At 35.5% G+C, this 72,089-nt stretch overlaps 1 non-coding gene and 1 pseudogene across 1 annotated transcript; one reads left to right on the plus strand and one right to left on the minus strand.

The window, feature by feature from the left end:
• The first annotated feature begins 9,322 nt into the window (after positions 1-9,322).
• On the plus strand, positions 9,323-19,295 carry LOC149749548 (zinc finger CCHC domain-containing protein 17 pseudogene; annotated as a pseudogene).
• Positions 19,296-21,119: 1,824 nt separating this feature from the next.
• LOC149749549 (U6 spliceosomal RNA) lies at positions 21,120-21,223 on the minus strand. The gene has a single exon (XR_016392893.1). It is a non-coding gene; the product is annotated as a U6 spliceosomal RNA (small nuclear RNA).
• Between the last annotated feature and the right edge of the window lie 50,866 nt (positions 21,224-72,089).

Below are 72,089 nucleotides of genomic sequence, written 5' to 3' on the forward strand. Positions count from 1 at the left end.
ATTAAATGCTAGTATAAAATGATAGAAATGTTAGTTTGTTTAAAAAGAAGATAATAAGTTAGTCTTTTACTGGCTATTACAATGAGATTTTATTTATTGGGGTAACATTGGTTTATAACTTTATACAAGTTTCGTGTGTACGACATCATAATTTGACTTCTGTATATACTACTAAAAGTCTAGTTTCCATTTGTTACCATACAGTTGACCTCTTTTACCCATTTTGCCTTCCCCCTTCCTTCCCTCCTTCCCCTCTGATAACCATTGATGTTTTCTGTATCTGTGTGTTTTTGCTCGTTTCTTCATTTACTTCTTTTATATTCCACATGTGCGTGAAATCATATGATATTTGTTTTTCTCTGTCTGACTTGTTTCGCTTAGCATAGTACCCTTAAAATCCATCCATGTTGTAGCAAATGGCAATATTTCATCTTATGGCTGAGTAATATTCCATTGTTTGTGTGTATATGTGTATACTACGTCTTTATCCATTCATCCATCAGTGGCCACTGAGGTTATTTCCATATCTTGGCTATTGTAAATAATGCTGTAATCAATATGGGGATGCTTTTCGAATTAGTGTTGTGTTCTTTAGATACCCAGAGGTGGAATAGCTGGATCATTTGAAAGTTCCATTCTTAATTTTTTGAGGCGTCTTCACATTGTTTTCCATAGTGGCTCCACTAATTTACATTCCCACCAAGCGTGTACAGGTGTTCCCTTTTCTCCACATCCTCTTTCACAATTGTTATTTCTTATCTTTTTTGATAAGAGCAATTCTAACAGGTGTGAGGTGATAGCTCATCATGGTTTTGATTTGTATTTCCACGATGATTAGTGATGTTGAGCACCTTTTCATGTACCTGTTAGTCATCTGTAAGTCTTTGGAAAATTATCTATTCAGTTCCTCTGACCATTTTTAATCAGGTTTTTTTGTTGTTGTATGAATTCTTTATATATTTTGGATATTAACCCCTTATTGGATATGATTTGCAAATATCTTCTCCCATCCAGTAGGTTGTCTTTTTGTTTTGAGTTTCATTTGATGTGCAGAAGAGTTTTAGTTTGACATAGTTCCAATTTGTTTATTTTGCATGTGGCTATCCAGTTTTCCCAATGCCATTTACCGAAGGGACTTTTCATTCTGCATTATATTGTTCTTGGCTTTTTTGTTGTAAATTAGTTTTCCATATATGTGTGGGTTTATTTCTGGACTCTCAATTCTGTTCTACTGCTATATGTATGTTTTCTGCCAATACCATGCTATTTTCGTTACTATAGCTGTGTACTATAATTCAAAATCAGAGATTGTGATACCTCCAGCTTTGTTTTTCTCAGGATTGTTTTGGCTATTTGGCGTCTTTTGTGGTTCCATATAAATTTTAGCATTTTTGTTCTATTTCTGTGAAAAATATTGTTGGGACTTTGGTACAAGATTGCAATGAATCTGTAGATTGCTTTAGGTAATGTGGATATTTTAAAAATATTAATTCTTCCAATCCATGAACACAGAATATCTTTCCATTTCTTTGTTTCTTTAATTTCTTTCAACAGTGTCTTACAGTTTTTAGTGTACATGTTTTTCACTTCCTTTGTTAGATTTATTTCCAGGTATTCTTTTTGTTGCAGTTGTAAATGGGATCATTTTTCTTAGTTTCTCTTCCTGATAGGTCATTGTTAGTGTATAGAAACACAACAGATTTTTGCATATTTATTTTGTACCCTGCAACTTTACTGTATATATTAGTTCCAGTAGTTTTTTGGTGGAGTCTTTAGAGTTCTTTCTATTTAAAATCATGTTATCTGCAAGAATGGACAGTTTTTCTTCCTTTTCAATTTGAATGCTTTTTCTTTTTCTTACCTAATTTCTCTGGCTAGGACTTCAATGCTATGTTTAATAAGAGTGGTGAGAGTGCGCATCCTTATTTTGTTCCTCATCTTAGAGGGATAGCTTTCAGTTTTTCACCATTGAGTATGATGTTAGCTGAGGGTTTTTTCATATATGGTCTCTTTTTATGTTCAAGTATGTCCCTTCTGTACCCATTTTTTTGAGAGTTCTTATCATAAATGGACGTTGAATATTGTCAAATGCTTTGTCCGCATTTATTGAGATGGTCATATAATTTTTATCCTTTGTTAATGCGGTATATCACGTTGATTTATGGTTGTTGAACCATCTTTGCATCCTTGGAATGAATCTCGGTTGATCATGGTGTATAATCCTTTTAAAGTATTGTTGAATTCAGTTTGCTGATATTTTGTTGAGGATTTTTGCATTTATGTTCATCAGAGATACTGGCCTATAATTCCTTTTTTTGTTGTTGTTGTTTTGTCCTTGCCTGGTTTTGGTATTAGGATAAATGATGGCATTATAAAATGAGTTCAGAAGAGTTCCCTTATCTTCATTTTTTAGGAAGAATTTGAGAATAGGTATTAATTCTTCTTTGAATATTTGGTAGAACTTACCAGTGAAGCTGTCTGATCCTGGACTGTTGTTTTTTTGACAGGTTTCCATTAATGTTTCAATCTTCTTACTAGTGATCAGTCTATTCAGATTTTCTGTCTTGGAAGGTTGTATGATTCTAAGAATTTATCCATTTCTTCTAGATTGTCCAATTTGTTGGTGTATAGCTATTAATAGTCTCTTATAGTCCTTTGCATTTCTGTTATATCTTACTTCTCCTCTTTCTTTTTTTTTTTTTTTTTTTTTTTTTGTGGTACGCGGGCCTCTCACTGCTGTGGCCTCTCCCGCTGCGGAGCACAGGCTCTGGATGTGCAGGCCCAGCGGCCATGGCTTACGGGCCCAGTCGTTCCGCGGCATGTGGGATCTTCCCGGACCAGGGCAAGAACCCGCGTCCCCTGCATCGGCAGGTGGACTGTCAACCACTGCGCCACCAGGGAAGCCCACCTCTTTCATTTTTGATTGTTTTATTTGCGTCTTCTCTCTCTTTTTCTTAGTCTAGGTAAAGGCTTGTCAATTTTGTTAAAATTTTCAAAGAACCAGTTCTTAGTTTTACTTATCTTTTCTATTGTCTTTTTAGGCTCTTTCATTTATTTCTGCTCTGATTTTTATTATTTCCTTCCTTCCTTCTGACTTTGGGTTTTATTCTTCTTTTTCTTGTTCCTTTAGTTGGAAAGTTAGATTGAGGTTTTTCTTGTTTCTTCAGTAGGCCTGTGGAGCTATAAACTTCACTCTTGGTACTGCTTTTGCTGCATTCCGTAGGTTTTAGTATGTCATATTTTCATTTTCTTTTGTCTTCAGGTATTTTTGGAGTTCTCCTTTGATTGCTTTTTACCCAGTAGTTGTTCAGTAGCATGTTATTTAGTCTTCACATGTCTGTAATTTTTCCAGCTTTCTTGTAGTTGGTTTCTAGTTTTATACCCTTGTGGTTAGAAAAGATGCTTGATATGATTTCAGTCTTAAATTTGAGACTTGTTTTGTGTCCCAAAATATGGTCTATCCTTGAGAATGTTCCACGTACACTTGAAGAATATGTATTCTACTGCTTTTGGATGGAATGTTCTGTAGATATCTATTGAGACTATCTGATCTAATGTTTCATTTAAGGCTCATTTTTGTTGCTGACTTTCTGTCTGATCTATCCATTGATATAAGTGGGGTGTTAAAATCCTCTGCTATTATTGTCTTGCTGATGATTTCTCACTTTAGGTCTGTTAAAAAGTCCTTTATATATTTTGGTGTTCCCATGTTAGGTGCATATATATTAATAAATGCTATGTTGTCTTATTGATGGATTGTTCCCCTTATCATTAAATAATGCCCATCTTTGTCTCTTGTTACCTTTTTGGGGGGTTGAAATCTGTTTTGTCTAATAAGTATGGCTACACCCAATTTCTTTTGCTGCCATTTGCCTGGAGTATCATCTTACATCCCTTCACTTTGAGCCTGTGTTTTCTTTAGAGCTGAGATGAATCTCCTGGTGACAGCGTATAGTTGGGTCTTGTTTTTAATCCATCAAGCCACTCTGTCTTTTGACTGGTGAAATCAATACACTTACATTTAGGGTGACTATTGATGTTTGAAGACTTAGCGCTGCCATTTTATATTTTGTTTTCTGGTCGCTATATCATTTCTTTTTCCTCGTGTTTCTCTCTACCATTTTAGTTTTGTGGTTTTCTATGATTTTTTTTTCTCAGTTTCCTCTTTTGTGTTGCTTTAGATTTTTGTTTTGTTATCATTATGGGCTTTGTATGAAATGTCTCATAGATAAAATAGTCCTTTTTCTGCTGATAGCATCTTTTCTTCATTTGCTTTACAGGTTCTCTTCTTTTCCCCTTCCTCCCTCTATGTTTTTTTTGTCACCTTGTCTGTTTTTATGTTGTGAGTTTGTTACCGAATTAAAGTAGCTATAGTTATTCATAATGCTCCCCCCCATTTAAGTTATAATTGTTTGACAATCTATTCTGATATGGAGTTGGAATTTTCTGATTCTGTGTACTTATCGCCCTAGTCAAAGTTTTGTGTACTTTTGTTTTTTCATTTCAGGTAGAAGGGCTCCTTTGAACATTTCTTGTAAGGCAGGTCTAGTGGTGGTAATCTCCTTCAGCTTTGGTTTTCTGAGAAAGCCTTTATTTCTCCTTTATATCTAATGGATAACTTTGCTGGGTATGCTTGGCTGACAGTTTTTATCTTTCAATATTATGAGTATGTCATTCACTCTCTCCTGGCCTATCAAGTTGATGCTGAGAAATCTGCTGATAGCCTAGTGGGGGTACCTTTGTAGGTTACTCTCTTTTTTCCCTAGCTGCCTTTAAAATTCTTTATCACTAAGTTTTGACAGTTTTAAAATAATGGGTCTTGGAGAAGGGTATTTTGCTTTGGGAGTTTTTCCTTTCCTGTAGATTCTTTCTTCTTTTTCACTTCAAGAAGCTCCTTTAACATTTCTTTTAGGGTAGGTTTATTATTGATGAACTCCTTCAGTTTTTGCTTGTCTGAGAAGTGCTTTTATCTCTCCTTCAATTCTAAGTGAATATCTTGCTGTGTAGAGCATCCTAGGTTTCAGGTTTTTTCCTTTCAACACTTTAAATATATCATGCGACTCTCTTCTGGCCTGCAAAGTTTCTAAAGAAAAGATAGCTTTTGGGGGTTCCCTTTTTTCTTTTGTTTTTGTTTTTTGTTTTTTTTGTTTTTGCAGTACGCGGGCCTCTCACTGCCGCAGCCCCCCGCCCCACCCTGCCGCGGAGCACAGGCTCCGGCCGCGCAGGGCCAGCGGCCATGGCCCACAGGCCCAGCCGCTCCGCGGCATGTGGGATCCTCCCGGACCGGGGCACGAACCCGCGTCCCCCGCACCCGCAGGTGGACTCTCAACCACTGCGCCACCAGGGAAGCCCTAGGGGGTTCCCTTTTATATGACTTTTTCTCTGGTTGCCTTTAGAATTCTCTTTATTTTTTTAACATTTGCTATTTTAATTAAATGCCTTGGGTTCATCTTGTTTGGGACCATCTGGGCTTCCTGTAGCCGGATATCTGTTTCCTACTTCAGGTTTGGAGAGTTTTCAGCCACAATTTAATAAAATACATTTTTGATGCTCTTCTTTCTCTTCTCCTTCTCGGACCCTATCTGACGTAAATGTTGATATGCTTAATGTTATTCCAGATATGTCTAAAAGAAGAACTCACTTTGGATTAGAACAAATCTCAAATACTGAAGTCAAAAACCATTCTTGTAAACAAGGACAATTTAATTAAATTGAGATCCAATTATATGCTATCTACAGGAGAAACCCTTTAGATTCAAAGATACAAACAGATTAAAAGTAAAAGGAAGGGAAAAAGATTTATGCAAACTGCAACCATAAGAAGAGTGCACTGGCTACCTTAATATCAGACAAAATAGGCTTTAGTGTTAAAAATGTTCTAAAGTTGTGGTGGCAGTTCTGCACATCTTGAACATACTAAAAAACATTGTACAGTTTACAAATGTATGGATTGTATTTTTACTAGTCGTATATGATCCCTTTAAATGCATTAGGATTATATTGAAAATATTCACCCAAAGCAAAATAATTTAAATATCACCATGAGGCTATAAAAATGGCAACTGTCATCCACAGTCTAACATTTTTATATTCATCAAAACAACCCTATTATTTTACTCTTCTTTCTTCAGGTGAAGAAACTAAGTGATTTTCCGGAGATCAGTTGATAATGAGAGACTTAGGACTAGCATCTTAGAATTTGGACTTGGTTTATTTATATACTTAATTTTGACTTGACTGTCTACTATATGTAAAAAAACTCTGCTTGGAATTGAGGGTTCAGTGGAAAATAAAAACAGAAATGGATCCTGTCTTCTTGCGTATTACAGTCCAGCTGGAATAAGGACAGTATTCTAATAACCACAACTGTGGTGAGTGTTATAAAGAGTGGACTGGCAGGGCTATGATAGAGCGAAAGTAATTTGACAGCAGAGGGAAGTCATAGAAGGCTTTCTTGTGACAATGGCAAGTGAGCTGAGTTCTGATGGAAGACCAGGCACAGGTAGGGAGGGGTGGAGAGAGTATCTCATGGAGTAGCAGAGCAGCAGGTCTGTGGTTGGAGAGAGCAGAGTACACTTGACAAATAAAAAAGAGGCTTGTTTTGCTGGCCCATTGAGCTACCCAATAACTCAGAATGTAAGATTGTTTTTAAAATGCAAAATTTGGTTTCCTTGGATATGAACTTGTTATTATAATTTGTTATTCCTTTGTAAGTATTGCTTTTGGGTTTAAAGCTTTTGAAATAAATAATACTTGAATGATATCATATCTTCTTTGAAATCCCACAGATTTAGTGTGGAATAGTTTTTATGAAAATCTTAGACAATATTTCCATTTGTTATGGGAGATTACTATATTATATAAAAAGCATCAATGCAAAATCAGATATCCAAATTGTGAGAAAATTCTAGAGTTAGGCATTTTTATACTGCAAAATGGAGCAGCCCAAATTTTCATTCAATCTTTGATGTTCTTACCAGCATCTTATTTTAATATACATTTTCTTTATCTTTAGCTAGCAAATGTAGAGCAGCTAAAATATGTTAAAGACTCAGTGGTGCATATCTGATTGAATAACCAATAAACAAAATACAGTGTTTCATTTTCCCTGAAACTGCAGGCCTTATTTTTTGCAAAGACAGATCATGAAGGCAAAAAATAGGTCTATCCTGAGAATTTGATAGTTTAATTTCTTTTTCCTGAATTTCTCTACTATGCTGTATGTTCCTGTCACTTTCTCTATCAAAAGTAGGGTGAGTCTAATGAACAAATTGTGAAAGGACCTCTTCTGCGTATTCTATCAATATGGAACTGATTTGAAATGAGGGAAAATATAGAAAGTTTGTAAATGGATTACCTTATGTAGTCCATAAGCAGAAGAAACTAGACCTTTGTCTTTTGACATCTAACATGTAGACCAAGGTAGAAATATCCATGGCAGCATTGATCTATAGACCTATTTGTTGAGTCCACGACATGATTTGGGATTTTTAAAATTAGTTTATCAACATTTCAAACTTAGGTGTTACTTATATAAAAGGTTTGTCTTCTCATAAAAATATCAGACAATTGGGTAGCACTGGGTCCACAATAATAAGTTGGAATGGCAATTGTGCCTTTTAAAAAGCAGTGAACTCTCTAGTTTGTCACCATCTCCATCTGGCCTTCTTCATTTATTTACATCACTTGCTAAGCACCTTTAGGCATTTGATTATTTTAGCACCTGTATTACTGTTCTTTGTGTGCAAGAAAGTAGAACTGAACATGTTAGGAACTCTTAAGAGGATGATATTTTTACTCAACTTGCAAGCTAGCAAATTAGGCTTGCTGCAGTTTTACAAATGCTGGCAGAAGACATGAGACTCTTGGGTCAAAGACAAAGGACTTTATTAATAGCAGTAGCTAGAGTATCAGCATTTTCTTTTACCAATTCTGTGAACCCAAATTCCTACAGGGTGATTTGTGTATGATATTGAATAAAATCTGACCTACATACAGATTCTGTTTTCATGCATTCCAGATCAGGAACAAATCTTTATGGCTGAAAGAAATTTTAGAATTTTGAGTGGTTAGAATGTTGAGGACTAATTGAATGTAGATTTGTTATTAGATTAGTATTTTATTAGGTATATATATCTATGTGAAATTTATATGTATATTTTTATCAAATTAAGGTGATTTTAAGTTTTGAGATAATTTTAGATTAATGGAAGAATTTCAAAAGTAATAGAGTTTCTGAAACTTTTCACCCAGCTTCCCCTTATGTTAACATCTTATATAATCACAAGACTCTATCAAAGATAAGAAATTAACCATGGTATGATAGTATTAGATAAACTACAAAATTTATTCAGATTTCACCAGATATTTCATTTATTTTTGTTTTTCTGGTTCAGGATCCAGCCCAGTATCTCATATTGCAAATAGTTATCATGTTTCCCTAGTCTCCTCCAATGTATAAGAGTTTCTCAGTCTTTCTTTGTATTTTATGGTCTTGACCCTTGTGAAGAGGATTGGTCACTATATTATAGAACATCTTTTCTTTTTTTCCTCCCCCCCCCCTCCCTTTCTTCCTTCTCTTTTTCTGCTTTTGGTATCAGGGTGATACTGGCCTTGTAGAATAAGTTTGGACTTATTTGGATTTCTTCCTCTGCAGTTTTTTGGAATAGTTTGAGAAAAAGTATTTAAATAAGTCATCACATAAATATAAATGAGAGGAAGAAACCCCTTGTGATCCAATGACAGATGCTGAAAATGCATTTAATAATCTTTAAGTTAACTAAATTGATTTAATTCCTGATTAAAACTCTTATTAACCTGGAAATAAACTGTTGATGAAACCCTAGATTCTCAACATTACATATTTTACTCAATAGCTACTTGCAGATGAATTAATGTTAGTTACAAGTTATTAAATATAAAAATTTAAATCACAAAAGTACCAGAAATATGTAGTGAGATATTTGTATAATTTGGGAAACATGATGTCAAAAGTAGTAACAAAAAAGTTTAAATGATTTTGACTATATGACAATTTAATTCTTTACCACCAAATATAAAGAAACAAAATACAGGTATTATCAAAGTAAGTTAACCACTGCACTGAAAAAAAATGCTTGCAACATATATGGTAAGAATATCCATTAACAAAAAATGATTTCTTACAAACTAATGAACAAAAGATGAATTCAACAGCTGACTAGTAGAAATTTGTGAAAACACATTTAACAGGAATGTAAAAGTGTCCAAATAAGTATGGAAATATGTTCAAATTAATAGAATTAATCTTCAAATTAGAGCCACATTTTTGTCCATCAGGGCATATGAGAAAACATTCATTTCAATGTGTAGATTTAGTAACAGTGTAGGGAAGCCACTTTCACGCACTGAAGTGGGAATGTTATTTTGTCTGACATTGAGTATATTTTGACAACTATCAAAACCTCTGAAACAACCTAACAAGTTCATTTCTAATTTTCCCCCCAAGCAAACAATTGTACAAGTTTACCAAATTATATAAACAAATACCTTTATTGTAATGTCTTATTTATAATAACAAAAAGGGTGTGTGTATTGCTCTGTGAAACCACTTAAATACATATAGTATGAAGATTAGTAAAATAAACTATGTAAAATACCAGGTAACCATTAAACTATTTATTGATAGAAAGATACACAAGAAGTTAAGTGAAAATATCAGCTTATATCACTATATGCATATGTATGTGTGTATATATATATATGTGTATATATATTTATATATATATATATAAACTCTTCTCTAAATTTAAACGTCAAAATGTTGGCAGTAGTTTTCTCTGATGGTAGCATTATGAAAACTTTTGCATTTATTTTGTTGTTTTAAAGTTATTTAAAACAATAGTTTATTTTTTAAAGTTAATTTTCTTAAATTTTAGTGGTATGGTTGATTTACAGTGTTGTGTTGGTTTCAGGTGTGCAGTAAAGTGAACGTTATACATATGCAAATATCCACTCTTTTTTTTTTTAAGATTCTTTTCCCATGTAGGCCATTACAGAGTATTGAGTAGAGTTCCTTGTGCTATACAGCAGGTTATTATTAGTTATTTATTTATATATAGTAGTGTGTATATGTCAGTCCCAGTCTCCCAATTTATCCCTCCCTCCCCCCAATCCCCTCATAACCGTAAGTTTGCTTTCTACATCCATCACTCTACTTCTGTTTTGTAAATAAGTTCATTTGTATCCCCTCCTTTTTTAGATTCCACATATAAGTGATATCATGTGATATTTGTCTTTCTGTGTCTAACTTACTTCACTCAGGATGACAATCTCTAGGTCCATCCATGTTGCTGCAAATGGCATTATTTTGTTCTTTTTTATGGCTGGGTAATATTCCATTGTATATATGTACACATCTTCTTTGTCTAGTTCTCTGTTGATGGACATTTAGGTTGTTTCCATGAACTGGCTATTGTAAATAGTGCTGCAATGAACGTTGGGGTGCATGTATCTTTTTTTGAATTGTGGTTTTCTCTGGATATATGCCCAGGGGTGGGATTTCTGGGTCATATGGTAGTTCTACTTTTAGTTTTTTAAGGAACCTCCATACTGTTCTCCATAGTGGCCATACCAGTTTACATTCCCACCAACAGTGTAGGAAGGTTCCCTTTTCTCCACAGCCTCTCCAGCATTTATTGTTTGTAGATTTTTGGTGGTGGCCATTCTGACCAGTGTGAGGTGATACCTTATTGTAGTTTTGATTTGCATTTCTCTAATAATTAACGATGTTGAGAATCTTTTCATGTGCTTTTTGGCCATCTGTGTGTCTTCTTTGGAGAAATGTCTATTTAGATCTCTCCCCAAGTTTTGATTGGGTTTTTTTTTTGTTTTTTGATATTAAACTGCATGAGTGTTTGTATATTCTAGAGATTAATCCCTTGTTGGTTGCTTCATTTGCAAATATTTTCTTCCATTCTGAGGGTTGTCTTTTTGTTTTGCTTATGGTTTCCTTTGCTGTACAAAAGCTTTTATTTATTTATTTATTTGCGGTATGCAGGCCTCTCACTGTTGTGGCCTCTCCCGTTGCGGAGCACAGGCTCTGGACACACAGGCTCAGCAGCCATGGCTCACGGGCCCAGCTGCTCCACAGCATGTGGGATCTTCCCAGACCGGGGCACGAACCTGTGTCCCCTGCATCGGCAGGCGGACTCTCAACCACTGTGCCACCAGGGAAGCCCTACAAAAGCTTTTAAGTTTAATTAGTTACCATTTGGTTTTTTTTTTTTGTTTTTATTTTCATTACTCTAGGAGGTGGATAAAAAAGCTCTTGCTGCGATTTATGTCAAAGAGTGTTCTGCCTATGTTTTTCTCTAAGAGTTTTATAGTGTCTGGCCTTACATTTATGTCTTTAATCCACTTTGAGTTTATTTTTGTGTATGGTGTTAGGGAATGTTCCAATTTCATTCTTTTACATGTAGCTGTCCAGTTTTCCCAGCACCACTTACTGACGAGACTGTCTCTTTTCTGTTGTATATTCTTGCCTACTTTGTCATAGATTAGGTTACCATAGGTGTGTGGGTTTATCTCTGGACTTTCTATCCTGTACCCGTGATCTATATTTCTGTTTTTGTGCCAGTGCCATACTGTCTTGATTACTTTAGCTTTGTAGTATAGTCTGAAGTCAGGGAGCCTGATTCCTCCAGGTCCATTCTTCTTTCTCAAGATTGGTTTGGCTATTCAGGGTCTTTTGTGCTTCCATACAAATTGTAAAATTTTTTTTTTCTAATTCTGTGAAAAATGCTATTGGTAATTTGATAGGGATTACATTGATTCTGTAGATTGCTTTGGGTAGTATAGTCATTTTCACAATGTTGATTCTTCCAATCTAAGAACATGGTATATCTCTCCATCTGTTTGTGTCATCTTTGATTTCTTTCATCAGTATCTTATAGTTTTCTGGGTACAGGTGTGTTGCCTCCTTACGTAGGTTTATTCCTAGGTATTTTATTCTTTTTGTTGTGATGGTAAATGGGATTGTTTCCTTAATTTCTCTTTCTGATCTTTTGTTGTTTGTCTCCATTTTAAATAATTTTTACTATAGGCATAATTTTATCATACAATAAAATAACAATATTTAAAAATAATTTTAGTTTCTATCAGCAGTTGACTAAGCCTTCTAGCATGAGAATAATTTTTACACTATTGTTATTTTTATTGTAATGGATATGTTTACAGTTGATCTCATTATTTGCTGTGGTCACATTTTATAAAAAGTGTTTGCAAACACTGAATGAATACTCAATCATTTCTCCTAGGAGAAATATGGGAGTAAGTTCTTGTGAGCTTCTGCTCGCAACATTTTCATCAAATAATCAATACATATCATTGTTTTATGTATGTTTCTATATAAAAATACCTAATTTTTTAAAAAACATCTTTATTGGAGTATAATTGCTTTACAATGGTATGTTAGTTTCTGCTTTATAACAAAGTGAGTCAGCTATACGTATACATATATCCCCATATCTCCTCCCTCTTGCGTCTACCTCCCACCCTCCCTATCCCAACTTTGTACTAGGTGGTCACAAAGTACAAAGCTGATCTCCCTGTGCTATGTGGTTGCTTCCCATTAGCTATCTATTTTACATTTGGTAGTGTATATATGTCCATGCCACTCTCTCACTTCATCCCAGCTTACCTTTCCCCCTCCCCGTGTCCTCAAGTCCATTCTCTACATCTGCGTCTTTATTCCTGTCCTGTCCCTAATTTAATATATATTGTTGTTTCATTAACATTGAACTCCCTGGCTATAGAACTATAACTCATGTCTTTATGAAGGTTATTTAACACACTTATTTTCTCTGTAAGGCATATAAGAGCCTTCTTGTGCTTAGGAGCACCAGACGACACTTCAGCACATGCTTGGAAGGCATTTTAAGAAGCAGTATCAGGGTGTTTTGAGCAATGCTGCAGCTGGGAGACCTGACGCTGACACCAAGACGCTTGAATTAGCTTTAGCAGAAGATAAATGGAGGAACCACAGAATATTAAGGATGATTCGGGAAGACCCAAGACCATGGAGAGCTTGCCTTCTCCCTACACTATTTTCCAAGGAGAGTTGCTATGGTGACAGACTATGGAGACTTTATCAAAATCCCAGGCTGTCGGGAGCAAGGTCTGGTCCATGGAGCTCACATGTCATCCTGTCACGTGGATGAGCTCTCTGAGAGAGTAGACGTTGGAGACAAAGTGTGGGTGAAGCTTATTGGCTGAGAGATGAAAAATGATAGCATAAACGTATTCCTCTCCATGAAAGTTGTCAACCAAGGGACTGGGAAGGACCTTGACCCCAACAGTGTTATCACTGAGCAAGAAGAGACGTGGCCTTCCAGGATTACACTGGGCAGAAGATCACCCTTGAGGCTGTCCTGAACACTACCTGCAAGAAGTGTGGCTGTAAAGGCCACTTTGCAAAGGATTATTTCATGCAACCAGGTGGGACCAAGTACTCTCTGATACCTGAGGAGGAAGAGGAGAAGGAAGAGGCAAAGTTAGCACAGTTTGAAAAGCCTGACCCCATGAGAAATTCTTCTAGAAAAAGAAAGAAAAGCAAAAAAAGAAACATATAGACAGAAAGTTATCTGACTGACAGCTCAGACTCTGAGAATGATACAGGCAAGAAGGCAAGGCATGCGTCAAAAGACAGCAAGGCAGCAAAGAAGAAGAAAAAGAAGAAGTACAGTGAGGGAGAGTGGAAAGAGTAGAGGGGTTGGTTGAGAGAAGGAACCAGGAGCCTTGTGCCTTGAAGCCCTGGCTCCTGGAAAGACTCAGTCGTGAGAATATGGCCTCCCACCCCATTGACTTCTCTCCCATGGGAGATGGCTTCCCTTCGTGCCACAGGCAGGTTTCAGAGATAGATATCAAAAGCATCTGCCTGAACGAGTTTTTTCCTTATCACTCCTCATCCCTTTGCAGGTGACCCCTGCAGCTCACCCATTCGTTCATCCAACTTCCTTCATTCAGCAGGAGTCCTATTACCCTCTCTAGCTGCCACTGCCAGAGCCAGATTCCAATACAGGAGTCCAAGCTAGAGCCACAGGTACTGTTTTGGAGGTGAATCTGGCTGTAGTTGCAGAACAGAGTGATTATCCCTTCCCTGTTGGCCTGCCCAGATGTTAGGGCTGATTGGTGGGTGATCTCTGCTACATCCAGCACAGGGGCAGAGGGAGACTGGCAGTAGGAGGGAGAGCATGGGAAGAAGTGGTGCTCACTTTTTCCATTCCCCCCAACATGATTCTACTATGTTAGAAGTGACAGCCAGAAAACATTGATTGCAGTGACTGAGCTTGTGTGTGACGTTCCTCCAGACCACTGAACCAGACAGCTCAAGCCAAGATCATTGCTTTGTTTTCTTTTTACTGTAGTGTTAGTCAGTTGGTTCCATTTTAGGTCTCTGCTTAAATTTCTGGCACCAAAAAAAAAAAGAAAAAAAAAGTAATATCACCAACAAAAAGGACAAAAATGCAAAGAAGTTGTACTAAATAGACAATGAAAGAGATATTTGTTTACATTGCACCTAAAACGAGAAGGCAGAGTATTGTCTTGTTGACCTCAGCTGAGAATGTGATGTAGGATGCCTCAAATTTTTCACAGCTCTGTGTATGTCTACAAAGTACTACAAAAGCATCACAGATATTGTTGTTGGGGTTTATAAGTACATTTTAGTGAGTAGGTGAATGTGCAGATATGGGATCCCCAAATAATGAGAATAAACTGTACTATGAAAACTCCATGATACATCCTGTTATTCAGGTTTTTCTGGGGGCCTCAACAGCTAAGCAAATTATAATCAGTGCAGTTGTTATCATATTAGTCTTACTTGTTCTAAGAGTCATAATAAGCTATCTTGTTTTTGGTATCCTTCTACTGCCCCAGTTACTTTCCTAGTATTCATCGTCTCTATCCTGTTACTATCATCAGCTCTATAGAGAATCTTATAATTTCTGGAAAAAAAATTCAAGTCTTTGCGATTGAAGCCTGAAAATTATACTAAGCTACACATGTGTACAATTGGAAGACAGTGTTAAGAATGCTTTTGAACCTCGTTTAAATTCTGAAGTAACACAGATTTTCCTTCCGCTGCCCACAGCCTTCAGGATGGGGAAAAGACAAAACAGTCCTTAAAGAAATTTGCTTTGAATGAGTTCCTGCTTTAGTAAGGTTTTTAGACATGTTTTTTGAATAAAGCAATGTATATTTGCAAAAGCCTCTAAAGTTAGTTATCCAAGAAAAGTTCCACGTAACACAAAGGGAATAGAACTAGGATGTACTTAAAACAGTTCATCTTCCTAAGGTGGCTCTCAGTTATAATTCCATATTGTGATATATGAAATGGAAATATTTTATTTGGTGAGAATCCATTCTTCTTTGAGGTTAATTATGAGAAGACCCCCAAATATCTTCTTTTCAAAATAATTTTTATTGTTCAATGACTGCACTTAAGTGTAAATTAATTTGAAATACATCCTGCTTCAAGAACCATCAGATTTACTTGGCACATTTTGATCTAGTTTTGTGCCTCTCCATCATTTCTGCATCACAGCATTGAAATATGGTCAGGTGTTTGTCTTGAGTTTTTCCATTCTCCTATTCTTTCTCATACATTTGGAGTCATTTTTAGATGTTAGGGTATACTCCAGAAAATGAAAGCTATTTTTACTACAAAATAAATGAATAGACAAACAAACAGCCCTTGCAGAAAATGATATATGTATTATTTATTACACTTAGAATGCCTCCAGGATGAATGTATGTGATTAGCAGAAAAATGTGAAATCCAGTCTTTGCCCTTTATGAAATCACTTTTGGATTTGCTTTAAAAATGTTCTTTATTCTTTAGTCATTAACCATGAATGCCTTAGGAATGAGAAGGTCCTGTTATTCCTTGGACTGAAAGGGCTCTGGGAGATGAGTGATAAATTATGTAGACTACCCAGGACAGTCAATTTTTGAAATGTACTAAAAAATGCCCTTGAGGAATGAATAAATTTGTGTCTTGTCTTCAGAACTCGGTGTACTTTTGTATTGGTTTCATATAGCTTTGGGAGGTGGGCAAGCTATCCCTTTTCCAATCTGTAGAAGACATTAGTATCTGATAAATGAGAAGAATAATCAGCATCTTATATAGTCATTCAGGACACTCAAACCTATTATTACTATTGGAAATTAAACGGCTAACCTAAAAAAAAGGAGTTTTATTTAATGGTATTGTAACTTTTTTAAGCCTACAGGAATGCTTTTATTTAGAACATTGGTTGTTTGTTCCTTCTTGAGTGCTTGCTCAGATGAGTTGAAAAGGTTTTCCAAAGGACTGGGAACAGATCTTAATATCAGCTTCCAAGTCTTTTCTCGAATCTCTTTACAGGGTTACATACAAAGAATTAGGTATCCCTGGATCTCATTCATAGCCTTGCTTTACCAGCATTTGGGACGGGATCATATGAGATGCTGTCAACACTAGCATGACCAATATATCATTGTGTAATAGGCTTATGACCTTGGTAAGCTTTTCTTGGCAGCCCAACATTTTGAAATATCTGCCAGATTTCAGGTCTGCTGATGCTGCCAAATGTTTTCATTAGGTCACCGTAGAACTCTGGTGCTGTTCTTTGTATTAAGAAGCAGAACTCACATTTGGAGTTATATACAGAAAGTTAGAGCTGGAAGTAGCCTTAGAAATTACCTAGCCTGGTCCTCATATTACTGATGAGGAAGCAGAGGTCCAGAGGAAGTGACTTGCCCAAGATCACAAAACATGTTAGTGGCAAAGCCAGCACTTAATAATCTGTTCCCTTGGGCTTCAGTTCCCTCTTATTAATGTCTGTTCCGCTGTGTAAAGGTTGTTCAAGTTTGCCAAATAGATGGAAGCAAAAGTGGTGAGCAGGTGGAAATAGGCCAAGTAGTGAGGTGTAACTTCATTATTCTCATTTAGATCATGGATTTAAAATCTTTTTTTTTGTTTTAGTATTTTTTTTTTTACAAGCCCAGGTTTACTTAAAGTTCACTCTTCAGTAGTTTTTTCTGATTTTGTTGTTGTTGAGGGACAATGTAAATACAAAAATGCACAGATCTTAAGTATATATCTGAAATTTGTATAAATATATACATCCATGCATTCGTCAGCCAAATCAAGATATGAAACATACCCATCACCACAGAAGGTTTCCTGTGGCTCTTTGCAGTCGATCCACATCCTTTACCCCCACCAGAGGCCATCACTATTCTGATAGAAATCATTGCTTGTTTCTAGAATTCACATAAATGAACTCATACAGTATGTACTCTTTTGTTGCTGTTTTTGCTTGACAAAATACTTGGAAATTCTTCAAGTAGCAGTTGTATCAGTAGTTTTTTCCTTTTATTTTCTCCATAATATCCTTTTGTGTAAATTATACCACCATTTGTTTATCCATTCTCCTGCTGATAAACATCTGTGTTGTTTTCATTTTGGGCTTATTATGAATAAAGTTGCTGTGAATATTTTTGTATAAGGCTTATTACTGACATATACATTTTGGTCTTGGGAATATACCTAGGAGTGGAATTGCTGAGTCATAAAATAGGTGATGCTTAACTTCCTTAGACACTGCCACACAGTTTTCCAAAGTGGTTGTACCTTTTTAAACTCCCACCAACAATATATGAATGCTTCCATTGCTCCACATTTTTGCCCCAACTTGATATTGTTAGTCTTAATTTTGGACCTTCTGGTTGGTATGTAGTGAGATCTCACTGTGGTTTTGATTTGCATTTCCCTCATGACTAATGATGTTGGGTACCTTTTTATATGCTGATTGGCCATTTATTCATTTAGGTTTTTCTGTGAATGTCTATTCAAGGTTTTGCCCATTTTGAAAAATTGGGTTTGCCTTTTTTTTTTTCCCTACTTACAGAAGGGTGAGATTTACTGAGTGTGGGTTTGTCTTTTTGTTATTAATTTATAAGAGCTCTTTGACAAGTGTATCCGTTATAAATATTTTCATCAGTGTCTAGCTTACCATTTCATTTTATTAATGATAATTTTTGATGAATAGTTTTAAGCTTGGATAAAATGAAATGTATCCTTTTTTCTTTCATGGTTACTATTACTTGTGTTCTAATGTATTTTTCTCTAAGATTTTTTATCTCCTATGTTTTTGAAATAAATTTTACAATATTAGCTCTTACATTAAATGCTTGACTCGCTATCTGAATAGAATTCAATATTGCCACTTTCTTCTGCGCCCATGACCAGCAGAGAGAACAAAATGAAAAATTTCAGGTACAACTTCATGAATGTATAATGCATTGTAATATATTTGTTCTCTGATATATTGTATATATATCTATGCAGAAAGTCCTCTTTTCCTTACACTTCTTTCAAGTAACTAAGTAACCAGTGAGAAAGGCCTATTATCCTCAGAGGTATGATTTGCTCCTCCCCATATCATATAATGAAAGTGGCAGTCCTTATTCCTGAAGTTCTTAGAGGTCTATAATTTGATATTAAAGCTCATGTGGCCTTTCCTCTGTTCATTTCAAACTTATATTTGAATATGCTACTCTAGCTCATTTATGAAGTCTAATGGCTAGTATTTATTTTTGATAGCCGTACGTGGTGTTTCTCATTCCACATTTGCAAATGTGAATTTAATCTATTATAATTAGGCAAATTTTCCCGCTCTGTATTCAGGAGGGCACAGCAGCAAGAATGGCCTTGTGCTACTGCACAGTTTATCATCACTTCCATCTCTTTTCTGATGTCATCTAACACCTTTCTATTGACTTTATAAAGTGCAAATCAAATTGCACTATTATTTTCTGTGTTCATAATCGAACAACCAAATCTATTCCACTTGGATTACTCTCAAGTCTATGTATGAACTCACTGTGCCCAGACTACATTCTTAGACCTGCCGTCTAAGCACAATAAGTATCCCATGATGCATTCTTCCAAACAAGAAGCAAGCAAACCAATTACTCTTCCTTCTTACATTCCAGAGCCTCTCAACAGGGTGATCTTATTGTAACATCTATAACACATCTTTCTCGACTGACATATGCCTTTAGATATGCCTTAGATTTCATTGAAGTCTTTTAAAAGAAGACATGTATGGCTCCAGTCAACCTTTCCCTTTAATTTCTACTCAGCTCACTGTATATTGACAGTCATTAATAACATAATTTTCAAATGATGAAAATAAATGCCCATTATATACAACTTAGAATATAAAAAAGGAAATTTAAAATAAACATAATCCCACCCACCATTTGGAGACACCCACTTTGACTGTTTGATTGCAATTTCTTTAAATCTTTATTCCATAGGGTATTTACATTTACCTGAGAAAATTAGGAATTGGGTAAAATGAGAAAGAATTCCAGAATGAGGAAATAGAATAAAGCATACAAGAAGAAAAACTTAGGATGTAAATAAAGCAATACCTTTTCAAATTTACTTGGAAATTAGAATGTATAAATGAAAGCAGTAGGTGAGAAATTTTGCCATGTTGTTTGAGGACAGACTAAAGAGGGGTTTGAACAGCAAACAAGTCACTTCAGCCTCTACATGTTAGGGTTTAGGGAACAAAGCCAGTGGAGGGGATCAGCTGGAAGAAGATGAGATAGTCATAGAATGGATTGAAGACGTGCAGAGACTGGGGTCAACGAGACAGGAAACAGAACAATTTCAGTTTCCAAGCATAGACGTAATAAGGATTTTTGGAATGGGAGAATGATGGAGGAGGAAAGATACAAGAGTTATTTCAGTTTACTGTTAGGGGAAGGAAATGACGCCAAGTATTTGAATGTGGTTGTCCAGGTAGCAGAAAAAGGAAGTTAGGGAAAAAGAACGTTTAGGGGGAGAATATTTAGTTTAGAAATGTGCTAGAGGAAGTGTTATGGGCTTGGTAGATGTGGCTGCAGTTCCAGTTCATCACTTAAGAGCTGTATGACATCGAGTGCATTGTATAAGCTCACCAAGTCTTTCTAAATTCACTAATCATATGTTAGAATGATGTTAATAGTACTTGTCTCAAAGAATTGTTCTGAGGATTATGATTTAGAATATATAAAAGCACTTAGTACTTTTGGGTATGAGGTGCAGTGGAATATTAGATAGTTGAGTAGATAGTTTTCTATGTATTATTGGCATTTTACAAGAGGTCAGAACTGGGGTACAGGCAGTTCAATGAGCTGTTATTGTCCTATGCTTACATTATTTCACTCTGTTGGGCATTGAATTTTTCCCAGCTTTAGCTATTGCAGATAAATTAAAGTGAATATCTTTGTATACATAGTATCTTCCTTCTCTTAATTTAACTTCTCATTTTCCTCAGTACTTACTAGAGGGGAAAAAACCCAAATGGCAGAGTATCTGGTCAAATTTATGGTGTTTCATTTCCTGAAAAAATAACATTTGATTTTCTTACACATTCCAGAATTGTGCGTAGGCTCTCACTATACTACTTAGATGAAAAACTGAAATCCTAAATGTTCATCTTCCAACTTTTTCCAGCCTGTGGTTTGTCTTTGGATCAGCAGTAATTGCTGGGACAGCTATAATGGCTTCATTAATTTTTGTTTGTGTTCTGTGTTCTTTATGCAGTGATGGAAGAAATGCATCTCCTGTGTCAAAATCTAAATGTGCTTGTCTGAACTGAACAACTGCATTTGATATAAACATTCCTGATCGAAAAAGCAAAATGCACTAATGCATTTCTGCATAATCATCAGGGCAACAAAACTGACATTTAGCTGCAACCATTATACCAGTTTCAAAATCAGGAATATTTAAATTTATTTTTTAAGCTGCATTGTCAACAATTTTTGTATTATCAGATGCCAAAAATTTGCATTTTTCAATACTACATACATATTCACAACTGACAGCTAATCCAAAGAACCAGTTAATTGTGCTTTATTAAATTGTAATCTCTAAAGGATAGTTAACATCTTAGAGATACTTTTTGAAGAATTTGTTCAGTCACTGTTGTATATGTATTTCACATTACCTCTGCTTTCAATCTTATGTCCCATATTCTGGCTTTAAGACAAAATTTCTAGTTTATGTCTTCGCAGTTAAATCTGTCAGTGTTCTGACATATATAAAATGCTTCATGAAGGTTGGTGGCATCTTTAGGCTAGGCCATGCCAGTCTACTCTGTATTGTTCCACTTTAATAAATGTGCTGCCAGAGCCTGCTGAGTTGATTTTTAAAACATTTCGATGGCATGAGCCAAATTTCCTTCTTCTAACTTTCTGTATCTTGTGCTCTGCATGGAGTGGGTTTCAGTTGAGGATGATAATGATGATAGTGGTGAATAATGTCGCATTTATTAAAGTAGTATTTTATAAAGCACTCTATGAAAGTACTTTATTAACCTTATCTCCATAAGAACCTTATGAGGTTAGTACTATCATCTCTGCATTAGAGTTGAGAAAACAGAATTAAAGGAGTTAAAGAGCTTCCTCAACATCACCTATTCAGTAAGTGGTAGAGCTCAGACTAGAGCAAGCTCTCTGGTTCCAAACCCCTCTGAATAAACAACTCACTTTATTGTTTATCATAATATACTATATTCTACATATACTCAATTAACTGAATAGACCATAAATATTCATGTATCATAAATATAAACATCATAAATATACATACTATATGTATCATAAATATATTAACAGAAAACTAAGTTGTCCTCCAACAATCTACAAAAGATTAAAGCTTCCTATAGAGTTCTGTTGCTTCTAGCAAACATTTTCATGCTCAAAGGCTAAGCGACAACATAACTTTGAGGACTTTTATAACATTCATTGTCAATTTCTCAGTCCATTATAATTGCTTTATATTTGAACAGTGGGTTAATTAAACACACACATATACGTATACATGCCTCACAATGTCTTTTAACCTTGTCTTTGTAAAATTGAGTACATTTTAATTTGAAATTACAATTAACCCTTGAACAACATGGGTTTGAATTGCATGGGTTCACTTATACATGGATTTTTTCAGTAAGTACCTACTACTGTGCTACACAGTCTGCACTTGGTTGAATCCACGGATGCACAGTCATGAATATGGAGGGCTGACTGTAAAGTTATTGGCAGATTTTCAGCTGTTGGGTGGATGGGCACACCTAATCCCTGCATTATTCAAGGATCAACTGTACATATTGTCCAGAATTTTATTAAAATATACAATAGTTACCAAAAATGTGATATTGTTAAAAAATGAGTATTTGGTGTTATTTTCTCAGTGTTTATCTATTGTTTATTTTCAGACCTTACAGTAAAACTCTGTTCAAAATATATCCCTTGGGAACCTTCTAATTCCCTTATTATGTACTCCTTAAACTTAGAGCTTTCCTCTAGGTCTGTTAATATTTTCATTATTCACAGCCTTACAAAATTTTAACTAGGACGTAACTGCTTTGCATATGGCCTAATCATTACAGTGTTCCCACCATAGACTATGGGAATTTAGGATCTGTTAAAGGGTTATTGAAAGAGCCCCTCCTGTTAGAGTATTTACGACCCCAGCAGGTTAAACTATGTCCCATTTCTGAGACATCGAAGAAGATTATAGAAATTAATTTTGTTGTAAATCTATGATAGTTTGCAGATGTACTCTTCAATATCTATTTTCTGAATTGAAAGACATGTTAGTTATTTTTAAAGATTAACCTTAAGATTAGCAATTAGATATCAAAATTATTCCATAAGTATACTTAAAACATATCATACCTATACATCAGGATTTGACTGTACTCACTTTTAAAGTCAACAAACACTGCCTCTTGGACATATATACACTACCAAATGTAAAATAGGTAGCTAGTGGGAAGCAGCCGCATAGCACAGGGAGATCAGCTTGGTGCTTTGTGACCACCTAAAGGGGTGGGATAGGGAGGGTGGGAGGGAGGGAGACACAAGAGGGAAGAGATATGGGGACATATGTATATGTATAACTGATTCACTTTGTTATAAAGCAGAAACTAACACACCGTTGTAAAGCAATTATATTCCAATAAAGATGTTAAAAAACAAAAAACACTGCCTCAATAGACTAACCCAATTTATATCAGTTTGGGTAAAAATTATGTATTTACATTTGGCAAATTTCTCTAAAATTATTCTGCTGCATAAGTCATATGTTTATATGGATTTCAGCAGATTTTTATTTAAAGTATTTAATATTCCCCAACTCAAAGAGAAAACCCCAAGCCCATTAATATTTTTCAATGTAACTTTTGGGTCTTTTGTTTGATCTCTTTTTTGTATCATTGGAATGAATTGTATCAAGTGTTTCTCTCCAGTCATCTTAGATTTATATAAAAAGGTGCTAGAAGACTTAAATTACAAATTGCAAATCTTTTCATGAACAATTCTTAGTTTTGTGGAGGTGGGTATATAATGGTAGTCTGAAAATTTTGGAGTAAGTTTTAGCTACTTCCCTACCACTCCCTCCCTGGTTTAATTAAAGTAAGTTTTAGGCAAAAATCTGCAACATATACAGAAATTTATTAAGCTCACAGTTATTAGTAAGCAAGCAAAAAATAGTTTATACACCTTATTCCACAAGCTTGATGAAATCCTTGATTTCTGTCCTTTTTGGAGCTCTGCCTACCATCTTGCATGACAGATTATTTGAGGGAGACACAACTGAGTTCTGGCACTGAGAGCAAAAGTGCCCTGATACTGGTATGCTGAGAATAAAAGTTTAAAGGTGATGGCTTTATCTATAAATAATGCACTAACCATATTTCACATTGGAACAAAGATTAACAAAATTTCATTTTTGTAAAAATATAATCAAATTTAAAACTTCATGTAGAATTTGGAGAAAGGAATTTTGAACACATAACCCCAGTAATTTTCTTTAATTCCTCCTAATCCAAGCTTTTGTGATGTCTGTAAATTACACGTAAATGTCTCACCATAGTGTGGTGATATATATATATATATATATATATATGAGTCTATACATAAATATATATTAAATACTATAAACTAGTTTAAACTTTAAGCATGAGGCTAAACTTAGAAGAGAGAGGTCAGTGCTATATCACGTGGTATAGTGAGGCCTTGTGAGCAGGAAAAGCAAATCTATGGTAATAGGTGTTTATTCCATGATCATGAACCACCAAATGTCATCAAGTGGTAGGACACTTCTAGGAATAGTGCCATACCAAGGGTTCACATTGGTCTCTGTTGCTGGCAAGTTAGATCAACCTTGGTAAGTGGGAGTCATAGTCACTGGGCACATGCATAGCCTTCATCTCTACCATTGAATAGCTGGTTCATGTGCTCATTGTATTGGCGCTGGGTGGTTGTAGACAAAGGTTGGCCAACGTCAAATGGTCAAGACATTTTGTCTACTAGTATGCAGAGTGTATAGTGCCTCTTCCATGGTGAGTAGTTTCTGGTTGGCATTAATGTATAATACAAAGATCTTTTCCCTTTGTGCCCATTTTTCAGATGTCGGTCCACATGCCTCTACGCCAGACCTTCTTGCCTCTAATCTTCCAGGCTTTTTGCTTCTAGGTTCCTGACTTGCTGGCCAGGTCACTTGCTGCTGCCCACATGCTTATGTTTATTCTAACCCTACACAGTCTGATAGGGTAGCCACTAGTCCATATATCTAATTGCTATTGAGCTCTTGAAATGTGACTGTCCAAATTGAGATGTACTGTAAAAACAGAATACAGACCAGATGTAGAAAAGTTATTGTGAAAATAAAGCATCTCACTAATTTAAAAATATTGATTATATGTTAAACGATAATATTTTAGATAAATTGGGTTAAAGAAATATTTTTTACATGTGGGTATAGAAAATTGAAAACTACATTTGTGGCTCACATTAAATTTTTATTGGACAGCACTGTTTTATGCATTTAAAGGAGATGACCCAAATCTCTGCATATTAGGATTTTTCCCTAGCCACTGTCTTTCTTTCCCTGGTGGTGCATTGGTTAAGAATCTGCCTGCCAATGCAGAGGACACGGGTTTGAGCTCTCTTCTGGAAAGATCCCACATGCCGCGAAGCAACTAAGCCCGTGCGCCACAACTACTGATCCTGCACTCTAGAGCCTGCGAGTCACAACTACTGAGCCCGCATGCCACAACTGCTGAAGCCCACATGCCTAGAGCCCGTGCTCTGCTACAAGAGAAGCCACCACAATGAGAAGCCCACGCACCGCAACAAAGAGTGGCCCCCACTCACCGCAACTAGAGAAAGCCCACGCACAGCCATGAAGACCCAACACAGCCAAAAATAAATAAATAAAAATTAGAAAACAAAAAAACCCACTCCCGAGTGGGACTGTGATGCAGATTCTAATAATTTCTGGTCTTCACCTACTTACCAGACATATCCACCCATAATCCAAGTTCAGTTTTCCTCATGCTCCTTAGGGTGATTTCATAGTAGTCCCCCTTAATCTATCCCTGTGAACTGAGACAAAGGCGTTGATGCAACTGAGATGGGTGACATGGGGTCTGGACTACCCTACTCTTGCAGGGTCCTGCTCATGCTTGGTCCTGGATGTACCATTTCTGTATTATGATGGAATATTCTTGGCCTGCCTGACTTTATGACTTGGTCCATAGGACAGTTCCAGGTGCATGGTCACTTCTGTCCAAGTGTTCTAGCATTCCATCATTACCAGCATCCAGTAGCATGCCAGAGGCTATTTCTCTAATAGTGTGTAACTCTCCACTGCAGATGTCACGGACCTCCTCCAAAACCCCAGGAGCTTACTTTGTCATTCTCTCACTGGGGCTTGCCATAAAATCCACACTAAATTTTTTTTCCATCACTGCTGCCTCCAGCACCACAGTGTCTGCTGGATAGTATTGGTCCAAGTGGCAGTGCTGCTTTCATTGTAGTCAGACTTTGTGCAGAGCTCTTTCCTGCTACAGACCCCACTCAAAGCTAGTGGTCCTCTATGACACCCATATATGGGCTAGAGCAATATTTCTAAGTGTGGATGGTGCTGCCTCCAGGTCTTGTGCTTCCTTCTTCATGGCAGGGAATGGAAGATGAAGCAATTTTTTCTTTTACTTTGGAGGGGATATCATGGCATCCTTAAACAGTGGAGCCCTAACATATATTGAAATTACAGAGGCCTAAATCTCCACAAAATTTGTCCCTACTATCTGGAATATGTGTATCTCATTAAGGCCTCCGACATGCTAACAACCTCACTGATATAATGGATCAGTATAATCTGTGGGATTGACATGCTGATGGATATCTGTCTATAGGCTCCATATCTCTTTGGATAAAATTATGACAGAGGACAATATAGGCCAAACTGTAAATAAATAGTCTTGTTAATTACCTACATATGGAAACGATTTCTAATCCCCTTTCTTGATTTAGACAGAAAGAATGCATTCCTGATATCAGTGGCCACATACCATGTGCTGGGACCATATTAATTTGCCCTAGCAACAATATCATGTCTGCTTGGCAGCTGCAATCAGAACTAACTTCTACTTGGTTGAGCTTGCAGTAGCACAAAATCATTCTCCAGGACCTATCTTGTTTCTGCAGGGTCCAGACTGGTGAATTAAACGTGAATATTAAATGACTATTACTCTGCATCCTTTAGATGTTTAAAGGTGGCATAAATCTTCACCATCTTCCCAGGTTGTGATACTGCTTTTGATTTACTCTTTAAGCTCAAGTATGTACATGGGCACATTCAAAAACTTCTACTTGGCCGTATGCATAGCAATGACTCTCATCCCATAAGCTCAGGACCCAGTGCATTTTTTTTTTTAAGAAGATGTTGGGGGTATGAGTTTATTAATTAATTAATTTATTTTTGCTGTGTTGGGTCTTCATTTCTGGGTGAGGGCTTTCTCTAGTTGTGGCAAATGGGGGCCACTCTTCATCGCAGTGCACGGGCCTTTCACTATCGCGGCCTCTCTTGTTGCGGAGCACAGGCTCCAGACGCGCAGGCTCAGTAGTTGTGGCTCACGGGCCTAGTGGCTCCGCGGCATGTGGGATCCTCCCAGACCAGGGCTCGAACCCGTGTCCCCTGCATTAGCAGGCAGATTCTCAACCACTGCGCCACCAGGGAAGCCCCCCAGTGCATTCTTGTACATCAATCTCAACTATGTATTTGGGGTTTGGAGAAATACCCCTGGGTGGGTCTGTGAACCCCTGTAGACCCACTGAATATCAGACTTTGGCCAGGATCCTATGTATTTCCTAGCTCTCCAAAGCCCCCACTCTACCAAATGCAAAATAGTGATATTTTGGGTCTCAAGATATCAATGTCACCTTGGACCCTGTGCCAAATGTCTTTAAATGTCAGGGTATTACCTTTTTCAGTGTACAATCGCACAAATAAATGGCTCTAGGTCCCCTTGAAGAACTGGAAAAATCCATCAGTGTTTACTTGCCATGGTGTTCTATGACCCTTTCCCTTGGGGACCTGGGGATTGGATCTTTTATCAACGAATCCTGGGTTTGAAAACTAAGGCCCAGAAATGGGGTAAGGAATTAAGAACTTTTATTGGGGCAACTGCTCATTGGCTCTTGGGTTCTTTGGATTATATATACTTAGTTCCTTTAATTATCCATCTAGTTAATTATCCATCTAGTTTGCCCCTAGAATGCTGTATTCTATTAACTCTATTATTCTCCACAGGTGAGGCCCTCTCGGCTGCCACTCAGAGTTGTTTGTCCTTACCATAATTACAACACACTGGCGGCTGGTAGTTAAGCCACTTTACTTGACTGCTGTTGCTTTGGGGTGCTGGTTGCTTCATGGCTATCAGTGATCCCAGTTCTGTGAAAGCCTTCCCTACCATTAGCCCTGGCCTACAGAGAAGAGCCATCACTCAGTTTCTTAGTGATATTGGTGCCTTTCTCACCAGTGCATTCATGTGGCCTTGGTGAATGGTGTGACCTCAGATTTATGGTTCCTCCTGTGGAATGTAATTCTCTGGTGAGTCTTTGGCTTAAGAAACATGTCCACTCTAGCATGCTAACGTCCTTGATTCTTTTAAACCTGTCTACTGCCTGCCACAGTAATTCTAGCATTTCAACTTTTTCAGCATGGGCCATTGCTTTTTTCAGACTAGGAGACATCCTAGCAGAACATTTGTACCATCCCCTGAGGTTCTTACTTATGGTGTTAAATCTTAATTGAGGAAACTACCACCATACCAATAAAATGTTCCTTATATGGTCTAATGTTCTGGCCCCCTTAATTTGGCAGGTCACGAAAAACAATTCTCTGGCTTTCATAGTTAATTCTCAATTGTCTGTTTATTCCTCTCAGCTTTTCAAGATCAAGCCTTTAACTTAGTAACAATCATCTTAGTATTCTTGGATTTATCATTTCTTCCATGTATTTCTAACTCCTTCATTTCAGCAACTTGCCACTGAATTCCCCTCCATAGGCAGGTCAACAACAATTGGATGCATGCAAGGGGTCGACAGCATAATTTGCTCTTGGGGCTGGAGTTCTCATTATTAAGCAGATACTGAGTGAACTAGTCCGCAAATTCCATTTTACCACCTGCTTTTCTGGATTACCTCTGGTGCGAACTGTCGCAGTTCTGAGTTCTCCTGGAAGCAGACTCTGAGATGGAGTTAGAAATGGAAAAAGTTCCATTAAAATGCAAACTTAAATGATATTTAAAAATAACTTTGGCCAGTTTTGGTTGTTTTACTAGGGAGAGGGTCAAAAGAGCTCCTCACACCATCATTATCAAAGTGGATCTTCCCTAGAATTTATTTGCTGTAATCCCTTTACAAGTACAGCTTATATTTTCCATCTTTCATTGTTCATATATGGTTTATAGTTTTAAAAAAAAGTGAGAATGAGAAAAAATATTTATCTTTGAACTCAAAAGTTAATGTTCTATATTGACTAAATATCATAACTTAGTATTTGCTCTATGGTACAAATAATTTATCACTTTTAAAATGTGAAAATGTTGAAAGTATTGCATGACTTGGTCCAAAACTTTTCCTTTTAGTATAGTGGACATGCCTTTGGTGTTGAAAGGCATCAGACAAATAATTGTTTTTCTAGATATTTTCTAAGTTGAGTAAGACTAGTTCTGACCTATATTTCAAAATAAACATTATTTTGCTTTTGACAAAATCCAATTACCACCTTATTTTCTGAAGAGTTATTCCATGAATTATTAAATATGGTAATAAATATGGTAAAGCTTTCAGATATCTAAGAGAATTTTGTTATTTAATATTTTTCTTGCATAATTCATTTTTAATTTTTACCGGAAACAGAAAGTTTTGGAAAATAGCAGTAAGAAAATGCCAGTTTTCCTGAAACCGACCCTAGCCCTAAGCATTTACATACATAAAAGTGCCACAGTTTATGAAAATAGAAAATTCAGTCAATTTGCTTGGATTTCATCAAAACACTTTCTCCCCATTGAAGCATTTGAATATTAAAGACACTAATTTTCACTTAAAATGTATTCAATGTACTTTGACTACAGCTCACTGGAAAGCCAAAATTTAAACCATATGTTAATGAATAGGAATACAGATCACAGAAAGGATATTGCTCGTAAACCAAAATTCAGTGGCTGTTCTTACTCCTCCTTTGTTTGCTAAATAGGTCTCCTGACTCCAAATATGTTGTAATTACTTAATATATTTTGCCAGATGAAATGATCCAAATGAAAAATATTATGTTTTGAAGATGAAGTGATGATGGTAGTCCTGTAATCCTCGTTTCAGAGTTGCTTTGATTGTGTCTTGTCGGCAAATCTTATTTCTTTTAAAAGTAAGAACTACAGAATTACATAATTCTAATTAGCAATGTGAACTGATCAGTTACTGGTCATACAACTTCGAACAAGTTACTTAAATTCTCTGAGCTTCAGTTTCCTCATCTATAAAATTGTGAAAATTCTATGTATTTGGCACAATTAAATGTAAGAAACTATATGAAACCTGGCACAATATCTGGCAATTTGTATGAACTCAAAGTTCATGTCTTCTCTCCTTCCAGTTAAGCATGGCAAAATAATCTTGTTTAAAATATAATTCGTTTTTTTCACATTAAAACTTCAATAGTTTAGCAGTTGAATTAATTTTGGCAGATGCAGTTATTTGTGTGTGTGTGTGTTTTTGATTTAATAGCATAATGTGTTATGTTTTTCTAGAGGGTTATGACAGGTAAGTGAACAAGAAAATCATATGAATGTGTACATTCTGTAAATAAAGGAAGAGTTAGAAAAATATTTGGAGCAGTTGGCATCACTGGCATCTGTTGAGATGGAGACTTTCCTTCAGTTTTAATTTCTTCAACAGATATTAATTGCATACCTAGTGCATAATAAGTCAAAGACCCAGTGGTGAAGAAACCAAACATGGTCCTTGCTCTAATGGAATTTACTGTAATAGTGAGAGAGATATTAACCAAATACTCAAGAAATTAAATATAAAATTGCAATTGTGAGAAGCACCATTAATGACAGATGACTGGTGCTTTGAGTGCATACAATAGAAGGTTTTGACATAGGAAGGTGAGGAAAGCGAGGAGCTGATGATTGAGCTGATAAATGACAGCTCAATAGGACCTATTTACATAAATAGAGGTGGAAATGGAATCCTAATAGAACAACACGCATCAAGTCCTCAATGTGAGAGTCCATGCAACACATACATGAGACCTAAAATATACTAGTGTGGCCAAAGTATAGAGAGGAAGGAAAAGATGATGAAACTTTAGAAATAGTCATCCTCCTAGACTATGCTAAGAATGTTTATCCTTATTATAAGTGCAATAGGAAACAATTAAAATAATTGAAGCAAGGGAGCGGGTCAAGCATAAAGTAGATGACAATCAAATTACCATATTCTACAGATCACTCTGGATTGGTAAGAGTAGATTTATGTAAACCACTCAGCTGTCTCTCAGCAGAGCAGGAGTGGAGGTGTCAGGGAAGATGAACTAGGTAGATGGCAATGGAGGGAGTGGATGGAATAGAGAAAGTGATGGCAAGGAGAGAGATTTAGAAGATAAAATCATCAGGCCTTTGGGATACGTAGGGTGAGAAAAAGGAATCAAGGATCACTTTAGGTTTTTGAATGGGATAACATTTCATTTAATGTAGAATTTGTCATCTTTACGGCTAATATGATATCTTGAATCATGACTTACTCTGTGGAGAAATTAATCATTGTTAGATCATGAGATTTCTGTATTAGTGACACATTTGATTTTTTTTGGATAAGTATATTAGTATATTTTTCATTCTAAATTACTCATTTCTAGTTCAGTCAGTATTAACCTGTTTAAATTTGGTAGTATTAGATAATTACTAAAGCTATTTTCTTATATTCTGTGAAATTACGGCTGTTTGGAAATGTGCTCAGCAAAACGGAAAGTTGTTTACCTGCACTATGTTCATTAAAAAATTAAACATAATTTAAAAAGCAAAATCGTCATTGATGGCATCTCCTTCTCTGCCTTAATCCTAGAAAATTCACCTTTCTAAAAAAAGGTGCATCTATTGCAAAGAAGTTCATATTTCTATGTATGGTGGTAATTTTATGATTTTGAGAGATTTTTCAGAACCCAGTCCAAGAGCATTTGCAATGGTCTCTGTTAAGTCGGTACTATTAGAAGAAAACCTAGAAGGTGGTCTGGTAATGGAATTAAGCAGCAGCATATGCTCCTCTGGAAAGAAAACACTGATAGGAAGAGTTAAAACTTTAATGCAAAGATCTGATTATTGCAAATTCAGCTAATCAGAATGGCTAAGGAATTGGATATCTTGATACTGGCATTTTTTGATTAATTGAGGAAAAAATGTTTTTTTAACTGTTTGATGCTGTACATTTTAATAAGATATAAAAATCTGTTTTTTGTCTTAACAGAGCACAATGACCTTGGATTGAAATTTCCTTGATCCTACAGGATCCAGGGTCATTTCTATAAACTTCAGTTATCGTTGCATATTTTGATATTGTGGATGTGGAAGTCATAAAGACTTGATTCAAACCTACATTGACTTCAGGATATACACTGAAAGTTACGTTAAAAAAAATAAAAAACACAGACATAAGCTTGTTTTCTTGTCTCTCTGATTTAAATGGGGAAAGCAAAAAATGTGGCTAATTGAAGATTCTGTTAAGTGAGATTTTTTCTTATTTTCCCAGCTTTATTGAGATATAATGGACATATAACATTGTGTAAGTTTAAGGTGTACAACGTGATGATTTGATACATGTAGATGTGCTGTATGCCTAATATTGGAAATAAGAACTCTCAATACAGAGCTCCAGAAATTCCAATAACTAAAACATTTCTAACCATGTACGAGTGATTATTCGTTATGTGAATAGCATCAGAAATGTTGATTCCATACTTTCATTCTTAGATTGGGATTGATCTATATGGTATAGTAATAATTTATTCAGTGAGCACAAGTTCAGGGCCTGCTTCTAAGAACAGTGAAAATTTGTGTTTTTTTTTTTAAATTGACACTACACCCAGCTTAGCTACTTCAAATCTAGTCAAATCACACTTTAAAAAAAAAGAAAAAAGATTTCTATTTTGAATGTCTGTTCCCACAGTCCTTTAAAATTAAAAGGAATCTCCCATGTCTGCTGTAACATATGGGTAGTCCTTCCATATTGTTTTAACAATGACTCACAGGCAGTAATAGTTTTATCTTTTAGATATCTTCAGATAGCTATTTGACATCAAAGGCTTACTTTTTCATAGATATGAATGGATTTGAAATTTCTTAGCTGCATATTCAACAAATATTTATTGGATGCCTGTTATATACCAAACATTGTTCTAGGTTAGTTGTGATCTATCATGATTAAATATATTCTAATGTTAAATATTTATTTAGTATAATATGTTATTGATATATATATTTAGTAAATAATATAATATTTAATATCTGGTATTTCTTTATATTTATACATATCCAGTATAAATAATATGTTAAATATATATAAATGAAATGTAGATTTAAATCTATATATATGGTACATAGATACATTTCTGTAGCAGTAGGAAATTGGACTTTTGGCTGTTCAACTCAGGACTCATGAATTCCCTTGGCACTGTAAACTATTTTGTTCTTATCCTCTCAAATAAAATCATGCAACATTTGAGGTACAGACTGAAGGATTTGGAAGGTGGGGGATAGTAAAGAGAAGGAGAAGATTATAAGAATTAGGGCTATAAATTCTGGGGAAAACTATTTCTGTTTCAGGGGATTTTTAGCCTCAAGGTTCAATGTATGAAATAACTCAAGGCAAGTTTCCTTTACATAGTACATGGGGGTTTAAAGGTCATTATGGATAATTCTATCAAATATGAACCAAGTATTTCACTACTTGGACATACTGCCGCTCTTGCAATATGCTACAGGATTAATAGGGCTAAATTCTAAGTGAATTTAGAACACCTGCCTGTAAAACATTAGTAGTTGCTCTAGAATTAATTACAAATTAGCCTATGAATTTTTCACATATTATTACATTTTGTTTCCCTTGTACCAGCAATACATCTCATATTCAATTATTCTAAAAGAGTAAGTAGTTTTCTCTAACTAAAATACTATTGGTAGCCCATTTATACTATTTCATTCTTTAAGGAAATCTGATTTTTTCACAGGCAATTTATGTTCAGAAAATAGATAAACAATAAGAAAACAGAAAACTTGTATTGCTGGAGGCCAATGTTTTGTTTGCAGAAGTTCCTTTAATGTATGTAAGTGTTGGAATCATTTAAAATATTGTGTCACATGTATATACTATTTAATAACTTATTGAACATTTACTTCATTATTCTTTAAGATTAAATATATTAACTTCCTTTAACATTAACATGAAATTTTCTAAATTCACAATTTCTTCTAGAGTTTTAAAAGATATTAGCCTTCAAAATTCACAGAATTTTAAAATACATTCTACCCATATGCAACTAAGAAATTGCCAAACCAATATGTATATTTTTAACCATGTGGTGAGAAAGCGTTGCCTTTGGCTGAAACTATTCTTGCCAGTTTTGAGGCCACAGAGTAAAGCTTTATGCTTACTAGCTGATAAAAATCAATTGAATTCAGGAGACTTAACAGGCCCTAAGCAATCCCTGGTGTTCCAGATCCACACCATAAAGATTATGAGGGCTACTACTTCTCCATGGTTTTACCATGTGTCATCTTAAGCAAGATGAAGAATTTGGTTCTTGTTTTCTTGTGGTTGTAAGAAACTATATGATGAGTTTCTTCCAACATAGTTAATATTTGGGTGCTGTGATGGCTCCCCAAGGTGAATGATTATAGGTAGCCTTGCCTGAGTCTCTTATACTGTCCTAGCCTGTGTGTTTTTCTCTCCCATCCCATGTGGCTATTCATCATGAATAGAATAAAGTCAGCACTAATTGTTTTGTTTGTGATGGTGAATTCTACCAAACCTTCGTTCTTTCTCTTCTGCCACATCTTTCTCACCATTGCACAAACTATACACACTATGTTTATCCATTCAGACAGGCTATATAGATTACTCTGTAATAACAAACACCCACATCTCACAGCTTTAAACAACAAAAGTTATTCTTGCTCATGTTATGTGTCCATCATGGATTGACTGGAGATGCTAATCCGTGTTATTCTCACTCGGATCCTAGACCGAGAGAGTAAATCTCTGGAAACTGGCCAGTTGGTGTGACACAGCAAAGCAAGAGCATGGTGAATCATGTACTAGTTCATATATACACCCAGACTGCCATTTGTCACATTTCATTTGCTGAGGTAAGTCATATGGCCACACACAACTGTAAGGAAGCAGATAATTGCAATCTTCCATGTTTCTGGAAGGAGAGACATAAGTATTTGGTGAACAGCACTAAAGACTACCTCAGTCCCCCTTCACCCTCCCAACACCCTGCATGAAGGGATATAAATGTATGAAAGATTTGAAACTTAAAAATATCCTATGGTTTTACTCTATATGATAAGAAAGACAAAGAATAATACACTGAAATAGCCATTTGTCTTTTTAATCAATAAAATAGCAATATCAGTTTCTCAAGTCATTCCAAGTATTCCATTATTTGGATGATATTCTGGAAGCTTTTGGAACTAAAAGGTAGATTATATTTACAATTAATTTGAGGGATTAGCATACAATAACTTTTGGAGAGAAAATATGTGATATTTGGACCTGGATGACCCTCAGCGTGGAATGGGATAAACTGGTCTTGAAGCTGTGTCTTAATGTACTCCCTTCATGGAGCTTTCCTTCAATAGTGTAACCTGTGGTTCTGTTGCTCTGGAGAAAGGTTTCCATCTCTGAAGAATCAGTAATAGCTACACAAATAACCTTGACTCTGAGAAGGAAATTATCCTGAATACTATGTGAAACGGATAATTACAAGTACTTTTAGCATTTCTTTTGCTTAATGCTTTCTAATCAGCCCCATGGGAAGTAGATTTTGTTATGAGCTTTCCATTTGGTCCTTATTACGATAGACCACTCTGCATCATTTAACACTCTTGGCCACTCCCACTGTCTTGAATCGTTGTCCCCTCATGGGTTCCATGATATTGTTCTTTCCTGTCTTGCTAGACACTCTTACTCAAATTCTTTCATTTGCTTGTCTTCCTGTCCCCGCTCCATCGGTGTTAACATTTCACCCACTTTCCGTTGCTTCCCTTTACTTCCAAAATCTCCAAATCTTTCCCCCCCCTTCAATTGCCCCATGGCAGTGGCTTTACTTCAGACATTCACGTTGCTCCCTGAGACTATAACTCACTTGCCTCCTAAGTTTCTCTGCTTTGAATCTCTGTCCATCTTGCTGTCACTTTCCAGGGAGATCTTGTATAGGACAAGTGCAAACTACTAGTGTAATTATGAAAGTTGTTCTAAAAGTGACCCACTTTTACCTCCTAGTTTAACTTTCTGCTGTACTCATCAAAGCCAAGTCTGCAATTATATAAACGTGTATCAGGTTCTTTCAAGGCTCCAAAGAGTCAGCACGGAGCAGTGGAAAGGCACAGATTTGGGGGATCAGGTACATTTAGATTCAAATCCTGTATTTGACAATTATGAGCTACTTGACCTTGAACAAGCTACCTAAACTCTCTGAACATCTGTTTTATCCTCTATTCAATGAGAATGGTAGTCATGGTTCACATAATTATTTTGAGTATTAGGCTGGATATATGTAAAGTACTTATCATAGTAATTGGAGCATAGTAGAGTTTTCATAAGTGGTAGTTATCATCATTGTCATTGTATTTCATATCCATATAAACAATGTTGCTTAGACATGACATTTCTAACCTTATTTACCGGGCAAATTCATATTCATACTTTAGAATTACACAGTTCTCAATGCCTACTCTCTTCAACTTGCCCTTCTTGAAAAATTACCTTGTTCCTTAGTACTTTACTCACTGACACAATATGAATGGTTCTTGTATAGGTTATACTATTGACTGGATCAAGGGTGGACTAAAATACGAACCAATCCATCTTCAGATTGGCTAGTGATTATGAAGTGGACTTGTGTGAAGGGTTCTGTCCAATACTCTGGTGGCTTCTAGGATCTGGACTAGAAAATATGGATAGGATTGACTGTCAGTAGTAAGTGGTCAATCTATAGTAAAAGAACTGAGAGTATGGAGATGGCCATGAAGCAGAAATACAAAGCAAAGTCCTCAGGCTACGAATCCCTTGGAAAAGGACAGAGAAGGTAGTTGGCACCTGGGCCTTTTTTGGTTCCAGGTGACTTTCTAGTTATCTTTGTAGTTAATGTGCTCTGTACCAAAAAAAAAAAAAAAAAATCTCTCAGGCTCAACACAATACTGAGCCTCTGCTCCTTGCAAACAACTTGAAGATATGCCTCCTGTGTTACCTTTCAGAGTGTTCTTCTGACTCTTCCTAGGAGTAGCTTCTTTGGGGTCCCAGAATACTTTGCATGTATATCCCTTATAGAACATATTCTAATAATCTCTGTTACCCGTCCCAACATAATGAGAATTTCCGTCTTTCTTCATAGTTCTAGCACATGGTCTATTCTCTGACATACAGCAGATGATGAACGAGTACTGATTTATGAGGAATGAATGAGTGAATGGATGAATGCTTGCTTTTCCTATGGAACTCAGAAAAGCACTGTCACAAGTTAAGTGACTTAAAAACAGTGCACCTATATTTTTAAATTGAATACTTTAACTTCTGTTCAGAATAAATGGCATTAGTTCACCTTGTTCAGGTTAAGAGAGAGAGCAGAAAAGTACATCCACAAAGCTTTTCTTTACCTTCCTTTCTAACCTGAAATCAACATGGGCATTATGTAATGCACTCCTGCTACATTCTGTAAAAGTGGAGAATTGTGAACTGCGCTGAAGCAAGAGCAAGACTTTGGTTAAGTGAATTATATAATTAAATTCTGCATCCTAACACTCCATGAATTTATAGGGTCTATTGTGTAATTAGTTTACAAAAGAAAGAGCATTGGAGTTATTTATGACAGATGTTCACCTAACTTAAAACAGGAAGAGTATATTTACTTCTATGTAGTTATTACAATATAATTAAAACCATAAAACCACCTTATCTGAATTTCAGAGCCCAAGCATATTTTTTCTTTTTTTGGTCTTATTGACTACATTACTCTTTACTGATCATGCAAAGATCATAGGAGAGGACCACAGGTTGGCCACTGTCGGCTTGCCAGATATTTTAGTAAGGTTTTATTTTTCCTTTTGCTCCACTTTTCAGTGGATGATGAGATAGATCTCTGAAAAGTTGTATGTATGTTGGCAGAAACACATGTAGAATATGGCTGATGACAAAAATCATTTTTGTGCCTATGTTCTGGGAGTGGTTGAGAAGGAGAAAGCACATGTTCAATCAGCATGTGCTGAAAGAAGACCTGAGTTTTATGTATGGGTAGTTAGTGTGTAAACCACTGCTATCATCTTCCAGACAGTGAAGAAGCAGGCATATAACTGTCGTCTGATCTTTAGATTGCCTGTATATGATTTTATACACACTTTAAAAATGTGGATGTGGGAGAATTCACAGTGTGACTTTACCTTGTACCCTGCTGGATAGAGATGGTCTTAGGCTGCCCACACTCCATGGTAAATCTGCTGGAGGGAAAGTTCTTGCAGGAAATAGTAGTTGGATTTTCAAAAAAAACATGAACTATCTCTTTATTCAAGGCCTGGGGAAATATGCCCAGATGTCAAATGTCTACTTCAATCAATTCAGCTCATTCCACCCATAATCATTTGCTTGTTATAGGAGATTTCCCACTCCTCCATAATGGCTCACTTGGATCAGGGCAGTATTATTCAGGGATTTGACAACATGTGCAAACTCTTTTTGAATTAATTTTCAAAGTCTTTTGTGACTGGTGTCAATTTGGCAACAGTGTTCTTTCATATTCATAGGCTCAAGGTCTAGGGTTTGGGGGTGGTTAATTTTAAGAATTTCCTCTTCAACAACTCCCTTTTGCCTTCCAGAAGACAGACGTACTGCGAGCGTCAGAATATTAGAGTTAAAATAAGGAGGGAGACATAGAGTCCGAGGTTATAAGGTTGACTTTTTGACTCTGAAAAGAATTTTTAATAGTAACATAGTTTGAGAGTAAGGCTGAAGCTTAGAATCTGCCTCATTCAAGGTCTCCAAATGGTCACAGAAAGAAACTTTTCACCTGTAAGTGTGGCACTTATTATAGAATGTATCATTTATACTCCAAAAATCACTTTACAACTGTATTATACAAAAAAGATAAATTAGTTTAAATGGAAACAATATTGGCTAAGGTTTTAAAATTTCTTCTAAAAATAATTTATGTATAAAAACTGAACTACGGAAGACAAAAAACATTTCACAACTTAATTTTGCTCACTGTTGCCCTGAACACATCATGAAACATCCTCAAGCCTGCAGCACTGGTTGGGCACATATATAAGAAAGCTAAAGAAAACAACCCTTTCTAAAAAGACTGTGGTTGTAACTAGTGGCCTTGTGAAACTGTGTCACCCAGTGTCCCCACGAGTCTTGCCTTTTTTAGTGGAGCCTATAACTAACTTTAAAACTTGTCAGAATAGAAAGAATGGCCAGCAAGATGGTACATCAGGTAGTGTATCATTTCCACATTGGCATTTCATTTTATTGACCAGTTCATTTCAGGTACTTTCAGAGAGATCACTTATTTTATGTTGTGATCAGTAAATAACTCTTAAGATCTTCTCCTGTTTTTAAAAAAATGTAATATTTAGGATGAAAAGACTTACACATTTTGTTATGTACCGTATCAAACTAGTATCCAGACATATTTGTGGGCATTTGAGATCCAAGTTTGGGCTCTAAAATTTCACTTCTGTTCTAAATGCATCTTTAACAAACTGATTCATTTAGTACAATTTGTAATTTTCTGTGTTAACAATTATTAAATCCTATCAATTTCACAGTGAAAGGAAGTTATTTCTTAGGTTCCTATTATCAAAGGAAAAAGTAACCATTTTCAATGACAGTTAACCTTATTTGCAGCATTATTATAAATTCCTTTACTCTCAGGTTTTTGTAACGTATTTTGGCTAACTGCTTTGTGTTTTCCAAGGCAAATGAGAATTTGGTTAGAAGAACTTCCATTAGCATATGATAGTTCTTTAATTTAAAAGACAGACTTTAAAAAATTTAATTGGGGTAATAGCCATAGGGATACCATTTTGCTATTATGTTGGTGTTGCCTAAGCAAACATGCACAGTTGTTTGCTGGCAAAATGTCTGTAATCATGTAGATTTTACTGTAATGTCTTATTAGTTTTTCACTTTCTTTGATGTAATAAGATTCAGAGCCAAACATAGCTCTATAAAATTAAGTTTTATTGTCTTTATGTTTGTTAGGTCAAAATTCCTTTCCTGGGAGGGAGGGAGATGCAAGAGGGAAGAGATATGGGGATATGTGTATATGTATAACTGATTCACTTTGTTATAAAGCAGAAACTAATACACCATTGTAAAGCAATTATACTCCAATAAAGATGTTAAAAAAAAGTGGATGTATATATATGTATAAATGATTCACTTTGCTGTACACCTGAAACTAACACAACACTAAATCAATTATACTCCAATAAAAATTTAAAAATTCCTTAACATTGCTTAAATACAATTAGGTTTTTAAGGTTTAAATTCCTTTCTTTAATAAGAATGGTAATGGAGTTTATGTTTTTCCAAATAAAAGATATAGCAGTGGTGATGATCCACACTTAAAACCATCCAAATTAATTACAGATTTTGCTAATAACTCCTAATTTCTTTAACAGTAAACCTATATTTTAATTGAAACTCTGAAGTTTACAGATAAAATATTTGTCATATGAAATACATGTGAAGGGCTCTGGTTTCTAAACATTGATATTGCTAGACTGGTTATAGATGAAAAGCCTAGTTTCTATTTCTGATCTTTCTTACTGGTTTGGTTTCCCTGATTTCTCACTGTCATCATATTTCTATAGGATATTTAATCTATAGTGAACATACTGAAGACAGATTTGGGTCAGTGGCAATCATGATTTCTAGGAAAGGCTTGTTTGTATTAAGAAATGGTGTGCTTACATGCTAAAGTCACACAGTTTAAAAAAATATTTTAAAAAGTATTTACTTAATTAAATGTTTTTTATGCTCTTACAATGGGCTAGGCACTGCCTAGGTGATAGGGATACATGGATAAATTTTTTAAAGTTTTCTGACTTTAAGGAAGGCACAGTGTGACACAGACATGTAAAACACAAATTGCAATACCCAAGCATGAAGGGATGCAATAGATACATAAATTTGCCTTTTTTTGTGGTAAAACTGGTTGGATATTGATAATATTATGTGAGCCAGCCAAATACAAAATAATGAAACAACACAGAAGAAGGCGAGAGAAAGCAGCATGAGGAAATTGATGAAGTTACAGAGAGAATGTATTATTATTATGATTATTATTTTTTAACATCTTTATTGGAGTATAATTGCTTTATAATGGTGTGTTAGTTTCTGCTTTATAACAAAGTGAATCAGCTATATATATACATATATCCCCATATCTCCTCCCTCTTGCGTCTCCTTCCCATCCTCCCTATCCCACCCCTCTAGGTGATCACAAAGCACCGAGCTGATATCCCTGTGCTATGCGGCTGCTTCCCACTAGCTATCTATTTTACATTTGGTAGTATATATAAGTCCATGCCACTCTCTCAGTTCGTCCCAGCTTACCCTTCCCCCTCCCCATGTCCTCAAGTCCATTCTCTACGTCTGTGTCTTTATTCCTGTCCTGCTCCTAGGTTCTTCAGAACCTTTTTTTTTTTTTTTTTAGATTCCATATATATGTGTTAGCATATGGTATTTGTTTTTCTCTTTCTGACTTACTTCACTCTGTATGACAGACTCTAGGTCCATCCACCTTACTACAAATAACTCAGTTTCGTTTCCTTTTATGGCTGAGTAATATTCCGTTGTATATATGTGCCACATCTTTATCCATTCATCTGCTGATGGACACTTAGGTTGCTTCCATGTCCTGGCTATTGTAAATAGAGCTGCAATGAACATTTTGGTACATGACTCTTTTTGAATTATGGTTTTCTTGGGGTATATGCCCAGTAGTGGGATTGCTGGGTCGTATGGTAGTTCTATTTTTAGTTTTCTAAGGAACCTTCATACTGTTCTCCATAGTGGCTGTACCAAGTTACGTTCCCACCAACAGTGCAAGAGGGGTCCCTTTTCTCCACACCCGCTTTGGCATTTATTGTTTGTAGATTTTTTGATGATGGCCATTCTGACTGGTGTTAGGTGATACCCCATTGTAGTTTTGATTTGCATTCTTCTAATGATTAGTAACGTTGAGCATCCTTTCATGTGTTTGTTGGCAATCTGTATATATCCTTTGGAGAAATGTCTCTTTAGGTCTTCTGCCCACTTTTGGATTGGGTTGTTTGGTTTTTTAATATTGAGCTGCAAGAGCTGCTTGGGAATTTTGGAGATTAATCCTTTGTCAGTTGCTTCATTTGCAAATATTTTCTCCCATTCTGAGGGTTGTCTTTTGGTCTTGTTTATGTTTTCCTTTGCTGTGCAAAAGCTTTTAAGTTTCATTAGGTCCCATTTGTTTATTTTTGTTTTTTTTTCTATTTCTCTTGGAGGTGGGTCAAAAAGGGTCTTGCTGTGATTTATGTCATAGAATGTTCTGCCTATGTTTTCCTCTTACAGTTCGATAGTGTCTGGCCTTACATTTAGGTCTTTAATCCATTTTGAGTTTATTTTTGTGTATGGTGTTAGGGAGTGTTCTAATTTCATTCTTTTACATGTAGCTGTCCAGTTTTCCCAGCACCACTTACTGAAGAGGCTGTCTTTTCTCCATTGTATATTCTTGCCTCCTTTATCAAAAATAAGGTGACCATATGTGCATGGGTTTATCTCTGGCCTTTCTATCCTGTTCCCTTGATCTGTATTTCTGTTTTTGTGCCAGTACCATATTACCTTGATTACTGTAGCTTTGTAGTGTAGTCTGAAGTCCAGGAGCCTGATTCCTCCAGCTCCGTTTTTCTTCCTCAAGATTGCTTTGGCTATTCGGGGTCTTTTGTGTTTCCATACAAATTGTGAAATTTTTTGTTCTAGTTTTGTGAAAAATGCCATTGGTAGTTTGATAGGGATTGCATTGAATCTGTAGATTGCTTTGGGTAGTAGAGTCATTTTCACACTGTTGATTCTTCCAATCCAAGATCATGGTATATCTTTCCATCTGTTTGCATCTTCTTTAATTTCTTTCAGCAATGTCTTATAGTTTTCTGCATACAGGTCTTTTGTCTCCTTAGGCAGGTTTATACCTAGGTATTTTATTCTTTTTGTTGCAGTGGTAAATGGGAGTGTTTCCTTGATTTCTCTTTCAGATTTTTCATCATTAGTGTATAGGAATGCAAGAGATTTCTGTGCATTAATTTTGTATCCTGGTACTTTACCAAATTCATTGATTAGCTCTAGTAGTTTTCTGGTAGCATCTTTGGGATTCTCTGTGTATAGTATCATGTCATCTGCAAACAGTGACAGCTTTACTTGTTTTCTGATTTGGATTCCTTTTATTTCTTTTTCTTCTCTGATTGATCTGGCTAAAACTTCCAAAACTATGTTGAATAATAGTGGTAAGAGTGGACAACCTTGTCTTGTTCCTGGGAGAATGTATTATTCAAGCAGTTATCTGTGTGACACTTTTTCCACTGTTCTCAACTAAGATTAGTCTGTTCTTATAGAGGTACCACTTTACTCTATTAATTGTACTTTTATGTTTTAAAGCTGCTAAAGAAAATTCATCAAATCTCTTTTTAAAATAAAAGATTCATGGTTAGTCTTGTTTAATATTCTTTCAGAAGAATATTAGAGTTATTTTGTCAAGTTCAGCCTCTTCCCATTCCCTGAATATTGAGATTTTGTTTAGAATAGACTGTTATAATTTTGTTTATTTAAAGAAGTCACCTCTTTTATTCAGTGCTCCATTTAGGAACACTGCATATTTCCCTTCTTAAAAGTTTTGTAGAATTTTTTTGTTTCTCTCACTAAGTAGGCCTATTTCTAACTTTTATATACTTGGTTTCCCATAGCCCGTTTGGTCCTGTTCAAAACGTCTATAAGACATTTGGTCCAAAAGACATGTGGTCCACACCAAAAGGTCCTTGAAATTTGGTTCTTTCTAAGATGTCCATGAGCATATTTTGTCCATGCCAAATGGTTTTAGACAGGACCAAATATCAAGGACCTTATGGTGTGGGCCAAATGTCTTCATGGATGTTCTGGGCAGGACCAAATGGTCCTGCAAATATCAAGGACCTTTTGGTGTGGACGAGTTGTCTTAGGGACCAAATTTCTTATGGTTGTTTTGTATAGGACCAAATATCAAGGACCTTTTGGTATGGACCAAATGTATGCTAACCGTTTGGTTTAAAGTATAAAATGAGTCCTTTCCCATATATTATCTGTTGTCATTGCTGATAAATATACTTGCATTTTTTCAAGGTATTTATGTTACATTCAGCCATTTTGTTGAGTTTCTTACTGATTGTAATAGATTTTGAGCAGATTTTCCTTGCCTTTCTAGGATACAAATACATTAATTTCAGATAATGATAAACATTTATCCTTTATTTTAATATTTACACCTCATGTGTGTCTAGTGTTTTATTACATTGGCCATATATCCCAGACCAATAGTAAATAAATTATTTCTTAAAAATTTTTTCAAGGATCTGGCATTAGGGAGTTTGTTATGTTATCTGGAAAGGGTCTAGAATACAGATATTCTGTTTCTAATTAAATATGATTTGATTAAACTGAAACTGAGGGTACGTTCTTTCCATATCTCATGTGAATATGTGATTATTTCTTATTTATTAGGCTATGAGCTGAGGGAGTACCAACAGATGAGGGCCAATAATTTTTTTATATAAAAACGTTGACTTAAGAATTTTTTTAAAATAAAAGATTTACTTATATGACTCAGTATGGATAATAAAAACATTTTGCATCTACACATCTTTTCCAAATTTAAAGGAGCTTTCCTACACACAGCCTTACTTAATTGCCAGAACAATTCTGATGAATAGGAAGAATGCTGTGTTTATTACATAGATGAAAACTCAAGTTCAGGGAGGTTAGCGATGGAAAAAGACTGTATAACTTATTTGGACATTTCAGTTCCAATTTAATTATTCCATCACGTGGCTGAACTCATGTGGCCACAGGTGATAGCCCTTGGAAAAATTGCAGTCTTTCTTTTATCAATCCTTTATCAATTTTCCTTCTATACATTTTGTTAAGTAAACTTAATGTTTGAAATAGGTTACAGATCTTTAAGGCATACGTATATCAAGTATATTTAGTTGTCAAACGCTTATCGAGCCCTTAAATTTTGCCATGTCCTAGAGGCATAGAGAAGGCTTAGACTTCTAATGGCCTTAGAACTCATAGTCTAATGAAGAAGTCAAACATGTAAAGAAATGATTATAGTAAAATTAGGTAAGTGGAAAAAGGAATTTGGGAAAGACTATACCTAGAGACTCAGAAAGACTTCAGAGAGGAGTTGATCTTTAACACAGTCTTGAAGGAGCAATAAGAAGTTTCCATATGGAGAAAAAAGGGAGAGGCACATTATTGAAATGTGAAATAGAATGTGAGTCAGTGTGGAGAAATGGCTATAGACCAGGGAGAGCTATTGTCAATTATGGAAGGATTCAAATTCTTCAGGCCTTTTATATATAGTTAATAAGCTTGAATTTTATCCTGATACTGATAGCAAGTCAAGAAAGTTTTTGAATAAGGAAAACACAGGATCTCTTTTGCGTGTATGAAAGATAACCATGGTATGAGTTACATATTGGGTGGGTGAGAGTGATGTGGAGAGAAGACAGAGCTCTTAGGAGATTGCTGCAATAAACCCTAAGCAGAGACAATGAAATTTTGAACATATAGTAGGGAAAGCATATTTAGACTACATTTGTAATGTAAAATTGTGATTTATGGATACAGAAGAGAATGAAGGTTATGCTGATGTTTCCAGCCATTGGGTAGGTGGTTTTGTCCTTAACTGAACTACGAAAAAGGTGAATTCTTGGTGTTAGCAGAGCCTGGAAATAAACAAAGAGTAAGTGATTTGTAGCAAAAAAATAAGGTCTTCATTCTGTGACAGAGTTTGAAGAGAAGCTTAATAGAGAGTTGGAAATATGTTTAGAATTCAGTAAACCTGGGCTGGGGATACAGAAACTATAATAATGGTGAGCAAATACATGAAAAGCGAACCAAGCGTGGAATCCTTGCTAACACAGATAGCAAAAAGGAAAATGAAGAATGAAGAGCAAAAACAAGGTACTGAGAAAGAATGGATTAAGAAATAGGAAGGAAAAAGGAGAGTGTGGAGTCATTGTAACCACAGGAGGAGAGAGTTTCAAGAAGGGAGACATTTGGTATAATTCAACATTTATTTCTGGTAAAAAATGTCTTAGCAAACTTGGAAGTAAAGATTAGAATGAAGCTTTTGTAATGTAATAATGATATCTGTATCAAACCAAGAGTGACCAAAATTCATGCTCAAGAAAATATTTGAGTTAATCCTCTAAATCATTAATCATAGGAAGGTGCCTCATGTGCTGAATTATCTAAAAACAACTTGGCAGCTACCCCAACTCCCTTCTGAGGTTGCTTTTGCACATTGTCAAGAAGTCAGGAACTACAAATCCCTGAACACCTTTTCCACATGGGTCTGCATTAGAAAATGCAAATGGGAAGCACTCAGGTGAGATTTGGAGGGTAGAAAGTAAGGAAAGACTATTTTTCCCTGGAGGAAATTGCAATCACAGACATATAAAAAGAAAAAAAAGTCAATAAATGTTTTTGGATGAAAAGACAATATCATAAAGACATAAAATCTTCAGAATAGAACTTATGTAAAAAAATTTCTTAGGTATATTTGGGGGTGAGGGGAAGATAATTTTATAAAGTGAAGCTAATGTGGAAAAATAAATTGGTAAAAGTAGTCAACAAAGAATAAGAAAAATGAGAGAAAACTCGCTGTATGAGATGACAAAGAATACTTAGAGGATTACTTATTGTTTTACAACAGGGTAGTATTTATCAAAAAATGGAATATAATAAAGTGCTCTCAAACAGACTCAGATATACTTAATGGATTATAATGTTAAAATGGTGGAATTCCAAATTAGTGGAGAAGGGATAATTATCCTCTAGATAGTGTTGGGGTAGTTTGGACACTAAATAAAATTAGGTGAAATCTTTCCTTCAGAGCATATACCAAAATAATTGGACATGAATTTAAGACTGAATATAAAACACAAAACAATAAAATGATGGGAAGATAATCTAAATTCTTAAAAATATTGGAGGCAGAAGGCCCTTCTAGGCATAAAAGCAAAAAATAACAGCTATTGTTTATTTAGCAATTTTTTTGTTCCAAACATTGTGTCAAGTTATCCACACGTAAAACTTATTTAATCCTCACAAGAATCCTACAGAATAATAGTAGTAGTTGTAATATTAGTACTGTAAACAAAATGAAACTTTACATGACAACCACTGGATAATTTGTAATATATGTGGAAAAGGGATAATATCTTTAATAAATAAACAGCACTTTCAAGTTAGTGAGAAGTAAATGAACTCATCATTAGGAAAATGGGCAAAGAATATAAACCGACAATTCTAAAAAGTAGAAATTCAAGTGACCAGTGATCACACAGAAACCTGTTCAATTGCACATGGTAGAACCTGTTTTGGTTGTCTTCATTCCTTTCATTGAACTCTCCTAAGAGTTCCCTCCCAAATGCCCTTGCAGCAGTGTTTGAACAATGTATAGTCAACTGGACCAGTGATGGGTGGGTATCTATCTAAACTGATCAAGGTCCTTCATCCACTAATTTACATTTAGGATATTTAGAAGTGCTTACCTAAAACTTTCAAAATAGTTTCAGAATAGAGCTTAAATAAATAATCAGTGTTATACATTAGAATATGTTTAAAATGGAAGTAATGGAAAATTACCTTAAATGTTTAAAAATAGGTCATTAAAAAATTATGGTATATGATTATGATATAATAGAATTCTGTGGAGTCTTTAAAACCCCTATTTTGGAATAGGGACCAAGACTCCAATGCCTCTGTGGATCAGGCAGGATATATATATGAATGGAATAATTTTAGTACAAGCATATATGCATATATTCAGTGAGCTGTGGGGACCATGGTCAGCTAGAATGTTCATGTCCTTATCTAGAGGGCAAGTGACTATTCAGGTCCAGCCGTTTTTGCCTACCAAGGATGCAGACTGACTATTGCCTGATCTTTTGGTTTTCCAAGAAATGAAAATTTCTTAATTTTAAATGTGAAAATTTCTAAATTTAAATTATTAGCTCAATTTAAAAATAAGAGATTTTTGGCAAACAAATCCAAATGGTATGCTAAATTCATCAGAGGTCAATAGTTTGCAATTTCTGTTTAGAAAAATGTTCACTTCCCTAGTTGTGTGTTCATTATGCTTACTATTTGTTCTTAAGTTTGAGAAATCTGGTTAAAATAGGTATCATGAGGGAGTTCTCCTAAAATCAGAAATAAGGCCAGCATGTCTGTTCACTCTACTGTTCTGAAGATTCTAGAAAAGTAATATCCGAAACTAAAGCAATAAGTAAAGAGAAACATAAATAAGCAATAAATATTGAGAGTATTCTTAGTTTTTACAGATGTTGTAACCCAGCAATTCCAGTTTTAAGAGTTATTCTTGAGGATATAGTGGGTAATTTGCAAAAAAGTGTGTTAATTCAGCTATATTTAACTAGAAAAAGTAGAAACAATCTAAGTATATAACCATGATTCGTGGGTTGAACAAATTTGGCACGTTCCTACATGAGATTTGCTACATTAAAATATAGATGTGTGTGCATATATTTCAAAAGGAATAAATATAACATTTTAAAGTAAAATTCTTTAAAAATAGAATACACGTTGAGCTTTTAAATTGCTTTTCTCTAGTGGTGGGATTTGATTTTTCTGATTTATTTCTTACAGTGAGCATATATTCTCCGTATAGTCAAACGCTAACACTTTACATTTTATTTTTAAATCACAAGTTTTATTAATTTAATAGAATATAGATTTAACGAAATAGATTTGATTTTACTGAAGAATGAGTCTCCCACCTATTTAGTAAGCCAAAATAAATCAAACCACTAAGAAATTTTTTGAGGAAAGGGGTCTCAATAGTGCCAAATAACCCAGAGAAGTCAGGAAAGATAACTACTGAGGAGTGTTTGTAGGATTTGGTCATTAGCAGGTCATTCATTATGACCCTTACAACTCTGCATTAAAAAGGGGGGATTTGTTTCGTTTATAAAATCAAAGAGATGTCATTTTGCCCTTGTCCAAAGAAACTTGTTCAGTTTTCATGTTGCTTGACAACGTGAAGAAAATGTGCTGGGAATTGTTTATGTCGGTTAGCCTAAATTATATGTAAGAAGCATCTAATCAAACTTTGAAAGCATTTATTATATACAGTCATTTTATAGGAAATATTGTCCGTAAATTAGTAATAATGATCACAAAGCATGTTAAAATTAAATATCTTAAAATGCTAATGCATTCCTTCATGTATTCATTCAACAAATATTAAATAGCTGCTATGTTCCAGGTGTTGTGGATATTATGTACTCCTGCAGCCTATATTCTAGTAGGGGAAAGACAGACAATAAACAAAAGAGTAAAACATATAGTCAGGCTAATGGTGATAGTGCTCTCAGGAAAAATAAATCCTAGGAGGGCAAGCTGTGGGGTTGAACTGTTAAACAGGGCAGTCCTGGTCTATCACACTGAAAAGGGGCCTTTGTACAAAGCCTTCACAGAAGTAAGGGAATGAGTTATTCTGAATCTGCAGGAAGAGCGATACTGGAGAACAGCAAGGGCCTACCTTTGTGAAGATTCTAGTCTTCCTCTTGATGCCACAGGAAGTCACTGGAGGATTTTAAGCAGAATAGTAGTTGACACCTCTGACTAAGGTTTGAAAAGGCTCACTCATACTGCCCTGTTAAGAACAGAGTTTACAGAAGCATGCAGGTCACCTTTCCTTGCCCCTCTATATCCATTCTCTGCCCTTCCCTGCCCTGTGTCCCTAGGGCTGCTTTGTCTTCTGCTTCCAAATGTATGTGTGCAGAGGGAGGTGTTTGCAGTAGATCTGTGAGAGGGTGAGAGAGGTTTGGGTATTTTTCTCTTCGGCTGCCCTCCCTGCCAAGTAATGGTTTTTGGTAGTATCTATTTTAGCCACTGCTCATGTGATTTAAAATATTAAGTAGCTATCATAGGTTTGTAAAGATTTAATGATTTTAGTGTTCGGTTATATGTAGGTCCAGTATCTCTTGGTATTATTTGTAATCAAAATTTTAAGTGCACTTTTTAAAAGCTGCCCCTCAATCCATTTCTTCTTTTATAAAGCTGCGTGCCAGTGGCCATGGGACAGGTTCTATTTCTGCTGAAGTTTCTTTGGTTAGATACCTTCTTGATCATACCCTTAATGGTAGCAGAGGAAAGCCAGTCCGCTGCCCTTGCCATTTTGGGAGGTCTGCACAGCAGTACGCCGTGGCGCTCCACCCACGTTTTTACCCATAAGAAAAATATACACAAATAATAAGAAACAGCTGCTGCTTTCCTACACTGGGGCAGTGACAAATTTAGCCCATAACTCCTGCTCATGGACCTCGTGTTCCACACTAAAACTCGGGAAAAAACTGTGTTGGTGGGTCCAGTTGAGTATGTTCATTTCCCTTTTTACTATAGGGGAAAAGCAGTATTTTCCCTGTTTGGGCAAATTTCTCTTGCGGCTTGAATTTACTGGTGGCCTTTAAAAAAGACCAGTTCCACAGTTAACATTTCTTCTCCCCATCTGGGCTCAGTTATCATCCAGGTTCATTTTTTTTTTTTTTTTTTCAAATTGGTTTTCTCATTCTTGGTCTGCGGCTGACTTCCCTTTGGGAGGCTGGCGATACCGCCCAGTAACTGGAATGAGTGCCTGATTAAAGATTGCAGCTAATGACGTTTGGGATGGACATGATGTTGTTATGCTTTCATGTCTCTTTTTTTTTCTTCTAATAGTTTCTTATTAGTTAAAACCTTAACTAATGCATGTGAGTTTCTTGGAAATGTTAAAACATTTCTTTTTATCTACTATACTTTAATGCCAGATTGTGTGTAGCCTAGTGACCCAGAAAAGCCATTTACTGATATATTGTGTGTAATTTAGCCAAACTGGTTTGATTACATTGCTGGGTATGATTTAGGCCCATGGAAGAGTCAACCAGCAATTTGATTGAAGCCACACTCTGCCTTGTCATCCAAAGATCAGAACAGAAGCCTTAATTAGCCTGGTTGATTAAGCAAAAGTCTAGGTTTTTTTTTGGTTATCTGGAAGACTGTATATCACAGGAGTCAATATGGACTTGAACATTGTTTTTTTTTAAAAAAGAATAACAATCACAGGGACATAGCTACATCTTCTTTTCTATTTTTTAAATTAGCTTTATAATGACACAACATACATTTTTGACCCAGTGGTAGAGACTGCTCCTAAATTATTTTGGAGGTCAAAATAAATCTTAATTCCTTTGAGTCATGTTCTATTCACTCCTAGCTACTTTAGGCACCCATTTTGGAAGAGGGTTTGTAATTTTTATCCTTGGCTGGGGCATTGGAAGGCATCTTTCAGAGATTAAAAAGGGGACTTGAATAAATTGGAGTTCATGTTTTTGATATCTTTGGGAGAAAATCTTTTCTACTAACATCTATTTGCCAAAGAGTTGAAATGATAGTCTAGATTATGAAAATGTCTTTTAACAAAATAATTAGAGAAATGCTATTCATTTTACAGTTGGAAGACATGCAATAGAGAAACTTTCAGAGGAATTACTCTACTGTATACCACTTCTTCCTCCTACGCTTACTGGATTGGCTTTATCTCCTTGGGCTCCTTAGGAGTAACCTCTGCCAGCTCAGTACTAACAACTCTTTTTAAACTTTCCTGTTCATATCTTCACTGGAGACATTGCTGAAGTGATCTTTTTCTTCACTGCTTATTAAGAAAATAACCAGATTATTTTTCACACAATGTGGAATAGGAGAAATTGTACTGTTACCTTTTAGTTGGTCCTTTATTCTGATGTCTTAATTCTAACTAAAGTCTTTATTTTTGTTAAAAGAAGAATCTTTTCTATTTGCAGGGACTTATTGAGCTTCTTTACTTGGACTTTTTGTTTGATTTGGTTTGTTTTTTGATTAGAAGAGAGAATAAGAAGAGGGGAAATGTGATCATCTCTGTGTTAACTTTTTCCTGACAATGTCCATGTTTTGATAGATGAACCCCAGAATACTCTAAAAGATAACATATCTGGTTTGTGCTCTCACAGAAAGGAAAAAAAAAGAAGGAAATGTCAGATGTGTTAGAATATATTCTACAAATTTTGTGGGTATTATCTTTAATGTCATGTTATTAAATTATTAGGATGTATTGGGATGTAGTACAAATAGCCCTGGACTTGAAATCCAGAAGACCTGTGTTGTGGTCCTAGTTTTGCTACGCATAACCTAGGCTAATCATCTTGCCTCTTTGCAAATTAAAATGACAGCAGAAAAGATGAGTTACTCTCCCAAAGAGATTACTAAAATCTACCCTGGTTTATTGCAGACTTGAACTTGACTGAATCTAGCAACTCTCACCTTATTTAATCAGGGAACCACACCAAATAACATCCTATAGAACAAGAGCCCTTCACAAAGCTATTTAGAAAATACTACAATAGATGGTCACTCTGTTTATCTTTAACATTTATTATTCCATGATTTTCTATAACAGCTAAAGTCAGAAACTATATTGTTTCAGTTTAGGTGCCTTCACTGATTATAGATCTTTTCTAAATGGATGTAGGAAAAGGGATTTCAGGAATGGAACTTTGGCTAGCAAAGATGGGAAGAGTTGGTATCCTTCCATTTATCTAGCTCTGTGTCCTGAATCTTAAAGATGTTAAATAATATTACTGCCCATTAGAGAATTGCTTTCAAATGAGAGGAATTAAAACTTACCATTACCTGGTTTAAACAACCACTGGTTGGTCTTCTTATGGAAGAAGAGAACAAAGGAGTTTTAACTTATCTTAGAACTCTTCTTGAATGTTATTCTAGCACATTTTTTATATTTAACTAAACCCCAAAACTACCAAAATGTTTTAGGGGTCTCTGTGCTTCTTTCTTAGCATTTGCTTACTCTGGGAACATAGATTTTATAGGATGGCTTTTCTTTTTGATCCATGTTAAAGCAATCATGAAAAGTGAGCCATCATAAAAACTGTTTTTTCAAAGCAGATAATGTGACTGGTCTCATAAAGGTGAGTGGGTGGAGGAAGGAGCTAAATAATACTGACCATAATTCAGTTAGCTTTGTAATCAAGACTAAATGGAGATCAAAAAGGAGGAAATGGGGATTTAGTCTTCACACAAATAAAATGTTTCAAAAGCAAGAGACAACTGAGTGAAATTGAATAGGCTACAGAGAAAGTGTAAGGAAATGATAGGAGTGGAGACAGATGGAAGAAGGAATAATTCTAAGAAATAAATTACTTAGGGGGATGTACTTGCTGTTTAAGTGGAACTTTAGAAAAATTCAAGTATTAATGCGTGTAGTAGCACCCAAGAAGTTTAGTAAGAGATTAAAAAGGTTAAAAAAAGAAAACAACTGAGAACTTGTGAATGTCCTTTTTCTCTACTTTTTACCCCTTCTCCTATAGTCCCTATCCCTAACTATTGAACAATTCTAAGTTCAGTTTGTAGTACTTGCATTTCATTGGGTCTAAATGAATAATTAGACAGCTTAGTCAACTATGATTTTCTGAATATAATTTTCAGTACTATTCAATTTCACAGATAAATTAGTTATGTAAATATGTCAATGCTTCACCATCAGTTTTAAATTTTCTTTTTATTTTTTTGCCTCTGGAAAAATTTCAAACAATTCTTAAGGAAGTATAATGAAAGAGTCTCCCCCAACAGTACTGTAGCCCCCATTGTATTTTTGTTTCTCCCAACAGTAGAATTGAAAGAATTTTACATTGAACACTTATGTACTTAAAACATAGTCTACAATTAACATTTTACTATACTTTTTTTTTGCGGTACGCGGGCCTCTCACTGTTGCGGCCTCTCCCGTTGCGGATTACAGGCTCCGGACGCGCAGGCCCAGAGGCCATGGCTCACGGGCCCAGCCGCTCCGCAGCATGTGGGATCCTTCCGGACTGGGGCACGAACCCGTGTCCCTTGAATCAGCAGGCGGACTCCCAACCACTGTGCCACCAGGGAAGCCCTCCTTTTTTTTTTTTAAGCATCTTTATTGGAGTATAATTGCTTTACAATGGTGTGTTAGTTTCTGCTTTATAACAAAGTGAATCAGCCCTACGTATACATACATCCCCATATCTCCTCCCTCTTGCGTCTCCCTTCCATCCTCCCTATCCCACTCCTCTAGGTGGTCACAAAGCACTGAGCTGATATCCCTGTGCTATGCGGCTGCTTCCCACTAGCTAGCTATTTTACATTTGGTAGTGTATATATGTCCATGCCACTCTCTCACTTCATCCCAGCTTACCCTTTCCCCTCCCCGTGTCCTCAAGTCCATTCTCTATGTCTGCATGTTTATTCCTGTCCTGCCCCTAGGTTCTTCATGACCATTATTTTTCTTTTTAGATTCCATATATATGGGTCAGCATACAATATTTGCTTTTCTCTTTCTGACTTACTCTGTATGGCTGACTCTAGGTCCATCCACCTCACTACAAATAACTCAATTTCATTTCTTTTTATGGCTGAGTAATATTCCATTGTATATATGTGCCACATCTTTTTTTTTTTAACATCTTTATTGGAGTATAATTGCTTTACAGTGGTGTGTTAGTTTCTGTTTTATAACAAAGTGAATCAGCTATACATATACATATATCCCTATATCTCTTCCCTCTTGCATTTCCCTCCCACCCTCCCTATCTCACTCCTCTAGGTGGTCACAAAGCACTGAGCTGATATCCCTGTGCTATGCGGCTGCTTCCCACTAGCTAGCTATTTTACATTTGGTAGTGTATATATGTCCATGCCACTCTCTCACTTCGTCCCAGCTTACCCTTCCCCCTTCCCGTGTCCTCAAGTCCATTCTCTATGTCTGCGTCTTTATTCCTGTCCTGCCCCTAGGTTCTTCAGAACCTTTTTTTTTTTTTTAAGATTCCATATATATGTGTTAGCATATGGTATTTGTTTTTCTCTTTCTAACTTACTTCACTCTGTATGACAGACCCTAGGTCCATGCACCTCACTACAAATAGCTCAATTTCGTTTCTTTTTATGGCTGAGTAATATTCCATTGTATATATGTGCCACATCTTCTTTATCCATTCATCTGTTGACAGACACTTAGGTTGCTTCCATGTCCTGGCTATTGTAAATAGAGCTGCAATGAACATTGTGGTACAATGACTCTTTTTGAATTATGGTTTTCTCAGGGTATATGCCCAGTAGTGGGATTGCTGGGTCGTATGGTAGTTCTATTTTTAGTTTTTTAAGGAACCTCCATACTGTTCTCCATTTTACTATACTTTCTGAAGCACTTATATATCCATCTCTCCTATTAATCTAACTTAATTTGGATGCATTTCAAAGTAAATTTCAGATATATTTCCTGTTAAATATTTCAGCATACTTAACTAATTTTGATACTCACTAGTATCAGATTATTAGCATTGTACTTGACTACTTTTTACCTTTGATGAATAATTTATATACAGTGAAATACAGTTATTAACGTATATGTGCTGGATTTTGACAAATGCATGTACATATGTAATACAAATTCATTTCCAGCCGCAGAACGTTATCATCAGCCAGAAAGTGTCTTCATGATGCTTTCCAGTCTTACTTGCTTCATAGAGGCAAACGCTGACCCTCCTTTTGTCATTATAGTTTTGTCATTCTAGAATTTCATGTAAATGGAATCACACAGAATGTTGTCATTTATGTTTGGCTTTTCTTTTCCTTCTGTCAGCATAATATATTTAATTTGAGCCATGTCTGGTACATCACTTGTCTCCTTTTACTGATCTGAGTGCTTGGTATATTACAGTTCATTTATCCATTTACTTACTGGTGAACACTTAGCATTTTCATGTTTTTAGTCATCATCAATAAAGCTTCTATATTTTAATATTTTGGGGGACTTATGTTTTCACTTCTCTTGGATAAATACCTAGGACTGTTATTGTTAGGTCATAGAGTGTCTATATGTTTAGTTTTGTAAGAAATTGTCATAGCTTTTCCAAAATGGTTGTACATTTTACAGTGGCACCAAAAATATACATGAGAATTCCAGGTGCTCTGATGACAACATCTGATGTTACATCCTTTAGTTTTAGTCTTTCTGGTAAGTGTATAGTGGTATTTTGATTTTAATTGACATTTTCCTAATAGCTAATGATTTTGAGCAGTTTTTCATGGACTTCTTTGCCACTCTTTCATGTTATTTAGGGTTATTTATTATTGAGTTGGAAGAGTTATTTATGCTGTATATCAGTGTTCTGTCAGATATATGTTTTGCAAGTATGTTCTCCCACTCCATGGCTTACCCATTTATTTCCTTAACAGTATCTTTTGATGAGTAGTGATTTTTGAACATGATAAAATCAAATTTCTTGTTTTTTAAAATGATTATTATTTTCTGTGACCTGTCTAGGAAACTTGTGGACCAAGCCCCTCTCACAAAGAGAGTCTCTTATGTTTCTTTCTAAAAGCTTTATGGTTTTAGCTTTTATGTTTAGGTCTAGGATCCACATTAAATTAATCTTTGCGTGGAGTGAGGTGGGGCACCCATTATATTTAACATGTTCCTATTGACTTAGGCTCATAATTTATTATCTTATACTCTATTGTGTGGTAAAATTCTCGTTGTCTACTGTTTCTTCTTCAGTGCTATAATGTGTTTTCTCCAACAGTAAATATCTCCTTTCAATTTATGGGTTGTGATCTCCTGTGATTTGGGAGATCAGATGGTCATGCTTGGGATAATTATTTATTCATCCCACAAACATTTATTGAGTATACACACTGCAATGTATTGTGACAATTGCTATAAATAGGAAAAGGAATAAGACCCTGTGCTTGCCTGGAGAGGAAAATGTTTAGTGAGGACACATATAAGTAAATAGGCAATTGTAATAGAGCAATCTCTATTTAAAGATGATAAGGCATGCAAAGAACTGAGGGCACAGACAAAGAACACCTAATGCAGAGTTTAGAATCAGGAGATTTCCTATAATAGGTGACTTCAGTGCTTTGACAAGAAGAATAAGTAAGAAGATTTAAGTGGGCAACAAGGGGTTATCAAGACTCCTGCCCTCAAAACCTTATTGATGAGTAAGCAAAATGAGATAAATGTACATATCTACAGTAGAGACAAAGATATAAACTTTTGAGATTTCAGGATGGAAAAAAATATCTCCCACAGTACACAGGTGTGTATATGGAGGACTTTATGGGGGAGGTAGCATTTGAGCTGGGTCATGGTGTTGTTTTAGAGATTAAATGAATTAATAAATACACAGTGCTTAGGATGGAACCTGACATGTTGTAAGTGTTGGTAATAATCATGTGTTATTATTATTGAAATATATATATAGGACTTGAATATTTACACTGAGGAAAAACATTTTAAATGTTTTCCCATGACAAATATTTTAAACTGTTCATAAGGTTTATGGAGTGAACACTGAGCTTGGAATTCAAGAAATATTTAGGAATTGGAAAATAATTCATTTTGACTAGAAGAGACTAGGTTTCAGTAATGTTAGAAAGGTAGAATGGGTACAACAAACGGAGAGCTTTGGAAAGCAGGGTGAGCATTTGGATTTTACTTTAGTCATGATGGGGGCCATTGTGGATTACTTGTCTTTTTTTTTTTTTTTTTTGGTCCACAGAGGGAAGAGCAAAAAACTACACACATCCTTGTGTAGAATTTAGACTTAGGGAATAGTAGGAGCCAGAGAAACAAAGATATAAGAAGATACAAGAAGAACCAGGATGATTACTGTCCAGAAGGGATTGTTGGCCAACAATCCTGATACCACTGAGTGATTGAGAAAGATGAAAACTAAAAAAAAAAAAAAAAAAAAAAAATTAGATTAGCAGTTTGCCTATATTTTAATGACTGTTGAAAGAGCAGTTTAAGCAGAGTGATGGAGGTTGGGATCAGATTTCAAGGGATTAACAGTGGTTTAGGAGTGGAAACTAAACACTGCAAGTATAGTTTATTTGGAAAAAGTTAGATGGTAAAAATAAAAGTAAAGAGGGAGATGTGATAATAGCTTGAAAGAGTAGCAGAACTGAGCTTAGAATGTTAAGGCATGACAGTATTTGTAGATTGAGTCAGGAGAGAGAGAAGAGAGAAAGAGTGAGTGCCCATGAGTGAGACTGTATTGAAAATAGAGGAAGGACTTTTTTTTCTGGGAAAAATGTCCAGAGGAGAAAGGAAGAAAAGAGAACAGAGGCATAAGTGTAAGCATTGCCATTGGAGAGACATTTTATTCTCTGACAGGACGAAGGAAGAAAACACAGTAAATGAAGACAAGATAATGATTTAAAAAAATGTGAAAGGGAAGAGATTTGAAGATATTCATATAGACAGCTTATCAGAAAGTGGGAGGCAAGTCCATCCAGAGGGCAAAAATATACAGATAGAATGTAGAGCTGAGGAGATGGAAATTGCTTTGAAATGAATCCTGTGGTAAATGTTTTAGGGAAGTTTATTAGTTTTCTATTGCTGTGTAACAGTTACCACAAATGAGGAAGAGGGCTCTCAGCAGAAACCAGATCAGCCTGTACTTTGACCTTGGATTTCCCAGCCTTCAGAACTGAGAAAATAGGTTTCTGTTGTTTAAGCCACCTAGTCTTTGTTTTGGTAACCCAAACAGACTAATAGAATGGGAGTCTGATTTCTCACTATGGGAGAAGTGGGTCATAAATATGAAAAGGAAAAAAAAACCTGGAATTAATCCTATGTTGTTAGACTGGGAATTGGAAATATTGGTATGAACTCATGTTTTTACTGTATCTATATATCTATATCTATATAATAGGTGAAGAGAAACAGATGTAAATTTATATGGACATTTTTACATATATCCCTTAGTTATGTCTACTGAGAAGTGAAATCCCAACAGTAATGTGCATACCTAGCACACAGATCTTAGTTTCTAAATATAATTCTCAACTATAAGGAGCTAGGGCTTTTTGGAGAGCACCTGGTTTCAGGGCTGGAGCAAGCAAAGTACAAGATGAGCATAGAAAATCTTATTGGGTTGGCCAAAAGTTTCCTTCGGTTTTTTTTTTTTTTTTTTTTACATCTTTATTGGAGTATAATTGCTTTACAATGGTCTGTTAGTTTCTGCTTTATAACAAAGTGAATCAGTTATACATATACATATGTTCCCATATCTCTTCCCTCTTGCGTCTCCCTCCCTCCCAGCCCTCCTTATCCCACCCCTCTAAGTGGTCACAAAGCACCGAGCTGATCTCCCTGTGCTATGCAGCTGCTTCCCACTAGCTATCTACCTTACATTTGGTAGTGTATATATGTCCATGCCTCTCTCTCGCTTTGTCAATGCTCATGCTTCCCCCTCCCCATATCCTCAAGTCCGTTCTCTAGTAGGTCTGTGTCTTTATTCCTGTCTTACCCCTAGGTTCTTCATGACATTTTTTTTTCTTAAATTCCATATATATGTGTTAGCATACGGTATTTGTTTTTCTCTTTCTGACTTACTTCACTCTGTATGACAGACTCTAGGTCTATCCACCTCATTACAAATAGCTCAATTTCGTTTCCTTTTATGCCTGAGTAATAATCCATTGTATATATGTGCCACATCTTCTTTATCCATTCATCTGATGATGGGCACTTAGGTTGTTTCCATCTCCGAGCTATTGTAAATACAGCTGCAATGAACATTTTGGTACATGACTCTTTTTGAATTTTGGTTTTCTCAGGGTATATGCCCAGTAGTGGGATTGCTGGGTCATATGGTAGTTCTATTTGTAGTTTTTTAAGGAACCTCCATACTCTTCTCCATAGTGGCTGTACCAATTCATATTCCCACCAGCAGTGCAAGAGTGTTCCCTTTTCTCCACACCCTCTCCAGCATTTATTGTTTATATATTTTTTGATGATGGCCATTCTGACTGGTGTGAGATGATATCTCATTGTAGTTTTGATTTGCATTTCTCTAATTATTAATGATTTTGAGCATTCTTTCATGTGTTTGTTGGCAGTCTGTATATCTTCTTTGGAGAAATGTCTATTTAGGTCTTCTGCCCATTTTTGGATTGGGTTGTTTGTTTTTTTGATATTGAGCTGCATGAGCTGCTTGTAAATTTTGGAAATTAATCCTTTGTCAGTTGCTTCATTTGCAAATATTTTCTCCCATTCTGAGGGTTGTCTTTTGGTCTTGTTTATGGTTTCCTTTGCTGTGCAAAAGCTTTGAAGTTTCATTAGGTCCCATCTGTTTATTTTTGTTTTTATTTCCATTTCTCTAGGAGGTGGGTCAAAAAGGATCTTGCTGTGATTTATGTCATAGAGTGTTCTACCTATATTTTCCTCTAAGAGTTTGATAGTTTCTGGACTTACATTTAGGTCTTTAATCCATTTTGAGCTTATTTTTGTGTATGGTGTTAGGGAGTGATCTAATCTCATACTTTTACATGCACCTGTCCAGTTTTCCCAGCACCACTTATTGAAGAGGCTGTCCTTTCTCCACTGTACATTCCTGCCTCCTTTATCAAAGACAAGGTGACCATATGTGCGTGGGTTTATCTCTGGGCTTTCTATCCTGTTCCATTGATCTATCTTTCTGTTTTTGTGCCAATACCATACTGTCTTGATTACTGTAGCTTTGTAGTATAATCTGAAGTCAGGGAGCCTGATTCCTCCAGCTCTGTTTTTCGTTCTCAAGATTGCTTTGGCTCTTCGGGGTCTTTTGTGTTTCCATACAAATTGTGAAATTTTTTGTTCTAGTTCTGTGAAAAATGCCAGTGATAGTTTAATAGGGATTGCATTGAATCTGTAGATTGCTTTGGGTAGTAGAGTCATTTTCACAATGTTGATTCTTCCAATCCAAGAACATGGTATATCTCTCCATTCCTTCAGTTTTTAAAGTAAAAATAAAAGACACGTTTTTCATTTTCACCAAGAACTTTATTGAAGAATGTATTCAACATTTTGTTCCCCTACTTTCTACCATTTTTTAGGCAGCTTCATAGTTCCATCTTCCCAAAATTTTTTATCTTTTTGAGCAAAGAACTGTTGTAGGTGCCTTTTACAGTCTTCCAGGGAATTGAAATTTTTTTCCATTAAGAGAATTTTGTAAAGGTCAAAATAAATGGAAATCTGAAGGTGCAATGTCTGGCAAATACAGCTGATGAATCAGAACTTCCCAGCCAAGATGTAATAGTTTTTGCCTGGTCATCAAAGAAACATGAAGTCTTGCATTATCCTGATGGAAGATTATGCATTTTCTGTTGACTAATTCCAGACGCTTTTCTTCAAGTGCTGCTTGCAGTTGATCTAAATGGGAGCAGTACTTGTTGGAATTAATCATTTGGTTTTCCGGAAAAAGCTCATAATAGGGGACTCCCTTCCAGTCCCACCATATACACAACATCATCTACTTTGGATGAAGACTGGCTTTTGGTGCCGTTGGTGGCGGTTCATTTCGCTCGTGCCATATCTCTTCCATTCTATATTATTGTACAGTATCCACTTTTCATCGCCTGTCACAATTTGTTTTAAAAACATAAGGTTTTCATTACGTTTAACTAGAGAATCACATGCGGAAATACGGTCAAGAGGGTTTTTTTTGCTTAACTTATGTGGAACCCAAACACCAAAGTGATTAACATAACCAAGCTGGTGCAAATGATTTTCAGTGCTTGATTTGGATATTTTGAGCATGTCGGCTGTCTCCCACGTGGTATAATGTTGATTGTTTTCAATTAATGTCTCGATTTGATCACTGTCAACTTCACCTGGTCTACCCAACCCTGGCACCATCCAGCGAGAAATCTCCAGCACGAAACTTCGCAAACCACTTTTGACACGTTTGATCAGTCACAGCACCTTCTCCATACACTGTACACATCTTTTTGTGTGTTTCAATTGCGTTTTTACCTTTCCTGAAATAATAAAGCATACTATGCCGATAATGTTGCTTTTTTCTTCCATCTTCAATATCAAAATGGCTACACAAAAATTCACCAGCTTTGATGTGTTTTTTTTAAATGCATGCTGATATGACAACTATCACAATACAATCTTACAAAATTGTTTCTAATGAAGTTAAAGACAACTAAGTGCTACTGGAGCCATCTTACAGAAAAAAACAAACGAACTTTTTGTCCAACCCAGTATTATTCTAGAAAATGAGGAAGTGCTCAGAAATTGATGTAGACAGAAGCGGCTTGAAGAGGCCCCATTAGCCAAATATTGGAATGATTTGAGCATCAAAATAATGAAAGTAATGGATTATGATCCATTGAATAAAATAGAAAGCCATTTGTTCATATGGATATAAGCAAATGCATAACTAAATGGAGAGAAGAGGAAGCTGTTTGTTACAGTCGAATGCAAACTAATATATGTAGATGGAATGATAGAATTACAAATCTTTTGGTAACCATCATACTAATAATTCAGTCACAAAACATCAATGGATGCTAAAACTAGTGAGTGAAAAGTTGAAGAGGAATGTAATATTGACCTAGTCTCAAAGATTTGTTAATTACAGAGGGGAAAAAAAATTTTAGAGTGGAGAAACTTGGAACTTTACCAGTGATAAAAGTTAACACCACAAGTAATAGGACAAATTGAAATTGTGTACCATATGGTAGAATATAAGAATACAGTGCCACTTCTGTGATTTTCCTGCCCAAAATGTGTAACCTGAATCTAATTAGTAGGAAACATCAAACACCTAACTTTAGGGACATTCTACAAAATAATTGGTTTTAATTTTTGAAAGTATCAAGTTCATGAGTGTTTAAGAGAGTCTGAGGAACTATTTCAGATTAAAAGAGAAAGACATTGCAAATGTAATTGTGGCCCTGGGTTGTATAATTTTGCTACAAAGAACATTACTGGGATAGCTGCTAAGATCTTAATGGGGTATGTGGATTGTATAATAGCAATGTATCAATGCTAATTTCCTGATTTTAATGGTTGTATTGTGTTCATATAGGCAAATGCTCTGTTTGTAGGAATTGCACAGAAAGTATTCTGGGGTTGTGCAGAATGATGTCTCCAACTGATGCTCAAATAATTCAGAAAAAAAATTAATCCACTGTAGCTACAAATTTTCTGTTAAAATTTTTAAATATTTCAAAAAATAAAAAACCCACTCCAGGCATATGCTGTTTACAGGAGACATGCTTAAAACGTAATGAATGAATGCATGTAGTGGGGTAGAGAAAATTTTACAGGGAAACTGCTAATAAAAAATCTGATATAGCTATATTTGTTATATAAAACAGACTTGGGGGAAAATCTTATTAGGGATAATGTAGACCATAATGTAGTGGTAAAAAGCAACATTCACAAGGAATGCATAATAATTCTGAAGGTATAGATGCCTAACAACATAACTATCAAGTACAAGTTAATTGTATTACAATGAGAAACTTATACTTCCCCACTTACAGTGAATTTTTTAACACACACTTCTCAGTGCTTGATAGATAAAAAGACAATTAGTAAAGATATAGAAGATTTGAACTACACAATTAGCTAATTTTAAATAATAGATATTTACAGAAGTCTGAACTTTCAAATTAGAGGATATACATTATTTCATGGAAACTTTACAAAAATTGACCCTTTTAGGCTGCAAAATGGGCTCAAACACAAAAATATTATAAAAAGTCATGTTTTCTACCAATGCTATATATAAAATGGAATCAGTAACCGGACCAATAATATATAATATCCAGTAAGCACAGTTGTAAACAGTTCATCTTTCAGTGGATACTTAGAAGGGAACAATATCAAAACTTACAGGATGCAAGTAAAAGTGCTTACAGAGTGATTCATAGCCTCAAAAAGCACTTGTTAAGAAGAAAACATTTCAAAATTTAATAGCTGTTCTTGAATTTAAGAACTAAGAGAAAAATCTGAGTCAGCCCAAATATATCAAAATAAGAAAACTATAGACAATTTTAGTGAAGTGAAAAGTACCAAAATAATAGAATAATCAAGAGATAGTGCTTTACATATATTGATAAATTATACTTGCTATAGCAAGAATGATGAAGGAAAAAAAAAAAACCCTAAATAAGCATTGTTAAGAGTGAAAAGGGGAAACTTCCACAGACACAGAGAGACTGAACAAATAATAAGTGAATTCTGTTGAAAACCTTAGTGAAAATTTTACTAAAATGGAAAATTTTCTAGACAAGTATAATTTAACAAATACAATTTACCTATAAGACCATTAGAGTGATCAAAGCAGTAGTTTTAAAATCTCTCATCAAAAAATATCACACCCAGGGAGTTTTAACACAAAGTGTTTTAGACATATACAGGTCAGATGGTTCCCAACTCCATTCTGGAAACTGGAAAAGCAGGGGATGCTCCCTACCTCATTTTATGTGGCTATATTGGAAGCTTCCTCAGGAGACACTCCTCCATATCTCTCTTTCTGAGTATCTCTTTCGCCCTCCTTCTCCACCTTTCTGTTAATTTCTAATCCATCTCATATGACCATGAATTCCCATTTTAAAATGACCTTGCAATTTACATTTCAATTCAGCAATATTTTTGAGTAACTTACTATGTCCCAGGCCCTGTTAGAGTGTTTCCCTTATTTAAAAAAATCCTTTATAAAATATGTTAGTTTAAGAAAAGATTTGCTTTGAGCATTTTTGAAAGATAATGAACAATTATTATGTTCCTTTTTTATTCTCATATGCATTATAATGATCCATCTTCCCACCTGCATAAGACCAGGAGTTCCTTTAGTGAAGATCCTATGTCTTATTTATTTTTGTATCTCCAGGATTCAGAATAATTCCTGGCACATAAAATAATAAAACCAATGTGTTGTTGTGAAGCACTTTAATACGGAATATTTTTTGTGAGCAAGCTTCCTTCAGTACACTACAAAGTAATGAATGCTTATAAGTTGACTTCCAAAATGTACCTGATTTACTTATAGGACTTTTGGCTCTAGGAAGATCACTTATTTTCAAAAGTGAATCTCCTATTCTAGGAAAGGAGATTTGATATAAAATGAGAAAAACTACCATCGTTTACCTTGTTTTGAGAAATAGGTGAGAACAGAATAAAGGCCAAGGGAAAAGAAATATATTGGACATTCACTTTAATATCAAGAAAGAATGGAATGTTTATAGAATGAGTCTGGCAATACCCCTAGGAAAGTATGAAGTAGTAGAAAGAGGGCAAAAGCAGTTCATATGACATGAATTAAACCCTCGGGCCTCATGTGAAGCTGGGTATAATTCTCATCAGTAACATAGGAATGAAATGGCTGCCCATCCTGCAAAGAGGCTTGGATGAGAAAAACTATATGAGACCATTTTGTAAAGTACATAATGCTATCAAATATAAGATTTAAGACCATTGCAGTAAAAGATAATCCACTTTGTGGAGCCTCTCTGAACACCCATCAGGAGCACAGCATCACTGGGTTAGAGTTTCTCATTATGTGTTGCTTACATCTCTCCCTGCTACAGTGTTAATTCTCCAAGCATAGGGCCATGCCTTATAACTTTGTATCTCCAGTGCCCAGTGTAATATCTGGGATATAGCAATTGTTCCATATATATTTGCTGATTGCTTTATCAAAAGGTTGTTGGTAACCCGTGTTCTTTACTGTGAGGTGATTGAAGAACATTCATGATAAGTCATTTTTATAGATAGACTTGGGCATACTTTTAGTATTGGGGCATGCTTTTGATATTTGGTATTATTACAGACATTTTGACTGTTTTAATAAATTAACAACATTTCAGAGAACTGTAAGAGGAGGAAGAGAAATAACAGTTACAGGTTAGTGACATTTGTGAAAGAACCATAAAGTTATTGCAAAGAATCCCTACATTTTTCTACCTTCAGAACCTGATTTTTTATTTTAACTTTGACTTTATTCCTCCTAAAAATGATGTGGAGCATTCTTCTTTTTAATTAAACTTTTTATTTGGGGAAAATTTTATATTTACAGAAAAGTTGCAAAGATAATACAGAGGGCTTTCATGTATCTTTCACTCTATATCACACTTCCCTTAATGTTACCATGTGACATAACCCATTTATTTTTTATCTTTCTTTTTTTAAAACTTTTATTGGAGTATAGATGATTTGCAATGCTGTGTTAGTTTCAGGTGTACGGCTAAGTGAATCAGTTATACGTATATATATATCCACTCTTTTTTAGATTCTTTTCCCATATAGGCCATTACAGGGTAATGAATAGAGTCCCCTGTGCTACCATGACCATTTATTTTTCATTTAAAATGGAGTAGAATGTAATTTGAGCAACTGTTTGGTGGGACTGTCTGAAGAATTATGTGATACTCATTGGAGATTATAGAAGAGAACATTTTAGTTGCAGTGCCAGAATTAGGAATCACTGAGTCAGTCACAGATAATTACAGTCATGTAGAAACAACTGAACTTAGAACTTTGGCTCTGTAGAAAAATAACATAAGTCTGAACGTTACCTCTGTAGATATGTTAATTGATTTGAAGTATTCTTATAAAAATGGACACAAAAGACATTACTCTCTGGAAAAAATGAATTTGCATAATTCTATTCATTGTAGATTAGGAAAGGGTTGAAACAATTCTATATACATAAAATTAAAGAAGATCATGATTAAAATAAAAATGTTGAAATATATGGCCATATTATAGGAAACTATAAGTTCACATAGTGGCAAATTGTAAGAGTATTCACTTTATTTCAGCTGAGTATGTGTAAATTTATACTTACATTATGGCAAAGTTAATTTCCTTGAAATATAATTGTTTGGATTTATTGTAAACTTAACTATTACTTGGGGTTCTTTGCAATGAGTAATGGAAAAACAATAAATTATCCAAGCAAGAATTAGTACTTACAAGTAGTCTTTCATAGTATGTAAAGACAGTAAAATATGTTTGATATGGAATAAATACATAAGGCTATGTAAACAGGTTTTTGCTGGGTTTTTTTTAACATTTTAATATATGCCATATATATATATTTCCCTTTGCTACATTCTTGCTGTATTATACAAGGCATAGTATTACCTGTGAACCTAATACTCAAATATTTTAGGTTAGGCTGCTTCTGGAGTCAAGACATAATTTAATGAAGAAGACTTGGTGAACACATTCAAGTTCCATGACGCTTTTCTCTTCCTTCTGGTACACTTAAAAAATATAAAGATGTCAATTAATTCACTCATTGAACTAAAGTTATCAAGTGAATGTGAGTATGTCACAGGCCTGAGAGCAGCATCAGTGGAGTTTTGTGCCAAGATATCCATCTACTACTCTAGGGAGTGCCGCTGCTTGCCCTGGATTCACTGTATGATCTTGAGCAAGTCACCTCATATTTTTGAACCTCAGTCAACCCATTTGGAGAATTAGGTAAAAGCTGAGCCTTAGTGAGAAACAGATGCTACATCTGAGATGAGTTTTCTTATGTAAACAAGTAATTCCAAAGTTTAATTCCAAAGAAAGTCGCTGTGTGGATGACCATGATACATCTGAGGTAGACAATTAGGCTAAGGCTTGTGGAATAAATATGTTTTTGGATAGAAATGATAGCATTGTAATATTACATCTGGGTTCTTAACATTATTTTTATCTAATTTTTATTCCATCCTACTCTGTTTTTAGACATATACTGTTGTGATTTTTCATAAAAGTTATTTAATGCTTTTGGAGCTTTTCTTATATAGTAAATTATACTTCGAACAGGTCAATTAAGTTGTCAAGGTAGGGGGAAATATAACTCAAAATAGTCCAGTTATTACCTAGTGAAAGTCAATGAAAGTTAAGACCTCTTCTTTTGGGATAAAACTTAACAATCAAGGGATTTAAAGACATGTGGTTTTAAAGACAACAGTTTGCATTTTGGTTTAGTTCCCAGTAGATTACTTGTCACTTTGGTAAATTCTTACATTCTAAAACACTTTGCTGAAAAAGAGATAGATAATTTAATAAATTGAAAAGAATTCCTCAAAGGAAAGAAAAACTCTCTTGAGAAATGCCAGTCTAAATTTCTCTCCTCTACAACTGCTATTTCTGCTGATTGAAATAGCTACGAACATCAAAGTAAGATCTGTGGTTCCAAAAACTCTCCAAGCTTGCCATAACTCTAAACTTATATTTCCTGTGTTGACTTCAGGTATTGCTATCATCGGTGCACATTTCAAAGCTTCAGGTTAAATGTGTTGTGGTTTCCCGTTGCATAACTTTTTGTATTTTAAAGTGGGAATAAGTAACGTGTGAATCAGCAAGCTCATGGACACTGTTGGAACTCCGTCGGCTAGTTTATGATTCTCTGGTTTGTTTTTTGGCAGGTGGTGTTCTTGCCTTTGACATTAGCTAGGGGAGCAGTAGCTTGGCCTTTAAGTGGAAAACAATCCAGGAATTTCAGAAGAGGGGAGCTAAGCAACAAGAGGCCTGGAGCTATTATCTTCTGAAGAGACATGAAAAGCACTCCTGCCCCTGTGATTTTCTCTGTTGCCTGCACAGAACTGTTTTGACTTCAGTGTGAGAAGAACATATCTGTGGTAGAATTTGACACTGGGTTTCTTTAGTAACTAAGTTAAGTCCAATTGAATGAGATGCAAAATAATTGTTGGCTAGAATATAATCACCCATGGAAGACCAAGAATGTGATGGGCATAAATCTAAAAAAATGGGGGGGCAGATGGGGAAAACCTAAGTTTAGATTTAATATCTAGAGAAAATATCTAGCAGAAACATCCAGTTCACTAAATATCTTGGGAAGAAGGCTAGATGACAGTAGCAAAAAGTCTATTATTATTATTATTATTATTTTTTTTTTTTTGCGGTACGCGGGCCTCTCACTGTTGGGTCCTCCCGTTGCGGAGCACAGGCTCCAGACGCGCAGGCTCAGCTGCCATGGTTCACAGGCCCAGCTGCTCCGCGGCATGTAGGATCTTCCCGGACTGGGGCACGAACCCCTGTCCCCTGCATCGGCAGGCGGACTCTCAACCACTGTGCCACCAGGGAAGCCCCAGGTCTATTATTTTGATACTAAAATGTTTTGAATGAGCTCTTATCATGAATAATCTTATTACTGGTCTCCTTTGGAAAAGTTGAATTACAAATATTTTCCATTCTAAACTTCTTATATGAGTGGTGTGACATCTAGATTCAAAAAGTAATAATTCTTTATCCATCATGTTCTTCATATATGTAATATAGTATATTCTTCATATATAATATGTATATATTCATACATGTAATTCTTCACATATATGTTTATATATATACATATTATATATATTATATATATAATATGTATATATTCATACATGTAATTCTTCACATATATGTTTATATATAATACCTGCAAATACAAGCATTTGCCAAAGAATATTATTTTGATGTGTACAAAAGAAGAGTAGCTTTTGTTCCATAAAAGACAAATTTCTTTTTCTAGGAATTGGAACTCTGACTTCCTCACATTCTGGAGCTGGAAGTGAGATTGATGAACATAAAGTAGGACACACATGTGGGAGCTCTTATGAATTGGAGCTACATGGGAATAATTAGTTCTATTATTCATCTGGCACAAATTTCAGATTCTACCACTGTTTTGTGTCTTGTAGCATGTTTAAAGAATAAGGGTGTTATAACAGTAAGAAAAGTTGGGGAGCATGAATTGATGTGCTAGCCTTGGATCTGAAAGTTGATAAGAGGTGAATCAATGGTATTGAATATCCATTATTCAATCTCAGTGAATAAAATTGCTCTTCTGAAGCCACCTTCAGTGGGATTGATTTTTATAATTGATCAGGATGAAAGGTCCAAAGGGTCCAAAATGTTTGCTGAAGGTATGATTCACAAAGATTGATCATGCATAAAGTTTTACAGAAAATAAACCTTCAGACAATGTTTTTTGAGCTGCCTCCTACTTTAAGATACTCTGAAAAGAACAAAACAACAATCTAAATTTCTACCAGAATCTTTGGCAGACTCTTAAGATAGTTTCATATAAGATTTTGAAACATTCTGCCTCAGTTACATATCCATTTTTGAGGAAAATTTTTCTGCCTACACACAGCTCTGAAGTCAGTATTTGGTATGTATGTTATTTATGCTCTGATGTTCAGAGTGTATACAAAACTGAGTTATAAACTAGAATACATTTTAATTTGAGAAAATGCCAGTCACAAAGTTGTTGTTGATTTTAAAATCATCAATGAGTTTAATCTGTTAAATGTGACTGAAAAATTCTTTTTCTTTTTGTTGTGGTGTACAATTCCCAAAAAGCTTTGTATTTTCAAGTTTTAATATTTTTAACATTGATTTTTCATATTTAGAGATTTTTCTCTGAAGAAAAGAGATCTTTGATTAGCATCTAATTCAACAATTTGTAAGGCAGGGAATTTCAAGAGAAAACATATGGAATAATCTCTAGGTCAGATTATTCTAGACAGAGAAAGACAAATATCATATGATATTGCTTACATGTGGAATCTAAAAAAAGGGTACAAATGAACTTAGCTACAAAACAGAAATAGAGTTACAGATGTAGAAGACAAACTTATGGTTACCAGGGGGTAAAGGGGGATGGAGGGATAAATTGGGAGATTAGGATTGACATATACACACTACTATATATAAAATAGATAACTAATAAGGACCTACTGTATAGCACAGGGAACTCTACTCAGTACTCCATAATGGCCTATATGAGAAAAGAATCTAAAAAAAAGTGGATATATGTATATGTATAGCTGATTCACTTTGCTGTACACCTGAAACTAACTCAACATTGTAAATAAACTATACTCCAATAAAAATAAAAATAAAAAAAAATACAGGAGGAGAAGCCAAGTGAATTCTCCTTTAAGAAAAATGGAATCTTTTTTTTTTTAACATCTTTATTGGAGTATAATTGCTTTACAATGGTGTGTTAGTTTCCACTTTATAACAAAGTGAATCAGCTATACATATACGAATATCCCCATATCTCTTCCCTCTTGCATCTCCCTCCCTCCCACCCTCCCTATCCCACTCCTCTAGGTGGTCACAAAGCACCAAGCTGATCTCCCTGTGCTATGCGGCTGCTTCCCACTAGCTATCTATTTGACATTTCGTAGTGTATATATGTCCATGCCACTCTCTCACTTCATCCCAGCTTACCCTTCCCCCTCTCCGTGTCCTCAAGTCCATTCTCTAGTAAGTCTGCGTCTTTATTCCCGTCCTGCCCCTAGGTTCTTCAGAACCACTTTTTTTTTTTTAGATTCCATATATATGTGTTAGCATACGATATTTGTTAGAAAAATGGAATCTTTTAAAATCAATGCCTTACTCTCACTTTTCTTCTTTCCCAATATTAATAGTGATCATCTCTGTGCTTTCTGGAGATAAAAAAAAGTAGGAAAAGTGTTTTCTTTGATTAATAACTGTTCCACCTTGGGGCTTCCCTGGTGGTGCAGTGGTTGAGGGTCCGCTTGCCAATGCAGGGGACACAGGTTCGATCCCTGGTCTGGGAGGATCCCACATGCCGCAGAGCAACTAAGCCCATGCGCCACAACTATTGAGCCTGTGCTCTACAGCCCGTGCACCACAACTACTGAGCCAGCAAGCTGCAACTACTGAAGCTCGTGCACCTAGAGCCTGTGCTCCGCAACAAGAGAAGCCACCGCAATGAGAAGTGGGCCCCCCGACCCCGCTCGCCGTAGCTAGAGGGAGCCCGCGCACAGCAACGAAGACCCAACACAACCAAAAATAAATAAATAAATTTAAAAAAAGAAAAACTGTTCTACCTTGGCACTAAATTGAGATGGATTCTTTTACTTCCCTTCAGTGACTCAGTGAGTACTTCCTGTGCCTTTGAGGGAGGCTAGGAGCATGAGGTGATTGACAATTTAACTGGTTTGGATAATTTCATGATTCTTTCTATTTCCTTTCTACCTTTTTCACACAACTTTTACGGAACATCAATTACGGAAAAAGGATTAGGTTGTTCTATATCACTGTACCTACTCAGCAATCCTGAGGATGTCAGCACTTTTCTTCTTTATCCTCTTTGTGAAGGACATCAGTTGTATTTGTACAGAATCTAGCCACTTCCTTTTGGTAACACCTCTCACTTTCATTTGAGGGATCACCTTTCTCCCATCCTTAGTCCGTGTGGTTTAGGTGGGATTAGTTTCTTCAC

The sequence above is a fragment of the Delphinapterus leucas genome, chromosome 3 (genome assembly GCF_059928025.1).
Source record: "Delphinapterus leucas isolate spDelLeu-1000000601 "Yukka" chromosome 3, BTC_Dleu_Yukka2, whole genome shotgun sequence".
Lineage (NCBI taxonomy): Eukaryota > Metazoa > Chordata > Mammalia > Artiodactyla > Monodontidae > Delphinapterus > Delphinapterus leucas.